Source organism: Pleurodeles waltl, chromosome 8, assembly GCF_031143425.1.
Source record: "Pleurodeles waltl isolate 20211129_DDA chromosome 8, aPleWal1.hap1.20221129, whole genome shotgun sequence".
NCBI classification, from domain to species: Eukaryota; Metazoa; Chordata; class Amphibia; order Caudata; family Salamandridae; genus Pleurodeles; species Pleurodeles waltl.
Genome location: NC_090447.1, coordinates 188,508,029 through 188,580,117, shown reverse-complemented (window position 1 = coordinate 188,580,117; position 72,089 = coordinate 188,508,029).

Genomic DNA, 72,089 nt, shown 5'->3' with positions numbered 1-72,089 from the left:
AAACCAACACATTCTAACCCAATCCACCCAACTCCAAACCATTCCACCCCACCCACCCCAATCCACCCCATTCCAACCCAATCCACCCAACTCCAATCCATTCCACCCCACACCACCCCACTCCTATCACTCCAGTTCAATCCTCCATCCTAGTCCAATCTAACCTACCTCACTCCAATCCACCCCAATCCACCTCACCCCATTTCTATCACCCCACCCCAATCCACTCCATTGAATCCACCCCACTCTACCCAATCCAATTCACCCCATTCTACTCTAATCCATCCCACCAGACTACCTCAATCACTCCAACACACTCCACACTATTCTACTCCACTCCACCGTACACCACTCCACTCTTGGACATTGCACTTTACAATACTTTCTGTCACCGAACCACTGAACTCTACTCAAATCTATGACACTCTACTCCCCTGCTCCACTGTGCTCCACTCTATTCCACAAAACCCACTCTACAACACTACTCCCCTGCTCCACTATACGACACTCCACGCCACTAACTTTTTACCATGATGAACAGCAGCCATGCTGGTGTACAACATGGCAAAAAAACACATTGCCAAGCCAATAGCTCTTGTACAGGCTACACCTATTGGCTTTGCCAATGGTTGTTAAAAATGTAATCACATTAGAGTCTCAGCTCCCAAAATAAATGTTCATCTTAAATTTGCCTTCCTTGGCCATCCTCCATGATGTACTTTCTGCCTCTCTTAAACCTGTCATCTTAACCATAGCCTTCCCCTTGAAATTGCTTTTTACCTGCTGTTTAAGTTTGGAAACTTAAAGAATTGTTATGGCATGTTTGCCCCAGGAACATACATAACCTTATAATTGTAATCCTAAACTCACCAACATCCTTGTGATCTTCGAAAAAATCATCAACATTTCTTCAGTTGTTAAAACTGTAAAAAGTGGTTTATGACCACTGCAAAACTGAAACTTACTCTCCAATAAAATGACAATGAGCAGTTTTCGAAACACCAATGCATCCCTCTAAATGTCAGAAACCTTTATTCCACCAACACCATCGAACTAAATACAAAGGCTATGGCAAACCACAATTCTTTATCCCCCGTATGAGTTGCTATAATATTCACAGCATTATGACTGAATCCCTATAGAGTTGATGTGGTCCAAATTGTAAAATTAAGCGCACCAAACACTTTTAGACATATATTACACCATTTAAAAAATCCCATGGTTCTTCACAAGCAATCTCATAATACATGTTTTCTTAGCAACAATTTGAACATATTTGGTGTACTATTTCATTCATCCTAGAAAGAACCGACACTGATCTTTATTTTGAGATGCTAGAGCTTACTTAACAGCTTGTACCCAGTTTCTCCTTCAGTTTCATCCACCCATAGCAAATGTTATGTCCTAAGTAGGTCACACTTGGTAGTGCAAACTTGGATGTTGAAAGTTCTACTGGAAATTCAGGCTTATCCATTTCAATGATCAAACCAATCTTTGATCAGTTATTTCTTTATTGAACTCCAAAACCAACCAACATGCTGACTTCACAGTAAAAGCCACCTTCAACATCTTTAAGTATATTTTATGCATGAATGTTTGGCATGCCAATGCAGCTGGCCATAACCCAAAAGGCTTGCCTCAAAATGCAGTACATAGAACTGCTTTGATGACTACTGTCAAAGCCCTAGGATGCAGCTGCATCTTTTGGCAACCGAAGTGTAAATAGTGCTAAACATACTAGCATTACTTACTAATACTTGCATCTCCACAATATTTGCAAGAATATGATTGGTTCATTTGAATATTGTTATTTGAGTTTCGTAAGTGTGCACAAGACCTAACAAAGCTATTGCTCATAGAAGCCAAGAACAGGGGTTTGTCCATAAAGAAGACTAAATTGGCTCAATGATATCAAATTGTTTGTTCAGTCTGCTTCCTCGTGCACGGCTACAAGGACGTTTGTAGCTAGCCCTCAAGGATTTTAGGCCCAGTTCTTTTATTTATGTTTATGTCTTCGACAATCCATAATAACAGTAATATGATATTTCTCCTTTAAAAACTCTAGGGAGCTTCTCTAGCAATTTTCTTATCTTGGCGTCCCTCATCATCGGTACATGTTTTTTGCTGTAAAGATTAAAGGCCAAATTTAAGAAAAGTGGTGCTGCATCCAGTGAAGTGCCACTTTTCTTGTGCCCCTCTGTTCCCCCTAATGGCGTTAGTTAGAACAATAGAGTCCAAATGTTTTGCTACACTAGCTTCAAAGGTTTTGACACTAGTGTAGCAAAGTGCAATGAGGCCCATTGATTTAAATGGGTGCATCATTTTAACATTTGCTCTGAGTAGGCGTTAAAAACGACAGAAAAAATGGCACAGTGAAATATTTTACATCTCACTGCACCATGTTTTCGGGCCTCCTAACGGGGGAACGCCCCCATGCATACATTATGCCTAGCCGCAGGCATAATGTGGCACAAGGGTTTACAAAGTGACACAATGCATGCATTGCATCACTTTGTACCTATGGTTTGGGGAAAAGGCCACCTTAGCTTCACCTTAATGTAAAGAAAATGACACTAAGTGGGTGCTAAAGTGGCACAAGGGGCTCTTAAATCTTCCCTCTAAGTTTTCTGTTCGGCCCTTCCAAACAAGGATTGAAGGAACCCACTTTGCCACAGATAATTTGTTGTTTGTTTATCTAGCTCTAAATGTAAACGCCATTTCGACCCTCCAACATTTGCATTGACTCCGCTCCACACCCCTTCAGGGTCACATGTAAGGAACCGGTTGTCTGTTTCCACAAACCTCTCTCTTCACACAATGTCTGAAACAGTAGTGCAAAGTGGTCCTGAGTCCAATGCCATTTGTATGGCCACACCTCTAGTTGTCATTTTACATAGCGGTTTCTTGTTGATGTTCAGCACAATCATATTGTCCTCACCAATATATTCCAATTACTAGTCACAAAAATACCCACAAAAACATTACTGTTTTCTTTTATTGCAGGACATTTTTGTTGTACACAAGACGCTGTGAAATACACCATCGAGTGCACTTTACCATGTAGTCCTTACTCCCGTTGTATTTAATGCCTATCATATTGTTCTTTAATATTATCTTCAAACTATCAACATACTAATGTATGTATGTATCTATGCATGTATGTATGTATGTAGTTTTTCTTTGTTGTCCTTGGAGTCTATGGTGAATCTGGGTGCATAACTCCCTTAACCTTTCACCAAAGTCTAAAGATATACATATTTCCTCACCATCCCCTTCCACTTTTGGAATTTGCCCATACATATGTTGTTGACTATAAGGTTGTTTTTAATTCTTTTAGGTGTCAAAGGTCTCATCCACAATAATTGGCAAGTATTGTACAACATACGCCTTTAGTTCCCTCAAGGACATGAATGCCTCACAAAAAACAGAAAGGTACTTTTGTAGAGGTATGATCACCATTTTTGGGTGCACACTGTTCATACCTTCTCCGGGGGCAGAGGGCACGCAAAGTCTACTGACTTTCAAGTGTGGGGGTTGAGGTTGTTTGACTCTGGGGTATTACTATGGCTCTGCAAACCTGGCACATTACCTCTTAGGATAGAGGGTGAAGTATGCCCCTTCCACATTGACTCCTATGAATTGCATAGAGTGGAGTGGCATCAAATGGAATAGCACAGAGTGGAATGCCATACAGTGGAGTGGGGTTGAGTAGAGTGGTATAGAGTGGAGTGGTGTTGAGTGTGCAGTAGAATATTGTAGAGTGGATTGGCATGTCGTAGAGTAGCTGTCATAGAGTAAAGTGGCGTGTTGTACAGTGGAGTGGTATGTTCTACAGTGGAGTGACTGGTGTGATATAGAGTGTGTTTTACATTTCCATCAACATTTTAGAGGGCAGTAGCAGGAAAATAGCTGATCAGTTTTAGCTGTAATTTTGAAGAGATATAGATTATGGGGTGGAAAGGATCATTTATTTGTAATTTGGGACAGTAGTTGTAGGAAGTTGGCTCTGTATGTGCTATTTCAAAGTAAGGAATAGCATGCACAGAGTCCAAGGGTTCCCCTTAGAGGTAAGATAGTGGCAAAAAGAGATAATACTAATGCTCTATTTTGTGGTAGTGTGGTCGAGCAGTAGGCTTATCAAAGGAGTAGTGTTAAGCATTTGTTGTACATACACACAGGCAATAAATGAGGAACACACACTCAGAGACAAATCCAGCCAATAGGTTTTGTTATAGAAAAATATATTTTCTTAGTTTATTTTAAGAACCACAGGTTCAAATTCTACATGTAATATCTCATTCGAAAGGTATTGCAGGTAAGTACTTCAGGAACTTTAAATCAGTACATTAGCATGTATACTTATTACATAAAACACAATAAGCTGTTTTAAAAGTGGACACAGTGCAATTTTCACAGTTCCTGGGGGAGGTAAGTTTTGTTAGTTTTGTCAGGTAAGTAAATCACTTACAAGTCTCAGGTTTGGGTCCAAGGTAGCCCACCGTTGGGGGTTCAGAGCAACCCCAAAGTTACCACATCAGCAGCTCAGGGCCGGTCAGGTGCAGAGGTCAAAGAGGTGCCCAAAACGCATAGGCTTCAATGGAGAGAAGGGGGTGCCCCGGTTCCGGTCTGCCAGCAGGTAAGTACCCGCGTCTTCGGAGGGCAGACCAGGGGGGTTTTGTAGGGCACCGGGGGGGACAAAAGTCAGCACAAAAAGTACACCCACAGCAGCGCGGGGGCAGCCGGGTGCAGTGTGCAAACACGCGTCGGGTTTTCAATGTTGTTCAATGAGAGATCAAGGGATCTCTTCAGCGGTGCAGGCAGGCAAGGGGGGGGCTCCTCGGGGTAGCCACCACCTGGGCAAGGGAGAGGGCCTCCTGGGGGTCACTCCTGCACAGGAGTTCCGTTCCTTTAGGTGTTGGGGGCTGCGGGTGCAGGGTCTTTTCCAGCCGTCGGGAAATGGAGTTCAGGCAGTCGCGGTCAGGGGGAGCCTCTGGATTCCCTCTGCAGGCGTCGCTGTGGGGGCTCAGGGGGGACAACTTTGGTTACTCACGTTCTCGGAGTCGCCGGAGGGTCCTCCCTGAGGTGTTGGTTCTCCACCAGTCGAGTCGGGGTCGCCGGGTGCAGTGTTACAAGTCTCACGCTTCTTGCGGGGAGTTGCAGGGGTCTTTAAGTCTGCTCCTTGAAACAAAGTTGCAGTTCTTTTGGAGCAGTGCCGCTGTCCTCGGGAGTTTCTTGTCTTTCTTGAAGCAGGGCAGTCCTCAGAGGATTCAGAGGTCGCTGGTCCCTTGGAAAGCGTCGCTGGAGCAGGTTTCTTTGGAAGGCAGGAGACAGGCCGGTAGGACTGGGGCCAAAGCAGTTGGTGTCTTCTGTTCTTCCTCTGCAGGGGTTTTTCAGCTCGGCAGTCTTCTTCTTCTTGTAGTTTCAGGAATCTAAATTCTTAGGTTCAGGGAAGCCCTTAAATACTAAATTTAAGGGCGTGTTTAGGTCTGGGGGGTTAGTGGCCAATGGCTACTAGCCCTGAGGGTGGGTACACCCTCTTTGTGCCTCCTCCCAAGGGGAGGGGGTCACATCCCTAATCCTATTGGGGAATCCTCCATCTGCAAGATGGAGGATTTCTAAAAGTTAGAGTCACTTCAGCTCAGGACACCTTAGGGGCTGTCCTGACTGGCCAGTGACTCCTCCTTGTTATTCTCATTATTTCCTCCGGCCTTGCCGCCAAAAGTGGGGGCCGTGGCCGGAGGGGGCGGGCAACTCCACTAGCTGGAGTGTCCTGCGGTGCTGGCACAAAGGGGTGAGCCTTTGAGGCTCACCACCAGGTGTGACAGCTCCTGCCTGGGGGAGGTGTTAGCATCTCCACCCAGTGCAGGCTTTGTTACTGGCCTCAGAGTGACAAAGGCACTCTCCCCATGGGGCCAGCAACATGTCTCGGTTGTGGCAGGCTGCTGGAACTAGTCAGCCTACACAGATAGTCGGTTAAGGCTTCAGGGGGCACCTCTAAGGTGCCCTCTGGGGTGTATTTCACAATAAAATGTACACTGGCATCAGTGTGCATTTATTGTGCTGAGAAGTTTGATACCAAACTTCCCAGTTTTCAGTGTAGCCATTATGGTGCTGTGGAGTCCGTGTTTGACAGACTCCCAGACCATATACTCGTATGGCTACCCTGCACTTACAATGTCTAAGGTTTGGCTTAGACACTGTAGGGGCACAGTACTCATGTACTGGTGCCCTCATCTATGGTATAGTGCACCCTGCCTTAGGGCTGTAAGGCCTACTAGAGGGGTGACTTATCTATACTGCATAGGCAGTGTGAGGTTGGCATGGCACCCTGAGGGGAGTGCCATGTTGACTTACTCGTTTTTGTTCTCACCAGCACACACAAGCTGACAAGCAGTGTGTCTGTGCTGAGTGAGGGGTCCCCAGGGTGGCATAAGATATGCTGCAGCCCTTAGAGACCTTCCCTGGCATCAGGGCCCTTGGTACCAGGGTTACCAGTTACAAGGGACTTACCTGGATGCCAGGGTGTGCCAATTGTGGAATCAAAAGTACAGGTTAGGGAAAGAACACTGGTGCTGGGGCCTGGTTAGCAGGCCTCAGCACACTTTCAATTCAAAACATAGCATCAGCAAAGGCAAAAAGTCAGGGGGTAACCATGCCAAGGAGGCATTTCCTTACACAACCCCCCCCCAAACGAAAGAGGATGAGACTAACCTTTCCCAAGAGAGTCTTCATTTTCTAAGTGGAAGAACCTGGAAAGGCCATCTGCATTGGCATGGGCAGTCCCAGGTCTGTGTTCCACTATAAAGTCCATTCCCTGTAGGGAGATGGACCACCTCAACAGTTTTGGATTTTCACCTTTCATTTGCATCAGCCATCTGAGAGGTCTGTGGTCAGTCTGAACTAGGAAGTGAGTACCAAAGAGGTATGGTCTCAGCTTCTTCAGGGGCCAAACCACAGCAAAGGCCTCCCTCTCAATGGCACTCCAACGCTGCTCCCTGGGGAGTAACCTCCTGCTAATGAAAGCAACAGGCTGGTCAAGGCCATCATCATTTGTTTGGGACAAAACTGCCCCTATCCCATGTTCAGAGGCATCTGTTTGCACAATGAACTGCTTGGAGTAATCTGGACCTTTTAGAACTGGTGCTGTGCACATAGCTTGTTTCAGGGTGTCAAAGGCCTGTTGGCATTCTACAGTCCAGTTTACTTTCTTGGGCATTTTCTTGGAGGTGAGTTCTGTGAGGGCTGTCACAATGGATCCATATCCCTTCACAAACCTCCTATAGTACCCAGTCAAGCCAAGGAATGCCCTGACTTGGGTCTGGGTTTTGGGAGCTGCCCAGTCCAGAATAGTCTGGATCTTAGGTTGGAGAGGCTGAACTTGGCCTCCACCTACAAGGTGTCCCAAGTAAACCACAGTTCCCTGCCCTATCTGGCATTTGGATGCCTTGATAGAGAGGCCTGCAGATTGCAGAGCCTTCAAAACCTTCTTCAGGTGGACCAGGTGATCCTGCCAGTTGGAGCTAAAGACAGCAATATCATCCAGATAAGCTGCACTAAAGGACTCCAACCCAGCAAGGACTTTATTCACCAACCTCTGGAAGGTGGCAGGGGCATTCTTTAAACCAAAGGGCATAACAGTAAACTGATAATGCCCATCAGGTGTGGAGAATGCTGTTTTCTCTTTTGCTCCAGGTGCCATTTTGATTTGCCAGTACCCTGCTGTTAAGTCAAAGGTACTTAAGAATTTGGCAGCACCTAATATGTCAATCAGCTCGTCAGCTCTAGGAATGGGATGGGCATCTGTCTTGGTGACAGAATTAAGGCCTCTGTAGTCCACACAAAACCTCATCTCTCTCTTTCCTTCTTTGGTGTGAGGTTTGGGGACTAAGACCACTGGGCTAGCCCAGGGGCTGTCAGAGTACTCAATTACTCCCAATTCCAGCATCTTGTGGACTTCCACCTTGATGCTTTCCTTAACTTGATCAGACTGTCTGAAGATTTTGTTTTTGACAGGCATGCTGTCTCCTGTGTCCACATCATGGGTACACAGGTGGGTCTGACCAGGGGTTAGGGAAAAGAGCTCAGCAAACTGTTGTAGGACCTTCCTACAGTCAGCTTGCTGTTGGCCAGAGAGGGTGTCTGAATAGATCACTCCATCCACTGAGCCATCTTTAGGGTCTGATGAGAGGAGATCAGGGAGAGGCTCACTCTCAGCTTCCTGGTCCTCATCTTTTACCATCAACAGATTCACATCAGCCCTGTCATGGAAGAGTTTTAGGCGGTTTACATGGATCACCCTCTTGGGGCTCCTGCTTGTGCCTAGGTCCACCAGGTAGGTGACCTGACTCTTCTTTTCCAGGATTGGGTAAGTGCCACTCCATTTGTCCTGAAGTGCCCTGGGAGCCACAGGCTCCAAAACCCATACTTTCTGCCCTGGTTGAAATTCAACCAGTGCAGCCTTTTGGTCATACCAACACTTCTGGAGCTGTTGGCTGGCCTCAAGGTTTTTGCTTGCCTTTTCCATGTACTCTGCCATCCTTGAGCGAAGGCCAAGTACATAGTCCACTATGTCTTGTTTAGGCTCATGAAGAGGTCTCTCCCAGCCTTCTTTCACAAGAGCTAGTGGTCCCCTTACAGGGTGGCCAAACAGAAGTTCAAAGGGTGAGAACCCTACTCCCTTCTGAGGCACCTCTCTGTAAGCGAAAAGCAGACATGGCAGGAGGACATCCCATCTCCTTTTGAGTTTTTCTGGGAGCCCCATGATCATGCCCTTTAATGTCTTGTTGAATCTCTCAACAAGGCCATTAGTTTGTGGATGATATGGTGTAGTGAATTTATAAGTCACTCCACATTCATTCCACATGTGTTTTAGGTATGCTGACATGAAGTTGGTACCTCTGTCAGACACCACCTCCTTAGGGAAGCCCACTCTGGTAAAGATACCAATGAGGGCCTTGGCTACTGCAGGGGCAGTAGTCGACCTAAAGGGAATAGCTTCAAGATACCTAGTAGCATGATCCACTACTACTAGGATGTACATATTTCCTGAGGCTGTGGGAGGTTCCAGTGGACCCACTATGTCCACACCCACACTTTCAAAGGGGACCCCCACCACTGGAAGTGGAATGAGGGGGGCCTTTGGATGTCCACCTGTCTTACCACTGGCTTGACAGGTGGGACAGGAGGTACAAAACTCCTTAACCTTCTGGGACATGTTGGGCCAGTAGAAGTGGTTGACTAACCTCTCCCACGTCTTGGTTTGTCCCAAATGCCCAGCAAGGGGAATATCATGGGCTAAGGTCAGAATAAACTCTCTGAACCCCTGAGGCACTACCACTCTCCTAGTGGCACCAGGTTTGGGATCTCTTGCCTCAGTATACAGGAGACCATCTTCCCAATAGACCCTATGTGTTCCATTTTTCTTGCCTTTGGACTCTTCAGCAGCTTGCTGCCTAAGGCCTTCAAGAGAGGGACAGGTTTCTTGTCCCTTACACAACTCCTCCCTTGAGGGTCCCCCTGGGCCCAAGAGCTCAACCTGATAAGGTTCCAGCTCCATAGGCTCAGTTCCCTCAGAGGGCAGAACTTCTTCCTGAGAAGAGAGGCTCTCTTTTTCTTGTTGTGTTGCAGCTGGTTTCCCAGCTGACTTTCCTTTTCTCTTGGTAGGCTGGGCCTTTCTTCCAGACTCCAGCTCTACTTTTTCACCCTGTGCCTTGCACTGTGCCCTTGTTTTGACACACACCAGTTCAGGGATACCCAGCATGGCTGCATGGGTTTTCAGTTCTACCTCAGCCCATGCTGAGGACTCCAGGTCATTTCTAAGCAAACAGTCTACTGGGATATTTGAGGAGACCACCACCTGTTTCAGGCCATTGACCCCTCCCCACTCTAAAGTTACCATAGCCATGGGATGTACTTTAGTCTGATTGTCAGCGTTGGTGACTGGATAAGTCTGTCCAGCCAGGTATTGGCCAGGGGAAACCAGTTTCTCTGTCACCATAGTGACACTGGCACCTGTATCCCTCAGGCCCTCTACACTTGTCCCATTAATTAAGAGCTGCTGCCTGTATTTTTGCATGTTAGGGGGCCAGGCAGGCAGTGTGGCTAAATCCACCCCACCCTCAGAGACTAATGTAGCTTCAGTGTGACACCTGATTTGCTCTGGGCACACTGTTGATCCCACTTGGAGACTGGCCATTCCAGTTTTAGCTGGAGTGGAGTTAGAAGTGGTATCTTTCTTGGGACAGGCCTTGTCTCCAGTTTGGTGTCCAGACTGACTACAGCTACGACACCAGGCCTTTTTGGGATCAAAGTTTTTACCCTTGTACCCAGAATTGTTTTGTGAAGAGGCTCTGGGCCCACCCTACTGTGCAGGTTTTTGGGGGCCTGTAGAAGACTCTTTACTATTTTTGTTTTTGGCTGTCTCACCACCCTTCCCCTGGGGAGGTTTTGTGACCCCTTTCTTTTGGTCACCCCCTGTGGAAGTTTTGGACACCCTAGTCTTGACCCAATGGTCCGCCTTCTTTCCCAATTCTTGGGGAGAAATTGGTCCTAGGTCTACCAGATGCTGATGCAGTTTGTCATTGAAACAATTACTTAACAGGTGTTCTTTCACAAATAAATTGTACAGCCCATCATAATTACTTACACCACTGCCTTGAATCCAACCATCTAGTGTTTTTACTGAGTAGTCTACAAAGTCAACCCAGGTCTGGCTCGAGGATTTTTGAGCCCCTCTGAATCTAATCCTATACTCCTCAGTGGAGAATCCAAAGCCCTCAATCAGGGTACCCTTCATGAGGTCATAAGATTCTGCATCTTTTCCAGAGAGTGTGAGGAGTCTATCCCTACACTTTCCTGTGAACATTTCCCAAAGGAGAGCACCCCAGTGAGATTTGTTCACTTTTCTGGTTACACAAGCCCTCTCAAAAGCTGTGAACCATTTGGTGATGTCATCACCATCTTCATATTTAGTTACAATCCCTTTAGGGATTTTCAACATGTCAGGAGAATCTCTGACCCTATTTATGTTGCTGCCACCATTGATGGGTCCTAGGCCCATCTCTTGTCTTTTCCTTTCTATGGCTAGGATCTGTCTTTCCAAAGCCAATCTTTTGGCCATCCTGGCTAACTGGATGTCCTCTTCACTGGAGTTATCCTCAGTGATTTCAGAGAGGTTGGTCCCTCCTGTGAGGGAACCAGCATCTCTGACTATGATTTGTGGAGTCAGGGCTTGAGAGGCCCTGTCTTCCCTAGATAGGACTGGTAGGGGGGAATCACCCTCCAAGTCACTATCATCATCCTCTGTGTTGCCATCCTCAGAGGGGTTGGCTCTTTCAAACTCTGCCAAAAGCTCCTGGAGCTGTAGTTTGGAAGGTATGGGGCCCATTACTATTTTCTTTAGTGTACAGAGTGACCTTAGCTCCCTCATCTTAAGATGGAGGTAAGGTGTGGTGTCGAGTTCCACCACATTCATCTCTGCACTAGACATTATGCTTCTAAAAGTTGGAATACTTTTTAAGAATCTAAAACTAGTTCTAGGTTCTAATTCAAACTTTTACCAAACTTTTAAACTCTAAAAGGAAATGCTAACAGGGACTAACACAAGGCCCTAGCAGGACTTCTAAGAATTTAGAAAAATTTCAAATTGCAAAAAATCAATTTCTAATGACAATTTTTGGAATTTGTCGTGTGATCAGGTATTGGCTGAGTAGTCCAGCAAATGCAAAGTCTTGTACCCCACCGCTGATCCACCAATGTAGGAAGTTGGCTCTGTATGTGCTATTTCAAAGTAAGGAATAGCATGCACAGAGTCCAAGGGTTCCCCTTAGAGGTAAGATAGTGGCAAAAAGAGATAATACTAATGCTCTATTGTGTGGTAGTGTGGTCGAGCAGTAGGCTTATCAAAGGAGTAGTGTTAAGCATTTGTTGTACATACACACAGGCAATAAATGAGGAACACACACTCAGAGACAAATCCAGCCAATAGGTTTTGTTATAGAAAAATATCTTTGCTTAGTTTATTTTAAGAACCACAGGTTCAAATTCTACATGTAATATCTCATTCGAAAGGTATTGCAGGTAAGTACTTCAGGAACTTTAAATCATTACATTAGCATGTATACTTTTTACATAAAACACAATAGGCTGTTTTAAAAGTGGACACAGTGCAATTTTCACAGTTCCTGGGGGAGGTAAGTTTTGTTAGTTTTGTCAGGTAAGTAAATCACTTACAAGTCTCAGGTTTGGGTCCAAGGTAGCCCACCGTTGGGGGTTCAGAGCAACCCCAAAGTTACCACACCAGCAGCTCAGGGCCGGTCAGGTGCAGAGGTCAAAGAGGTGCCCAAAACGCATAGGCTTCAATAGAGAGAAGGGGGTGCCCCGGTTCCGGTCTGCCAGCAGGTAAGTACCCGCGTCTTCGGAGGGCAGACCAGGGGGGTTTTGTAGGGCACCGGGGGGGACACAAGTCAGCACAAAAAGTACACCCTCAGCAGCGCGGGGGCGGCCGGGTGCAGTGTGCAAACACGCGTCGGGTTTTCAATGTTGTTCAATGAGAGATCAAGGAATCTCTTTAGCGGTGCAGGCAGGCAAGGGGGGGGCTCCTCGGGGTAGCCACCACCTGGGCAAGGGAGAGGGCCTCCTGGGGGTCACTCCTGCACAGGAGTTCCGTTCCTTTAGGTGCTGGGGGCTGCGGGTGCAGGGTCTTTTCCAGCCGTCGGGAAATGGAGTTCAGGCAGTCGCGGTCAGGGGGAGCCTCTGGATTCCCTCTGCAGGCGTCGCTGTGGGGGCTCAGGGGGGACAACTTTGGTTACTCACGGTCTCGGAGTCGCCGGAGGGTCCTCCCTGAGGTGTTGGTTCTCCACCAGTCGAGTCGGGGTCGCCGGGTGCAGTGTTACAAGTCTCACGCTTCTTGCGGGGAGTTGCAGGGGTCTTTAAGTCTGCTCCTTGAAACAAAGTTGCAGTTCTTTTGGAGCAGTGCCGCTGTCCTCGGGAGTTTCTTGTCTTTCTTGAAGCAGGGCAGTCCTCAGAGGATTCAGAGGTCGCTGGTCCTTTGGAAAGCGTCGCTGGAGCAGGTTTCTTTGGAAGGCAGGAGACAGGCCGGTAGGACTGGGGCCAAAGCAGTTGTTGTCTTCTGTTCTTCCTCTGCAGGGGTTTTTCAGCTCAGCAGTCTTCTTCTTCTTGTAGTTTCAGGAATCTAAATTCTTAGGTTCAGGGAAGCCCTTAAATCCTAAATTTAAGGGCGTGTTTAGGTCTGGGGGGTTAGTAGCCAATGGCTACTAGCCCTGAGGGTGGGTACACCCTCTTTGTGCCTCCTCCCAAGGGGAGGGGGTCACATCCCTAATCCTATTGGGGAATCCTCCATCTGCAAGATGGAGGATTTCTAAAAGTTAGAGTCACTTCAGCTCAGGACACCTTAGGGGCTGTCCTGACTGGCCAGTGACTCCTCCTTGTTATTCTCATTATTTCCTCCGGCCTTGCCGCCAAAAGTGGGGGCCGTGGCCGGAGGGGGCGGGCAACTCCACTAGCTGGAGTGTCCTGCGGTGCTGGCACAAAGCAGCCTTTGAGGCTCACCGCCAGGTGTGACAGCTCCTGCCTGGGGGAGGTGTTAGCATCTCCACCCAGTGCAGGCTTTGTTACTGGCCTCAGAGTGACAAAGGCACTCTCCCCATGGGGCCAGCAACATGTCTCGGTTGTGGCAGGCTGCTGGAACTAGTCAGCCTACACAGATAGTCGGTTAAGGTTTCAGGGGGCACCTCTAAGGTGCCCTCTGGGGTGTATTTCACAATAAAATGTACACTGGCATCAGTGTGCATTTATTGTGCTGAGAAGTTTGATACCAAACTTCCCAGTTTTCAGTGTAGCCATTATGGTGCTGTGGAGTCCGTGTTTGACAGACTCCCAGACCATATACTCGTATGGCTACCCTGCACTTACAATGTCTAAGGTTTGGCTTAGACACTGTAGGGGCACAGTACTCATGTACTGGTGCCCTCACCTATGGTATAGTGCACCCTGCCTTAGGGCTGTAAGGCCTACTAGAGGAGTGACTTATCTATACTGCATAGGCAGTGTGAGGTTGGCATGGCACCCTGATGTCGACTTACTCGTTTTTGTTCTCACCAGCACACACAAGCTGACAAGCAGTGTGTCTGTGCTGAGTGAGGGGTCCCCAGGGTGGCATAAGATATGCTGCAGCCCTTAGAGACCTTCCCTGGCATCAGGGCCCTTGGTACCAGGGGTACCATTTACAAGGGACTTACCTGGATGCCAGGGTGTGCCAATTGTGGAATCAAAAGTACAGGTTAGGGAAAGAACACTGGTGCTGGGGCCTGGTTAGCAGGCCTCAGCACACTTTCAAGTCAAAACATAGCATCAGCAAAGGCAAAAAGTCAGGGGGTAACCATGCCAAGGAGGCATTTCCTTACAGTAGTTTTAAAATTATAATGCGCAAAAGCCTAGTGCTATATTGGGCAGTGGTATACTGTGATACTTTCATGGTATACTGCAGTACATGCCGATGACAAAGTAGCGTATGCTAAGCTTATTAAAGCCCGCACAAAAGCAAAAGGCAACCATCTTGTTTACAGCAAACTTTCACTGTGTTCTGGGTTTATATATTATGTATGCAATTTTACTTTATTTTTCACTTATAGCGGCACATGAGGCAGTTTACAAAAGTATGTGTAGCTAGTGAAAAGTGTTTTTATGTTGTACATATTTTTAAAAAGGGTAAAGGTTTGCTATCTTGGAAGTACCACCATACAAACTGAAATTAAAAACAAAAAGGATTTGTGACAAACAAAACAATATTTTTGTTTTATTGTTTGTCATGAATCCTTTTCTTTTTTGTAATGTCAAAAAAAGGAAAACGGGTGCACCTCATATTCCTGGGACCCGCCATGATACCTTGCAAAAACAATGATTCTAATGGAAAAAGCACTCATTAAGATTCTGAGGTAAGTAGTCCAACCTGTTATCAGATGGCAATCTGAATGAGAAAAATATCACAGGTTGACAACAAATAATAAACCCAATTGAACTTAGAGATTGGTTTTACAATTCTGAATGCAATTAACTTAAATTGATGCACATTTTTTAATGTCTCCAAGAAACAAAAGTACAAAATAGCCTCCTGCAACTTACTGTGAGGAATGATGCAGTACTCATATGGTTGAAATATGTAAAAGGAATCCCGTGGGTGTTTAAAAAAAAAAATAGCCACATTTATAGTGATCCATGGGTTTGTACGGATTAGGAGGAACTATGAATCAATTATTATTTGTTAGGCATGGGGTCTCTAGTCGGCAGTGGTTTGCATCCTGTCAGAGTAGGGATCCTCACTCTTGTCAGGTTAAGAGAGCCACACAGCTATGATAACCCCTGCTCACCCCCTTGGTAGCTTGGTACAAGCAGTCAGGCTTGTTTCAGAGGCAATGTGTAAAGTATTTGTACACACCCACACAGTAACACAGTGGAAACACTACAAACAGACTCCACACCAGTTTAGAAAAATAGTCAATGTTTATCTAAGTTAAACAAGACCAAAACAATAAATATCAAACATACGCAAGCAGAGATATCACTTTTTAAATATTGCACAGAGTCCTAATCCAGAGGAATCAATGGTTTTCTCTTTTTAACACACAGTACCTGGGATACATCAAAAACAGAGACGATGCAGGCCACAGGGGAGTTGAGGCACAGGAAAACAAAGCAATGCGTCAGTTCCTTACTGCGCAGGGGAGGTGATGGGTCGGTTCCTTACTTACAAGGGCGATGCTTTGGTTCCTTACTGGAAGGGGAGATGGTGCTTCAATTCTTTACTTGCAGGGGAGGTGATGCATCAATTCTCCCTCCGCAGGAGAGATGATGCATCAGTGTCTGGTCAAGCAGCCTCAGTTTCTTGCTGCAGTGCAGGGTTGATGCGAAAATGATGCCCACAGACGGTGCGCAAGTAAATCTAGATGCACAGTGATGGTAGAGCTGCGGTGGAGCAGGCACCGCGTCGATCCTTCCACCACAAGGCACGGGCTGCGTTTATTCTTCAGCTGCAAGACAGGCGCTGCACTGATACTTCTGCCGCAAGCCCAGAGATGTGCTGATTTTCAGCCGCTGCAATTGGATTAATTGAATTTCTTCCTTAGGACACCAGTTTCCACTTCCAAGGACCTAGGGACTGGGTTTGGCACCACTTGGCAAGTCAGGATTCTCAGCAGAAGAGTCCAGGTACTGGAAGAAGAAGTCATTGATGTCCCTGAGACTTCCTAAAAGAAGGAAAGTTCAGTTCAAGCCTTTGGAGAACCTTGGAAAGCAGGATGTAGAAAGCAAAGTCCAGTCTTTTCACTTCCAGAACAGAAGCAGCAGACCAACACAACAAAGCAACAGGCAGAGTGACAGTTCCTCCTACAGCATCCAGCTCTTCTTCCCAGCAGAATGTCCTTAGTTCAGAAGTGTTCTGAAGTTGTGGTCCCAGACGCCCAATATTATACTCATTTTTGCCTTTGAAGTAGGCAAACTTCAAAGGAAAGTCTTTGTAGTGCACAAGACCCTGCCTTTCCTGCACTGGTCCCAGACACACACCAGGGGATTGGAGACGGCTTCTGTGTAAGGACAGGCACAGCCCTATTCAGGTGCAAGTGTCAGCTCCTCCCATCACTCTAGCCCATGAAGACCCATCAGGATATGCAGGACACACCTCAGCTCCCTTTGTGTGACTGTCTAGAGTAAATTCACAAACAGCCCAACAGTCATTCTGACCCAGACTTGTATTCCACAGCCAGACAGAGGCACAGTATGGTTAAGAAAGAAAATTCCCAGTTTCTAAAAATTGCATTTTCAAACTTAAAGTTTAAAAACAACAACCAAAAGATGTACTTTTAATTTGTGATTTCAGAGACCTTAAACATATCTCTATCAGTTCCCATCAGGAAACTACACTTAAAAGATATTTTAAAGGCAATCCCCATGTTACTATATAGGAGAGATAGCCTTGAAATAATGAAAAACAAATTTAGCAGTATTTCACTATCAGGACATGTAAAACACCCCAGTACACGCCCTACCTTTTAAGTACACTGTACCCTGCCCATGGGGCTGCTTCGAGGTTACCTTAGGGGTGACTTACATGTAGTAAAAGGGAAGTTTTGGCCCTGGCAAGAAGATGCACTTGCCAGGTCGAACTGGCAGTTAAAACTGAATGCATAATCACTGTAATGGCAGGTCTAAGACATCTTTCCAGAGCTACTCATGTGGGTGGCACAATCAGCAGTGGCGGCCGGCAGCTTTAGGAGGGAGGGGGGTGCACGGGAAGCACACACACACACATTCATTCTTTCACACACAGACACGCACGCACGCATATCCATTAACAACACTCATAACATTCAAACATGCACGCACGCACGCACCATTCATTTTAAAACATCACAGACACACACACTCGTTCTTTCACACACGCACGCAGATCCATTAACACTCATAACATTCAAACATGCACGCACGCACCAAACATTCATTTTAAAAGATCACACACACTCATTCTTTCACACACATGCACGCACATCCATTAACAACACTCATAACATTCAAACATGCACGCACGCACCAAACATTCATTTTAAAAGATCACACACACTGATTTTCTTTTACACACATACGCATGCACATCCATTAACAACACTCATAACAATCAAACATGCACGCACGCACCAAACGTTCATTTTAAAACATCACACACACACTTACCTTCAGCCTCGAGGTTCCAGGAGGGTTGAGACTGCTGCCTTCCCTCGCTGGCTGACTAGAGAAGGCAGCAGTCCCAGCCTCATCACAGAGTGGGATGGGGTCACTGAGACTGCTGACCCCACCCCACTCTGTGAGGAAGTGTCACTGATTGACACTCGCCCTGGGCGCTTCAGGGCTTAAACCTGGAGCGCTAAGGTCGAAGTCAATGGGTGACGCTTTCCTCGTCACCCATGGGAGGGCCTCGAGGCACCTTTCCTGAGCTGAGGAGGTCACACCCACAGGAGCTGTGACCTCCTTAGCCCAGCAAAGTTCAGTTCTGGCAGCCAGGAGTCTGCGCAAATCGTGCATGTCTCGCTCCTGGCTGTCTGAGCTGAAAATGAAGAGTGTCTGTCAGGCTGAACTTTATTCATCCTAACAGACATTCTTCATGAGGGGCAAAAGGTGGGGGGCATGGCCCCTCTGCCCTAAAGGACGGGCCGCGCCTGACAATCAGTGCTGCAGACCCACTAGTAGCATTTGATTTACAGGCCCTGGGCACAAATAGTGCACTTTACTCTGGACTTACTAGTAAATCAAATATGCCAATCATGGAGAAACCAATCATCAATGCAATTTAGGCAGAGAGCATATGCACTTTAGCACTGGTTAGCAGTGGTAAAGTGCCCAGAGTTCTAAAGCCAACAAACATAGGTCAGAAAAAATAAGAGGAAGAGGTCAAAAGGTTTGGGGATAATCCTGAAGAAAGGGCTAGGTCGAACACAATTGCTGTTTCAACCCAATATAAAAGGGCAATGGTCAGTCGCATTCTGTGGAGCAGACTGTCTGTGACAGGTAATAGTTCAGAGCAATCAATAGATGGGTGGGGTCACCAAAAATGAGTTTTAGCTTATCTGTTGTAATCCGTAAGGTGACAAGTAGTACGCGGACAGGGGGGTGAAATAGCAGTACATTTCAGACATTTAAAAGACAAATGTGGTAGTTTGTTGCAGAACAAAGAAGGGCTACATTCTCATGTTGGAAATTTACCAGTTTCCTGGGTAAACCAGATGGCAGGGATGTTGGCTCTATCATAGAACTTTGAAGCTTAAACTGAGAGCTCTGTAGCTATGTAAGTCTGGTTAAAGGTCACCATCTGGAATGGTGTGTGTGAGAAGTGACAGTTGAGGAAACTGAATGACTTGGATGTTGCTGGATCACCTAGAATGCAGAACAACGTGGACTTCTGGATGATAGCAAGGACAGAGTGTTGGATGTTGCAGCCTGAGGCGATGAGAAAGGTTGGAAGTTAAAGCATGGGAGAGCCATGTTTTTGTAATGAAGGATGAATCCAGGCTCTGTTGTTTGCAATGCTTGGTGGATGGAGGGCTGTAGAATATATGTTGATGAATATGAGGTGGAAATCTGGTTTTGTTTGTGGTGTGTGTTAGTGGGATGGTTGTGATTGAAGGTTTTGGTGTTAGCTGCATGAGTTTGGTGTGCGCATTTATGTGAGTGGATTTTGTACATGGAGTATGGTGTTTGCTCTGTGAGATATATGATGTAAATGGTTTAACTATGAGGCAGTGACTCCAGCTATTTGGCCTTCTTGGCTCCAATTTGGTCCAAACAGGAGATACATTTCTCTACAGAAACCCTTACATTGTACTGTATTCTAATTGCACTCGCGAGAGCACCAGAGGAGGTGCCCTAGCAGAGGTCTCATCATAGTCTGCGGTGTGCTCTGGGGCTCTCCTTCTCAAGATTTTGATGAGTCTGGTGTCTGTTTCTCCTCTTCCCCTTTCCTTATTCCTCACTCCCCCCTTCTGCGCCCTCTATCACTTACTCTTGGTTAGCCAACAACTTAGGTTTATTATTGTTAGACTGTCTAAGTATACGTTTCTACTACTGCACTAGACTTCTCGTATGCTTAGGATGACCAGATTTTGAAAAGAAAAAAACGTGATAGGTGAGACATAAAAGAAGGACTAAAGCCTTTAGTCCCACATTTGTATCTGGCCTGTCCTGTAAATCTGTGTGTACATGTGTATGAATGCACAAACACACATATGGGAGCAGGCAGCAGACGAGCAGAAACCAATAAATCACTTCTTGAATTATTTAAGATTCTAGAGGTGCATGTGAAAGGAGAGTATACACTTCACTTCTGATTTGCAGGTTGACCTGACCTTTGTCCCAAAAACCTGGACAATTATTTAAAATGAACAAAAGCGTTTGCAGGTTGACCTGACCTTTGCCCCAGAAACCGGTACATTTATTTAAAATGAACAAAAGCTTTGGGACACCAGGACATTCCTCTGAAAACCGGGACTGTCCGGGGAAATCCGGGGCGTCTGGTCACCCTACGAATGCCTCAGCAATGTTGTCGTGACAAAAGAAACTCCATTGATCCCTGTAAGTATAAACCCACAGATATGATATGTTCCTCTGCAATCTATAAACACTTTAAGAACAGCTTTGATTATGCCTCTGTAAAAAACACAGAACGCATAAAAACAAATAAATCCTTCATTCATTATGACCCAAAAGAATCCATGTTACCCCTTTTTACGACTCCTGCCCCACCTGCAAACCAACAGAGCCACCAGCATTCTACAAGTGCACCGGCTGCGCATGTCTAGGCGCGTGCTCTCAATCCCTAAAGCAATTTTCACCTGACTGTAAGAACTTGCACCAAAGTATAATGTTTCTTTTGGCCTCTCCTATTAAACCAAGAAAATAATTCTTGGGTTTCAGGAAACACTCCCTCTATTCAAGCACTTACGATCTCCGCGGAATAGCTCCTGCCAAGACTTCCTGACAGCTGTGATTACAGAATAAAACCACATTTTATTAATAATGTTACATGGTTTAACTTCTATTTTACCGTCAGAAGTCCCCAGGCACACAAAGTGATGAGCTTACAGGCTCTGGAAACTCACAAAAGGACAAACACGCTATTCTTTAACTAGAAAAAATAATAATTTTTATCTTCTGTGTTTTGATAATGCATGCTCAACTGAAGGTGCTGAAAGACTGGATCTGTCATGACTTGTGAAGACACTTCTAGAGTACATTTATGTTATCTCCCTGCTGGCGCGCTGTAGTAAGTGACATTTTATTGCAAATGAGTTACATTCAGATGTATCTCCTGTTACCACACATATCACAGGTGTGAGGTCTGTGCTAAATGATGGCGGGTAAAACCCGTCTTATTTATTAGGGTTTGGAAATGTTCGGTCTTTACCAGAACCTGCAGATTTTAGTTTGGTGCAATAACCATGTTAGTCTAAAAATATCGTAAATGGGTGGTATTTACCTACCCCAATAAATTTAAACTAGGCAGAGTCAGGTTTCATCAAGCATGATAAATATCACACCAATTAAAGGGCTGCATCTAATGAGGGCCGAAGGAGAGAATATGCTGTGGTTAATTACATACGCCTGGAAGAATTTAATTGTCACTAACTGCGTGTTTCCTACTCTAATGGCTACATTTTCCAACTAATGTACAATACAAGCATGCTCTACTTTGTCTACCCGAACAAGCAGGACGGTTCTTCAGAACAGTTAGGGGCCATTAGTGACAGGTTGTTTGCGTTATGCGTCAGCATGCACAGCACCGAAGCTTAAAGGCCAAGGCCCTCCTTTACAGTTTGGTGGAGCAGGAGCCCAGCCATAAATCAACTGTGCTACCACCCACCAAACTCGCAATTCATCTATCTAGTCTAGAGGTGGGGGAAGTCCCAAGTTTTTGGAGATGGAGACTCTGCTGGCTTTATCGAGGGAAAACTTCGATCTGCTCACTTTGTACCAAAGGGCTGTTAGTCAATGACGTCAAAAGGCTGGCTTTGTTTTGATTTATCCTTCCGATGTGATTCCTCCCTGTTCAGGATCAGTAGTCCAACAATGCAAATAATCTGCCCTTCACCCCCAATGCGCGAGACTTGTCCTGCAACTGGGCCATTTATTTTTTGGCTTTTGAGAAACAAACCACAAGCAGTAGCTCATCCAGTATGGCGGAGGAGCGTTGCCCCGCCAACAGCAGCCGCTGCAAACCTGTAACAATAAAACAATGATAAACATTGTTTATTAGTGTTTTATTGTTAAAGGGGCGGGGCCATGAGAGATGACAGGTACAAAGGGGGAACGCCCAGCACTCCCTCTCAGTGCGCATTTGTGTTTTGCTGGCAGCCTTAGGCTGGCCAAACAAACATGTGCACTGTGCTGCCTCCAACCTGGTACAGTGTTACCGGGCTGGAGAGAGTAGGCACAGTATTCCAGTTTGCTTGGGAGCACTGTAGGAGGCTGGACTGGCTTGTAGTGAGTACCAAGGGGTACTTGCACCTTGCACCAGGCCCAGTTATCCCTTATTAGTGTATAGGGTGTCTAGCAGCTTAGGCTGATAGATAATGGTAGCTTAGCAGAGCAGCTTAGGCTGAACTAGGAGACGTGTGAAGCTACTACAGTACCACCTAGTGTCATATGCACAATATCATAAGAAAACACAATACACAGTTATACTAAAAAATAAAGGTACTTTATTTTTATGACAATATGCCAAAGTATCTTAGAGTGTACCCTCAGTGAGAGGATAGGAAATATACACAAGATATATATACACAATAGCAAAAATATGCAGTATAGTCTTAGAAAACAGTGCAAACAATGTATAGTTACAATAGGATGCAATGGGGAAACATAGGGATAGGGGCAACACAAACCATATACTCCAAAAGTGGAATGCGAACCACGAATGGACCCCAAACCTATGTGACCTTGTAGAGGGTCGCTGGGACTATTAGAAAATAGTGAGAGTTAGAAAAATAACCCTCCCCAAGACCCTGAAAAGTGAGTGCAAAGTGCACTAAAGTTCCCCTAAGGACAAAATAGTCGTGTTAGAGGGAAAATGCAGGGAAAACACAAATCAGCAATGCAACAACGATGGATTCCTGACTGAGGGTACCTGTGGAACAAGGGGACCAAGTCCAAAAGTCACAAGCAACTCGGAGATGGGCAGATGCCCAAGAAATGCCAGCGGTTGGTGCAAAGAAGCTCTTACTAGGCTGAAGAACTGTGAATACTGCAGGAACGACAAGGGCTAGAGACTTCCCCTTTGGAGGATGGATCCCCCACGCCTTGGAGAGTTGTGCAGAAGTGTTTTCCCACCAGATGGACGCCAACAAGCCTTGCTACACGCAAATCGTGCGTTTGGCGTTTTTGAACGCTGCTGGGGCTCAGGAGGGACCAGGAGGTCGCAAATTGGACCTGCAGAGAGAGGGGACGTCGAGCAAGACAAAGAGCCCTCACTCAAGCAGGTAGCACCCGGAGAAGTGCCAGAAACAGGCACTACGAGGATGCGTGAAACGGTGCTCGCTGAAGTTGCACAAAGGAGTCCCACGTCGCCGGAGACCAACTTAGAAAGTCGTGCAATGCAGGTTAGAGTGCCGTGGACCCAGGCTTGGCTGTGCACGAAGGATTTCCGCCGGAAGTGCACAGGGGCCGGAGTAGCTTGCAAAGTCGTGGTTCCCAGCAATGCAGCCCAGCGAGGTGAGGCAAGGACTTACCTCCACCAAACTTGGGCTGAAGAGTCACTGGACTGTGGGGGTCACTTGGACGGTGTCGCTGGATTCAAGGGACCTCGCTCGTCGTGCTGAGAGGAGACCCAAGGGACCGGTAATGCAGCTTTTTGTTGCCTGCGGTTGCAGGGGGAAGATTCCGTCGACCCACGGGAGATTTCTTCGGAGCTTCTGGTGCAGAGAGGAGGCAGACTACCCCCACAGCATGCACAAGCAGGAAAACAGTCGAGAAGGCGGCAGGATCAGCGTTACAGAGTTGCAGTAGTCGTCTTTGCTACTATGTTGCAGGTTTGCAGGCTTCCAGCGCGGTCAGCGGTCGATTCCTTATCAGAAGGTGAAGAGGGAGATGCAGAGGAACTCGGCTGAGCTCATGCATTCGTTATCTAAAGTTTCCCCAGAGACAGAGACCCTAAATAGCCAGAAAAGAGGGTTTGGCTACCTAGGAGAGAGGAAAGGCTACTAACACCTGAAGGAGCCTATCAGCAGGAGTCTCTGACGTCACCTGGTGGCACTGGCCACTCAGAGCGGTCCAGTGTGCCAGCAGCACCTCTGTTTCCAAGATGGCAGAGGTCTGGAGCACACTGGAGGAGCTCTGGACACCTCCCAGGGGAGGTGCAGGTCAGGGGAGTGGTCACTCCCCTTTCCTTTGTCCAGTTTCGCGCCAGAGCAGGGGCTAAGGGGTCCCTGAACCGGTGTAGACTGGCTTATGCAGAATTGGGCACATCTGTGCCCAACAAAGCATTTCCAGAGGCTGGGGGAGGCTACTCCTCCCCTGCCTTCACACCATTTTCCAAAGGGAGAGGGTGTCACACCCTCTCTCAGAGGAAGTTCTTTGTTCTGCCATCCTGGGCCAGGCCTGGCTGGACCCCAGGAGGGCAGCTGCCTGTCTGAGGGGTTGGCAGCAGCAGCAGCTGCAGAGAAACCCCAGGAAGGGCAGTCTGGCAGTACCAGGGTCTGTGCTACAGACCACTGGGATCATGGAATTGTACCAACAATGCCAGGATGGCATAGAGGGGGCAATTCCATGATCATAGACATGTTACATGGCCATATTCGGAGTTACCATGGTGAAGCTACATATAGGTACTGACCTATATGTAGTGCACACGTGTAATGGTGTCCCCGCACTCACAAAGTTCAGTGAATTGGCTCTGAACAATGTGGGGGCACCTTGGCTAGTGCCAGGGTGCCCTCACACTAAGTAACTTTGCACCTAACCTTTACCAGGTAAAGGTTAGACATATAGGTGACTTATAAGTTACTTAAGTGCAGTGTAAAATGGCTGTGAAATAACGTGGACGTTATTTCACTCAGGCTGCAGTGGCAGGCCTGTGTAAGAATTGTCAGAGCTCCCTATGGGTGGCAAAAGAAATGCTGCAGCCCATAGGGATCTCCTGGAACCCCAATACCCTGGGTACCTCAGTACCATATACTTGGGAATTATAAGGGTGTTCCAGTAAGCCAATGTAAATTGGTAAAAATGGTCACTAGCCTGTCAGTGACAATTTGGAAAGAAATGAGAGAGCATAACCACTGAGGTTCTGATTAGCAGAGCCTCAGTGAGACAGTTAGTCACTACACAGGTAACACATTCAGGCACACTTATGAGCACTGGGGCCCTGGGTTACCAGGGTCCCAGTGACACATACAACTAAAACAACATATATACAGTGAAAAATGGGGGTAGCATGCCAGGCAAGATGGTACTTTCCTACACAACCCCCCCCCAAACGAAGGACAATAAGACTAGCCATTACCTGATGAGTCTTCATTGTCTAAGTGGAAATATCTGGAGAGTCCATCTGCATTGGAGTGGCTACTCCCAGGTCTATGTTCCACTGTATAGTCCATTCCCTGTAGGGATATGGACCACCTCAACAATTTAGGATTTTCACCTTTCATTTGTTTTAGCCAAAGTAGAGGTTTGTGGTCTGTCTGAACAATGAAGTGAGTGCCAAACAGGTATGGCCTCAACTTCTTCAGAGCCCAGACCACAGCAAAGGCCTCCCTCTCAATGGCAGACCAACGCTTTTCTCTAGGGGTCAACCTTCTACTAATAAAAGCAACAGGTTGATCCTGGCCCTCAGAATTAAGTTGTGATAGGACTGCCCCTACTCCTAATTCAGATGCATCAGTTTGGACATAGAATTTTTTAGAGTAACAAGGGCTTTTCAGGACAGGTGCAGAGCACATGGCCTGCTTTAGCTCCTCAAAAGCTTTCTGACAGCTTGCTGTCCATAATACCTTTTTAGGCATTTTCTTGGATGTGAGGTCATTAAGAGGGGCTGCAATGGAGCCATAGTTCTTAATGAACCTCCTGTAATACCCAGTGAGGCCTAGGAAGGCTCTCACCTGAGTCTGAATGGTAGGGGGAACCCAATCAATAATAGTTTGGATTTTCCCCTGAAGTGGTGCAATCTGTTCCCCACCAACAAGGTGTCCCAGATAAATCACCTTACCCTGCCCTATCTGGCACTTTGAAGCCTTGATAGTGAGGCCTGCCTTTTGCAGGCCTCCAAAACTTTCCATAGGTGGACCAGGTGATCATCCCAGCTGGAGCTAAAGACAGCTATATCATCCAAATATGCTGCACTGAAAGCTTCCAGCCCTTGCAGGACTGTGTTCACCAACCTCTGAAAAGTGGCAGGTGCATTTTTCAAACCAAAAGGCATTACAGTAAACAGGTTATGTCCTCCAATGGTAGAAAATGCAGTCTTAGGTTTAGCATCTTCTGACAATTTGATCTGCCAATACCCTGCAGTCAAATCAAAAGTGCTTAGATACTTGGCAGATGCCAGTGTATCTATAAGCTCATCTGCCCTGGGTATAGGGTGAGCATCAGTTTTGGTTACCAAGTTGAGACCTCTATAGTCTACACAAAACCTCATTTCCTTCTTTCCATCTTTAGAATTGGGTTTTGGTACCAGTACCACAGGAGAAGCCCATGGACTGTCAGAGTGCTCAACTACTCCTAGTTCCAACATTTTCTGAACTTCTTGCTTTATGCAGTCCCTGACATGGTCAGGCTGCCTATAGATCTTACTTTTGACAGGTAAACTGTCTCCAGTATCTATAGTGTGCTCACACCAAGAAGTGGTGCCTGGCACAATGGAGAAGAGTTCTGAAAATTGTCCTAGGAGATTTATGCAATTATCTTTCTGCTCAGCAGTAAGACAATCAGCCAAAACTACACCTTCCACAAGAGCATCTTGTTCTGTGGAAGAGAAGAGATCAGGTAGAGGATCACTGTCTTCTTCCTGTCCCTCATCTGTTGCCATGAGCAGGGTGAGATCAGCCCTGTCATAGTAGGGTTTCAGGCGGTTGACATGGAGCACCCTAAGGGGACTCCTGGCAGTGCCCAAGTCAACCAAGTAGGTGACTTCACCCTTCTTTTCAACAATTGTGTGGGGTCCACTCCATTTATCTTGGAGTGCTCTTGGGGCCACAGGCTCCAAAACCCACACTTTCTGCCCTGGTTGGTACTGAACCAAAACAGCCTTCTGATCATGCCATTGCTTCTGGAGCTCTTGGCTGGCCTGAAGGTTTTTACTGGCCTTTTTCATGTACTCAGCCATCCTTGATCTGAGGCCAAGTACATAATCCACAATATCCTGCTTAGGAGCTTTTAAAGGTTGTTCCCAACCCTCCTTTACAAGTGTGAGTGGACCCCTAACAGGGTGTCCAAAAAGAAGTTCAAAGGGGCTGAAGCCCACTCCTTTCTGGGGTACCTCCCTGTAGGCAAAAAGGAGGCATGGTAGAAGGATATCCCATCTCCTGCGGAGTTTTTCAGGGAGTCCCATAATCATGCCTTTGAGAGTTTTATTAAATCTCTTCACCAGTCCATTTGTTTGTGGATGATAGGGTGTTGTGAACTTGTAAGTTACACCACACTCCTTCCACATGGCCTTTAAGTATGCAGACATGAAATTGCTTCCTCTGTCTGATACTACTTCCTTTGGGAAGCCCACCCTGGAAAATATTCCCAGGAGGGCCTTTGCCACTGCAGGAGCTGTAGTGGTCCTTAAAGGAATAGCTTCAGGATATCTTGTGGCATGGTCCACTACCACTAAGATAAACCTTTTGCCTGAAGCAGTAGGAGGGTCAAGGGGGCCAACTATGTCCACCCCTACCCTTTCAAAGGGAACCCCAACCACAGGCAGTGGGATAAGGGGTGCCTTTGGAGTGCCACCTGTCTTGCCACTGGCTTGACAGGTTTCACAGGACTTGCAAAATTCCTTTGTGTCCTCAGACATCCTAGGCCAATGAAACAATGGAACCAGTCTGTCCCAAGTTTTCATTTGACCCAGGTGCCCAGCTAGGGGAATGTCATGTGCCAGTGTTAGGAGGAACTTTCTGTACTCCTGAGGAATCACTAATCTCCTGGCAGCTCCAGGTTTAGGATCCCTATGCTCAGTGTACAAGAGGTTGTCCTCCCAGTAAACTCTGTGAGAGTCACTGACATCCCCATTAGCCTGTTTGACAGCTTGCTGTCTGAGACCCTCTAATGTGGGACAGGTTTGCTGTGCCACACTCAGCTCCTCTCTGGCAGGCCCCCCTTCACCCAAAAGCTCAGCAGTGTCTGCTTCCAGCTCCTCTGGTGTAGGTTCTGCACAGGGAGGGAATTCTTCTTCCACAGAAGTAGAATCCACTGTAGAGGGAGGGATAGTAGGAAGTGGTTTGCTTCTACTAGCCCTAGCTTTAGGGAGCACTTGGTCCATTGTTCCAGGATCCAAGCTTCCCTGTCCTTTTTGCTTTTTGGCCTGAGCCCTTGTCAAAGCAAAAATATGCCCTGGGATGCCCAGCATTGCTGCATGGGCCTCCAACTCCACATCTGACCAAGCTGATGTCTCCAAATCATTCCCTAATAGACAGTCTACAGGTAAATCTGAAGCTACCACAACTTTCTTTGGACCAGTTACCCCCCCCCCAGTTGAGATTTACAACAGCCATGGGGTGGCTTTGTGTTATGTTGTGAGCATCGGTTACTTGGTACTGGTGTCCAAGTATTTGTTGTTCAGGGTGCACCAGTTTCTCAATCACCATTGTGACACTGGCACCTGTGTCCCTGTAGGCCTGGACCTCAACACCATTTATTAGGGTTAGTTGCTTGTACTTCTCCAAGTTATGGGGGCAAGCAACCAAAGTGGCTAAATCAATAGCCCCTTCAGAGACTAAAGTAGCCTCTGTGGTCTCCCTAATCAGACCAACCCCAACTAAATTACCAAAAGTGAGCCCAGCTACTCCCTTGGATTGGCTATTAGTAGGTTTGCTCCCACCACCACTGCTATTAGTAGGGACACTAGGTGTAGCAGTAGGGGTTGTAGTGGTAGGAGCTGTGGTGCCTTTCTTTGGACAACTGGGATCTGTTGTCCAATGGCCTTTTATTTTACATAAATAGCACCATGGTTTCTTTTCCTTGTTCTGATTAAAGGAGGATTTGGGCCCACCACCCCCACCAGAGTGTTTTTGTGGGCCTGATGAAGACTCATTTTTAGATTTGTCCCCACCCTTGTCTGAAGACTTACCATCCTTCTTTTTGTTGCCATCTTTGTCACCCCCTGTATGAACTTTTCTGTTCACTCTTGTTCTGACCCATTTGTCTGCCTTCTTTCCCAATTCTTGGGGAGAGGTCAGATCAGAGTCCACCAAGTACTGGTGCAACAAATCAGACACACAATTATTAAGAATATGCTCTCTCAGGATTAAGTTATACAGGCTGTCATAATCAGTAACTTTACTGCCATGTAACCACCCCTCCAAGGCCTTCACTGCCTGGTCAATGAAATCAACCCAGTCTTGTGAAGACTCCTTTTTGGTATCTCTGAACTTTATCCTGTACTGTTCAGTGGTTAAGCCATAACCATCCAGGAGTGCATTCTTAAGAACTTGGAAATTATTGGCATCATTTTCTTTCACTGTAAGGAGCCTATCCCTACCTTTTCCACTAAATGATAGCCATAGGATAGCAGCCCACTGCTTTTGAGGGACATCCTGTACAGCACAGGCCCTCTCAAGTGCAGCAAACCACTTGTTAATGTCATCCCCCTCCTTATAAGGGGGAACTATCTTGTGCAGATTCCTGGAATCATGCTCTTTTGCAGGATGACTATGGGGAATACTGCTGCTGCCACCATGGGTATCTAAACCCAACTTCTGTCTTTCCCTCTCTATTTCTAAAGACTGTCTATCCAAATCCAGCTGTTGCTTCTTGAGCTTCAGTCTGGTTTGTTCCACTCTCAATCTATTGAGCTCCCTTTCTAACAATCTGTCATCAGGGTGGGTGGGAGGGACATTTCTAGATACAGAGGTATGATGGGAATGAACAGAAGGAGACCTGTCCCTTACAGAGGGCACCCTAACAGCTTGGCTACCAGCATAATGTGAGATCACATCCTCAGTATGGTGTGATTCAACCTCTGTACCAACTATGCTAGACTGTCTAGTAATGGGCAGGCTGAGAAGTTTCTTTCCTGAACCTTTTCCTGGGGGAGTCCCTGGATCAGATTGAGAACCCTTAGCTACTTTTTCTACAGATTGGGCACTTATGGCCTTATCCTGTACTCTAAGCATATTAATTAACAGTTCTAAGGAAGGATTCTTCCCTACACTCAAACCTCTCTCTATGCAGAGACTCCTTGCTCCTTTCCAGCTAAGGTGATCATATGCAAGTTTGGACAGTTCAACATTTTTTCCTGTGCCAGACATTTTTTAGAGAGAGTTAAAGTGATAGAAAAAGAGAAAAAAGTTTTCAGAACTTTTTGGAAAGACAGAAAAAAAAACTTTTTAAACTTTTAAGAACTTTTTGAAAGTTTAGAAGTACTTTTCAGCACTTAGAAAAGAGTGAAAAGAGGAAATGCAAAACTTTTTGGCTATGTGTATATACACTGACCTTGTTTTGTATATTTTTCTCTTATGAAAAGTACAATGACAAGAGTGGTAAGTAGTCTCAAGCACTTATCCCACCGCTGCACAACCAATGTAGGAGGCTGGACTGGCTTGTAGTGAGTACCAAGGGGTACTTGCACCTTGCACCAGGCCCAGTTATCCCTTATTAGTGTATAGGGTGTCTAGCAGCTTAGGCTGATAGATAATGGTAGCTTAGCAGAGCAGCTTAGGCTGAACTAGGAGATGTGTGAAGCTACTACAGTACCACCTAGTGTCATATGCACAATATCATAAGAAAACACAATACACAGTTATACTAAAAAATAAAGGTACTTTATTTTTATGACAATATGCCAAAGTATCTTAGAGTGTACCCTCAGTGAGAGGATAGGAAATATACACAAGATATATATACACAATAGCAAAAATATGCAGTATAGTCTTAGAAAACAGTGCAAACAATGTATAGTTACAATAGGATGCAATGGGGAAACATAGGGATAGGGGCAACACAAACCATATACTCCAAAAGTGGAATGCGAACCACGAATGGACCCCAAACCTATGTGACCTTGTAGAGGGTCGCTGGGACTATTAGAAAATAGTGAGAGTTAGAAAAATAACCCTCCCCAAGACCCTGAAAAGTGAGTGCAAAGTGCACTAAAGTTCCCCTAAGGACAAAATAGTCGTGTTAGAGGGAAAATGCAGGGAAAACACAAATCAGCAATGCAACAACGATGGATTCCTGACTGAGGGTACCTGTGGAACAAGGGGACCAAGTCCAAAAGTCACAAGCAACTCGGAGATGGGCAGATGCCCAAGAAATGCCAGCGGTTGGTGCAAAGAAGCTCTTACTAGGCTGAAGAACTGTGAATACTGCAGGAACGACAAGGGCTAGAGACTTCCCCTTTGGAGGATGGATCCCCCACGCCTTGGAGAGTCGTGCAGAAGTGTTTTCCCGCCGGATGGACGCCAACAAGCCTTGCTACACGCAAATCGTGCGTTTGGCGTTTTTGGACGCTGCTGGGGCCCAGGAGGGACCAGGAGGTCGCAAATTGGACCTGCAGAGAGAGGGGACGTCGAGCAAGACAAAGAGCCCTCACTAAAGCAGGTAGCACCCGGAGAAGTGCCAGAAACAGGCACTACAAGGATGCGTGAAACGGTGCTCACCGAAGTTGCACAAAGGAGTCCCACGTCGCCGGAGACCAACTTAGAAAGTCGTGCAATGCAGGTTAGAGTGCCGTGGACCCAGGCTTGGCTGTGCACGAAGGATTTCCGCCGGAAGTGCACAGGGGCCGGAGTAGCTTGCAAAGTTGCGGTTCCCAGCAATGCAGCCCAGCGAGGTGAGGCAAGGACTTACCTCCACCAAACTTGGGCTGAAGAGTCACTGGACTGTGGGGGTCACTTGGACGGTGTCGCTGGATTCGAGGGACCTCGCTCGTCGTGCTGAGAGGAGACCCAAGGGACCGGTAATGCAGCTTTTTGGTGCCTGCGGTTGCAGGGGGAAGATTCCGTCGACCCACGGGAGATTTCTTCGGAGCTTCTGGTGCAGAGAGGAGGCAGACTACCCCCACAGCATGCACAAGCAGGAAAACAGTCGAGAAGGCGGCAGGATCAGCGTTACAGAGTTGCAGTAGTCGTCTTTGCTACTATGTTGCAGGTTTGCAGGCTTCCAGCGCGGTCAGCGGTCGATTCCTTATCAGAAGGTGAAGAGGGAGATGCAGAGGAACTCGGCTGAGCTCATGCATTCGTTATCTAAAGTTTCCCCAGAGACAGAGACCCTAAATAGCCAGAAAACAGGGTTTGGCTACCTAGGAGAGAGGAAAGGCTACTAACACCTGAAGGAGCCTATCAGCAGGAGTCTCTGACGTCACCTGGTGGCACTGGCCACTCAGAGCAGTCCAGTGTGCCAGCAGCACCTCTGTTTCCAAGATGGCAGAGGTCTGGAGCACACTGGAGGAGCTCTGGACACCTCCCAGGGGAGGTGCAGGTCAGGGGAGTGGTCACTCCCCTTTCCTTTGTCCAGTTTCGCGCCAGAGCAGGGGCTAAGGGGTCCCTGAACCGGTGTAGACTGGCTTATGCAGAATTGGGCACATCTGTGCCCAACAAAGCATTTCCAGAGGCTGGGGGAGGCTACTCCTCCCCTGCCTTCACACCATTTTCCAAAGGGAGAGGGTGTCACACCCTCTCTCAGAGGAAGTTCTTTGTTCTGCCATCCTGGGCCAGGCCTGGCTGGACCCCAGGAGGGCAGCTGCCTGTCTGAGGGGTTGGCAGCAGCAGCAGCTGCAGAGAAACCCCAGGAAGGGCAGTCTGGCAGTACCAGGGTCTGTGCTACAGACCACTGGGATCATGGAATTGTACCAACAATGCCAGGATGGCATAGAGGGGACAATTCCATGATCATAGACATGTTACATGGCCATATTCGGAGTTACCATGGTGAATTGGCTCTGAACAATGTGGGGGCACCTTGGCTTGTGCCAGGGTGCCCTCACACTAAGTAACTTTGCACCTAACCTTTACCAGGTAAAGGTTAGACATATAGGTGACTTATAAGTTACTTAAGTGCAGTGTAAAATGGCTGTGAAATAACGTGGACGTTATTTCACTCAGGCTGCAGTGGCAGGCCTGTGTAAGAATTGTCAGAGCTCCCTATGGGTGGCAAAAGAAATGCTGCAGCCCATAGGGATCTCCTGGAACCCCAATACCCTGGGTACCTCAGTACCATATACTAGGGAATTATAAGGGTGTTCCAGTAAGCCAATGTAAATTGGTAAAAATGGTCACTAGCCTGTCAGTGACAATTTGGAAAGAAATGAGAGAGCATAACCACTGAGGTTCTGATTAGCAGAGCCTCAGTGAGACAGTTAGCCACTACACAGGTAACACATTCAGGCACACTTATGAGCACTGGGGCCCTGGGTTACCAGGGTCCCAGTGTGCTCCAGCCAATCCTGGTGTTGCACTCATGCAGAGTTAGGATTGGCCACAGGGCAGGCTAGGAGCCTGTGCCTCCAGTGACCAGGATCGAGGAGCAGTGCAGCGGCGAGCAGGTAAATTATTTTTGTAATTTTTTTTATTGAATGTTTATTTTATCCCCCGTTCACCACGCAGCGAGCCACACCTGCAGACCACGCTTCTTTCTGTTTCTGAAAAACAGAAATGTGTGTCCAGTAGACCAAAACAACATGGTACCTGGTCAGTGGCATAACAAAACTTGAGGGCCCCCCTGAAAAGTACCTGGTGGGGCCCCCCTCCCCAATGGACTCAGTCAGGTGCCTGCCGCTTGTTCGCAGTGATCTGTGCTGAGGGAGGCCCCTGGAGCTTGGGCCTCCCCTGCATCACGGGGATGCGGGGGATGCGGAGGTTACGGGGATGCGGGGGATGCGGGGCCTTTGTTACACCACTGCACCTGATCAGAGAACTTCCTTGCCTTTGGAGGAACTGCCAGACTCCCTGAAGGCAATGAAATTCCACCCAGGCATGGTCTAATTTACATCCTGAATTATCAAGAAATGGTAGAAAGATGGGTAAAGGACATTTGTAGTGCTTTCAGAGCAAAGCACATAGGAGGTCAACCTATAAGAGTCCCACAAGAAAGAAAAAGTTTTATAAGATTTGTGTATAATAATTTCCTACAGGATATTAATCTAATCACAGTAATTTTGCTAAGACTCCTGGAATTCCCCTACTCCATACTCCTTTAAAAGTGGTGACATAGTGGGGCTTTTCTGTGTGTTTCTGCCCGATTCTGGCTGACATTTTTCACCTACTCTGATGTGCTGGTGGTTGCGTGGGTCATTTGGAGGGCGGGGCTTCAGTAACGGTTTGTGCCTTTCTGAGGGAAGATGTGTCTGCTTTCCCATGCTGCTACAGGGGTCAGGCAAGGGCTGCAGGACCTGCCCTAGTGTTGTTTGACATGTCCAGGTCCAAGACATATATTACACAGTGGTGAATGCCGCTTTGTAGTTATGGAGTTCACACACACTTTCCATTGAAATGCCTTTTAATAAATTTGCCTATAACGTTTGTCAGCTAAAGTCTAGATATCTATGCAGGGTGGAGAAAAGTTAAGGGCCTGAAAAATAAGTGATTTCCCATTTTAGATCTTATAGGAACTTTTACTCACGCCTCTTGTCTGAACAAACTTCACATAAAAGTATAACTTTAAATCCCTTGAGTACTTTTGGAGACATTAGCATTTAAAATGTTGCTGGGGGGTTTTAAACAGTTTTTATATCCCTACCATTTTAATTCACTTTTTATGACTCATCTTCCCTGTCAATCAAATTTGTACTTTTTAAAATAAATGTGATTGGATAGATTGGCACTCTTAAATAGTTTTTTCCACCACCATGAACCTCGCTAGATGGCACTGAACTTTGCACTATAAACAATGTCCACAGCCATGGGTGGAGCGACACTCAGAGGTGACCAAATCCAGTGGAGTAGTCAGGGATAGCCAGGGGCATGGAAATCTCCAGACCTACAACAGAAAAAACACTGAAAACAGGGTGTGGGTCAAAAGGAAATTGAGAGAGGCTATATTAGGTGCTGGAAGTTTGTGAGTGACGCATGGGTCTCTTCTGTCTTGCGAGCATCAGGCATTGTGACCAAAAATAGAACAAGCAAATTGCATTTTTTGATACTATAATGAGTGCCTGAGGATTGTTGGACACAGGCCCTGGTCACAGGCTTGGGCCTGCAACAAGCTTCTGCTGTGCATAACCAAAGGCCATACTCACCAGAGGTTAGCTGACGGCAGGATGTTAAGGATAGTGCTTAATTTCCAACCCCCACTGTGCATGGTCAAAGTGTGTGCACTGTGGGGATGGCTGATGGCAGAATTTTGGGTGCAGGGCCTGGCGCAGGGCCTGGCTGTGCCCCTTGGCCTAACCCAACACCTGCTGCACTTGCAAAGCCATACATAGCAAGGACTGGCTGATTTCCAAACATATGGTCGCCAGTAGGTAGTTATTGTTAGGATCTAATTTCCATAGAAAGAACCTTTCTTGTTTTGCTAGTATCTTTGATGCCGTTTGACAAATCATCACAAATTTTTCAAAACCAGTTTGCCAGTCACTTCAGCTGCTGCCTGGAAAGTTTCGAGGTGATCCGTCAAGCGGGAGCCAAGAAAAAAGGAGGGGGTCCCAAATTTTCCCCATGCAATTTTCCATAGGGATTTTAGACATAACTACAGCCTGAACAGCTGAACAGAATAATGCCAAATTTGGCAGAAATCTAGATCTTCCCGGACAGAAAGAGCGCTTTTTGTAATTTGGTGTACGTCTGTTGAATAGTTTTGGGCTATTAAAGTAAAAAGATTTATATATCTAGAGATGCGGATCCACCACAGATCCACAATCCAACAGCAAAACCGTTGTTGGCTGGCTGCAACCTGAGAGGAAAGTTACAGTCGCCATTTTGTGCATGAGGACTTGGTTCCTGGAGGAAAATAAAATGTAAAAGGTATCAAAGGGATCAGGGTAGAGGTACCATGACCCATGGGACTGATAGAGGGGCTGTTAAGGACCACTCATGGGCAAGAAATTGTCTAAAAATGTTTGTTTTGAGGGTACAAGTATCCAAGGATCCACTGCAGTGATCAGTGAGAACCCCTGTGTGCTCGACAACAGATCCGTGGATCCAGATCCCAATTAAAAAACAAATACACCTGGTAACAGACCCACACACCTACTCACACCCACAGACACACACTTACATACCCACACAACCTCACACACCCATACAACCACTCACACACACTCATTGACCCACAAAACCACTCAAACAACTACTCATACATCGACACAGCTATCCACACCCACTCACACACTTACATAACCACTTAAACACCCACACAACCACTCTCACACCCATAGTCATTCACACACCCACTCACATAGCCACAAAACCACTCACCTCCACTCACAGACCCACACAGCCACTCAGGCATGCACTTACACACCCACTCACACACCAATTTACACATCCATACAACCACTCACACAACACTTACACGCCAATACACCCACAACAGACCCACAAAACCACTCACACACCCACTCACAAGCCCACACAGCCACCCACACACCTACCAACACACCCACTCCCACACCTACTTAAACACCCACACAGCCACTCACACACCCATATAGCCACTCACACACCCACACAGTCATTGACACAGCCACTCACACACCCCACACTGGCAATGATGCACTTATGGAAATTGCAATAGCATATGTTTGTATTAAATGTATTGCTTGTTTAGTACTGAATGTGTGCTTTTGGTTGGGAACGGATCTGCAGCAGATCATCCTACAACATAACCAGCAGACCCCTGTTTTATCCAAGAATTCATGTTCCATAAAATGAATTGAAAAGAGAAAGACGGTGCATTGCATTTAAAGAAGGACTTCATAATTTACCTTACCCTAATTTTTTAAATTTTTAGTTTTAAAATATATAAGAAGAATGAAAACATGGATGAAATATATTTATAAACTAGTGAAAATGTATATCAGTAAATTGACTTCATAGGTCAAATTGTAGTACAATTTATAATAAAAAACAATTAAATTCATTAAAAAAAAAACAAAGGTTACATGGACATTATAGTTATAACTAGGAAATGGCATTAAAGAACCATAGAAATTCACTCAAAAGCAAAGGTTAAACAGATGTTATAGTTAGGAAATAGAATTTGAAAAAACCTTAGAAATTCACAAAAAAAACAAAGGTTACAGTGACATAGTTAGGTAAAAGTTAGGTTCAGATTTTACACGCCCAAAACCATAGAAATTCAGCATTTAAAATTACATGAGAAAACTACGTTACACCCTCCGCTACACGTTATGACCTCACATATTACATCACTCATCATGAGGTCAGTGGCATCACTAATGTTGTCACTGATGCCATCTCAAATGACCTCACTGATTACATCCTCCAGCAAAGTAAACTTCAATATACTTCACAAAATAACATTTAAATCTTTTGAAATTAGGAAAAGGAGACAGGTGAAAAATGTACTGTAGAGAGCTCACTGTAACCTTATCAACAACTACACTCACTTATCACCCAATAAGGAGTTCTCAGGGGATAGCCCTGTTTCTTCTAAACCACTACTCTAAACACTAGTGACCAAAGTAAGATCGTAGGGGCTAGTCTATCGCAAACCACAACAACACCAGATAGTTAGGCTCCCATTTTAAATGTGCAAAACCATAGAAACTCACCTGTTAGAGTTAATCCAAGTAACTATAACTCGTGCCTTAAGGTAACTGTAACTAGTTACATTAAGGCACGAGTTATAGTTACTTGAGATAACTATAACTATAACAGGTGAATGTACTTTTAAAATGGGAACCTCACCATAACGCCCCTGTAACCTTTGTTTTTTAAGTGAATTTTCATGTTTTTTTAAAATTATATTTCCTAACTTTAACATTCCTGTAACCTTTGTTTTTTTAGTGAATTTTCTATGTTTTTTTTAACGTATAGTAAGTTTCATTGCTATACCTTAATCCAACCACCACCACTGTGGCAGTCCCTGCAGCCAACCCCTATAACCACCCAAAACCGGGCTGCGCATGGCCTTCGGTCGTGCACAGGGGCAGTAGTCTACAAATCCTGGCCTGCAGCCATTCCCTGTGGCCAACCCCTATAATCACCCAACCCCATGCTGCGCATGGCCGAAGGCAAATATCGGCTCGGCAACCCCATCGTCTTGGGCTCAGTGTAAATATTAAATTTTGTGGGGAAAGTTTGAGCTGCCCACCCACCTATGCTGATCTTGGCCCCAGGGATCTCATCACCCAGGGCCTGGCCTAAACAATTCATTTTGTTTCTGGGGAGGAGGACCTCGCAGCACCCCTTCTCAGCCAATTTCGGCCAGAGGACCCAAAGCCCAAGACCAGGCCTAATTCTTTTTGGGGGGGATGTGGGCCGTGCAGCCCTGCTCCTTAGGCCGATCTTGGCCCTGGGGACCCCATTCCTCAGGGCCAGGCCTAATTATGATTTCTTGGGGAGTGGGGCCACATGCCCCCCCTCCCCAGGGCCTTACCATGTGACCTGGCTGATCTCCCTCCAGGGACACCATCCCCCAGAGCCTGGCCTAAACATTTAATTTTTGGGGTGGAGCTGCATGACCCTCCAGGCCGGTCTCGGTCCCAGGGATCCCATCCCCAGGGCCTGGCCTAATTTTATTTTTGGGGGTATGTGGGCCATGCAGCCCTCCGCCCTATGCCAATCTTGTTCTGGAGACCCCATCCCCAAGGCCTGGCCTTATTGGTTGGTGGGGTATTTGGGCTGCACAGCCCTCCTCCCTAGGACAATCTTGGCCCCAGGAACCCCATTCCCAGGGGCCTGGCCTATTTATTTTTTAAGGGGAGTGGGGCCACTTGCCCCCTATCCCCAGGGCCTGGCCATGTGACCTGGGTGCTCGCCGGGCACCCAGTCTCAATGTTTCAGATCATGGGAGGAGCCTGAAGGCCCCACAGTCCTAGCTGGCTCTCCGTCTCCTGCGGCAGCCAGCACTGCTGTCACAGAGAGGGAGCTGCCAAAGCAGCTCCCTCTCTGTGAGAGCAGTTTCCTCTGTGTGCCTGCCCACATCTTCCCAGGCAGGCAGACAGATGAAACCTCCACTCCAATGAAGGGAGAGCTGTTTGACAGCTCTCCCTTCATCTGAACAGAGTGTTTGCTGTGGCTTGGTGGCAGCTGTCAAAGCTCTCAAAGCTGCTGCCATGCCACAGCAAACAGCTATGTCCCAGGGATGGGCATTCCTTGACATAGCAGAGCCAGCCTGAGGGATGGCAGTCCTCAGGGCCACCAGTTGCCCCCTTCCCACAAAAATAGCCCCAAGGAGGTGGTAGTCCCCAGGGCCTGGGGGTCTGCAATGAACCTCCTTTCTATTTTTTTACAGTTTGCCCCCTCAGAATAATAATTTTAAGCCCTGGGGAGGAGGCGGTCCCCGGAGCTGGGGGTGGGTGGCAGGTGCCCCCCCCTTTACAAGTGATAAAAGCCCTGGGGAGGTGGCGGTTCCCACAGCTCCAAGGGGGCCAGGCACCCCCCCGCACTGGGGGCTTATGAATGACGAACTATGGGAGCCCATGCTTCTTTTTTTTTTTTTTTGCATTTTCACCAGATCCGCTGTGCTTTTTTGGTCTGAGGAGTGTCCCTCTGGAACCCCGGCACCAGAGCTAAGGGGTCAGGGTGTTTGTACCCTGGCTCCTTTTCTTTTCTTTTAACTTTTTTTCTGGGACTTGGCTGAAGCTGTGTCCCCAGATGTCTGCCAACACTTCCTTGTTGAAGTGTTGGCAGCCAATCAAATCTCAGCATGCGATTGGGAGGGGTTGCAAATCCTTTGTGTCCCTATCTATACAGGTTTGGATTTTCTTTAATTTCTCTAAAACTCCTGAATGCATTTACCAAATACCAATAAGGTCTCTTTCTGGACCAAGAGCTACCTTTCTGCCAAATTTGGTGTAATTCCATATGGTGGTTTCGGTGCTATCACTGTTCAAAATCCCTATGAAAAATTGAATGGGGAAAACACATTTTGGCCCCCCTTTGTTCTCAGCCCCCACAAGACGGATGATTCAGAAACTCCCAGACAGCAGCTGACGTGACTGATGAATTTGTTTGGAAAATTTTGTGAAGCTTCATCAACCGGCACCAAAGATATAGGTAAGTAAAAAAATGCTTTTTCCATAGAAACTAGGTCCTAACTATAACTACCTAGTGGCGACTGCCACTAGGTAATACATATGCATATAAATGTAAATGAAAACTATATGTTAGACTAAACTGGTAACCTAACCCCGAGTATTTTATTAAAATAACATAGATATATATTGTAGATAATTATGTAATAATATTTTATACTATAGATACATCAATATAACAGTGAATCTAAAAGTCTATCTTACACAATACAATTCAATAAACAATTAAAGAGATTAAAGAATAATCAAAAAAATCATAATATGATATTTAGAAAGGTCAATTAGTATAAAAGAGCAGAAAAGATAAAACAGAGTGCCACCTTAGCGGCGTCCTAGCATCATTTCTTTTATGCTAAGGCGGCGCTAAAGTGTTTTTTTACACGTGCCATATTTACAAAGTGGCGCAATGCATGCATTGCACCACTTTGCAAACCCTTGCGCCACATTATGCCTGCACCAGGCATAATGTATGCAAGGGGGAGTTCCCCCGTCAGAAGAGCTAAAAAAATGGTGCAAGGAAATCTAAGAGATTTCCCTGTGCTGTTTTTTTGGCATTTTTAACATCTGCTCAGAGCAGGCGTTAAAAGAGGGCATGCCATTGAATATAATGGGCCCCTCAGTATTCTGCAGGGGTAGCGCCAAAACTTTGTTGCCACTCTTGCAGAGTACATCAAAAGCGTCAAGAATTCTGAAGCTATTGCCTCCTACCCTGCACCATGGTGCTCCATATTTTAAGTACGGCACACACATGATGGAGGTAGGGGGGTACTAAGGGGTGCAAGGAAAGTGGTGCTGCTGCTGTAGAATTACCTCTAGAGTGCTATCACCAGCATCTGACCACCATTGCCCCTTATGCCAAGAGATACCTCCAGTATGCAGCACCAGCATTTTGCTGTGGGTCTTCCTTACTACATTAATTGTCCCAGTGCATAATTCTTTCACAGTGCCCCTTATGCCAAGAATTGCCTCCAGCATACTAGTGCCAACATTTTGCTATGAATGCCACATGTTACAAGAAAAACCTTTGATATGGCCAGCAATATACCATGGATGCCTCTATAAGTCAAGAAATGCCTTCAGTATGCTATGGCCATTGGCAGAGTCACAAAGTATTAAACAGTTATTGACACACTGTCACTCACACATGCTCACTTACATTCACTCACTTGCTCCCACTCTCTCTAAGTCAAGGTAGCACTAACCTGGCAATCAGGATCCAACGGGAGTAATGTTAACATCCTCTCTTCCCTGAACCCAATGGCGACCATGACAAGGATTTGCATGCCGGTCACCAGTAGATTGAGGGAAATCAGGATTGGACAACAGTGAAAGTGAAACAGAGACATTGGATACCTTCACCTGGCCTGTTTTTCCTGCTGTTCTCAACCTGCACTAGGGAGCAATGGATTATTTATGTATATGTATTATTCACTGGTGTTATTATGTTGTATGATATATCTTGTGATAATCGCTACATCATTCACTCACTGAGATTACTGACAACTCTGATTTTATAAAGCTGAAAGATAGGAACAACCTTTAGAAAAATTGTACAGCACAACCTGAACTGTAATACACGTTCTAATATGTATAACTTACTCCAGCAGGTTAGAGGTTAAATCAGTGATATGAATAATCCTTGACATACATAGTTAATCATCAGCAACATAATGAATAAACAGCAATATCATGCCTTAACTTCTGGCAACATGCATTCACTTCTTCTACCACTGGTAACACTTTAATACCTTTTGTGTATCTAGTGAATTATCAAAGGCTGTGCGCAGTAGAGTTCATAACTCAAAGAAGGTGACTCCACTATTGTGTTTATAATCCTAAAAGCGATTACTCCAGCATATAGTTCGTGTTCTCAAACTGAATGAATTTGATACAGAGTTTGTGTTCCGTGATGAAATGGCTCCATTACTGTGTTCATAATTCTAAACAAGATCACTCTAGAACAGAGTTTAAAATACCAGACAAGATGACTACAATATAGAGTTCATGTGCTAAACAAGATAGCTTTAGTATAGAATCCATAAGCAAGAATTTTCAGTAGAGCTCATATCATAGTCTTAAATCCTGAGGGGCAAATTAACTTAGAAATCAAAAAACGCAGATTTTATGTGCTCCATTGTGTGAAAGGGAAGGCACAGGGCAGCACCATATCTACTAAGGTACAGTGCTGTTGCTCTCTCTCCCAGTGCTGGTGCACTTGAGTCTGCCTTGCACAAGGCACACAGCTTTGTGCCACAGTGCAAGGGCGTGTTTGTGACATCTAGCATAGCTTTATACAGAAAGGGTAGCTAAAAAAAGCATATTTTTGGATTGCAGAATAACCATATATGAATGGAGCATGAGACATGTCATGACACATGAACAATGAATTCCAGATAAGAAACAATAGTGTGGGAGAGCAAAGGAAGCATATCCAAAACATTGTATATTGAGAATTCCCTCCTATCAACTGCAGTGATTCAATGACTCAGTAGCCAACTTCAAGTATGTTCATCCCTCAAGCATCTCAACATGGAACCTATATTTTTTCCCATTTCCTTGTCCACCCATGTCCCTCATAAACTGACCTTCTTTTTATAGTTATACATTAATCCAACCCTTTCTTCCGGATTTTCAGGTCAGACCCCGGTTGCTGCTCCATTCGCCCTCTACATATCTCAGAACCTTCCTATGGCCCATCATCAATTCATATTTGTATAGGCCATTCGCCCCTTTTTCCCTATTATGACCACATGGAGTCTCAATGTTAACTCCATCTCCAGAATTGCATGAGTTCTGATTGAATTGTGGGAATTAGCACAGTCTCAGACTGTGTGATGAAATGTATCTATTCAGTATTTGAGCGGATGCTTACAGGGTTCCCTTTCCGTCCCATGGAGGACACATTTGTGATGGATAAACACAACCTGTATATGTTTTTGAGCTGCATGAGCTGTAGGCTGTACTGGATAGCAAACCTCCTTGGATGAATGAGGGGGTCATCCCCCGCTCCGTCTTCTATCGGGCCCAAGTCAGCCACACACCTTTCCCTCAAGCCCTGGAGAGACTGGCATATTCCAGGAAATAATGCTTTGTATTTTACATAGCGTAGCATCCAGCATGTTCCCCATTAGTACCCTAATATGGTAAATAAAAGTAAAGCTATGCTTGGGTCAATTCAAATTTAGCCTACTGTTCAGCAAAAGGTTGCAGTTCCGTATTCCTAGATTGGAGACGAGCAGCATATTCCCAAATGGATACTCTTGGCAATTATAAAACAGCTACAAAGACACAAAACTACATACAAAAGATGGTTTTGTGGCAAGAATTAAGGACTATTTTGAGATGTGCACAATTACATAAGAATAGAGAATGGTTGGGATGCTTGGCTTCAACCATACAGTTGTTCCATTGCAAGTCACACAGGCTATCTTGTACAAGCTATGAATAGAAGTAATTCCTGCTATCACATTGACTATTCCCACAATGAAAAGATAACGTTAGCCAATCTTGAGTGGAACCAGAGAGCAGACGATCCTTGTGACAGGGCCAGCTGGCCACTGTCCCACTATATGTTCAGCCAAAACGTTATATTCGAAAGGGTCCAGGTTTAGAGACCAGCCAGTTCCAAACAACACTTGAAAGCGTGTTCATCCTCTGCCCGTGAGGGATTTGAGTTCAAGGCTAAAATTTAAAAACTGGCCAAACAGTTCAGGCATTCACTTCATGCCTCCCTTGGCTGCTCTGACAACATAAATATTGGTGTTTGTTTCCTGTTTATAGTTCTCACATTACAGCCTCCTTTCACAGCATGCAGCTGCCTTGATAGATACATTTAGAAGGCTGAGATACAGGAAGGCGTGGGGTGGTTTATAATTCCAGTCAGATCAGGCTGGAAGTGCTGCAAGGCTGATATTCTCATCCGACAAGAAACGATAGCTGCTGCCTGCTCCTGATGCCACAGGTCTTCTTCCTGAACACGACATGGAGCAGCAAGAGCCCCACATACTCTCTCAGTGTGTTAGCCTTTCAACCACTTCGATGCATTTCTGAGCTATTTAACAAAGAAGTTACAAGTTCAAAAAACATCAGTAACAAAGCACAAAACGAAGATAACCACAAATGCCTGTGTCTTATTTTCAAGCAAGTAAACTTGCTTGAAGAGAGGGTAAGAAGACCTTGACATTTTAGTATCTCCAAAGTCCAGGTTCCCAGGAGCTGAACTTGGATCCTGGACCCTAAACAAAACTTTTTCACCAATAGAGCCACGGGAGTATGGACACTCGCAGATGTACAACCAACTACCCTGAGTCTGCAGTAGAGTATCAACTTTGTTTTGTGGAAACAAAATGAGAGTTAAGTTTTAATTGAGTAACAACAGCAACACAACAGGTGTGTCTCACTTTAATTGCTGTGCGCTATTTATCTCCCCCCAGCCAAGTAGTTCATAATCTCTGCTATTTACCCAGTGATGGGCAAAACAGTACATAACCTGTTTTCTTGCCAGCAGTCTGCTAAATATCCGAAACCACTGCTTATCACATTGGACTTGGCCTTTTCTGCAGGGTCATCCCCAAACTATTTGTCGTCACCCTCCCGTTTTCAGAACCCGTTTTTGTTGGCTTTTAGGACTCTGCACACTTAAGTGCTTGTGCTCTCTCTTCTCTTTTAAACATAGTAAAATTGGATTACACCCTATTGGCACATTTCATTTACCTGTAAGAACCTGGTAAAAGGGTACTACATGTACCCAGCACTTGTAAGTTAAATGCTACTGTTGGACCTTCAGCACTGATAGTGCCACCCACTTAAATACCCTTTTAAACATGTCTCAGGTCTGCCATTGCAGCCTGTTTGTGCACACTCAGAAAGGGATTATGACTAGTCTATTGTGACCCCAGACAATCTGGGATCAGGCCAGGGGGGCAGGACATTCCAAGCACCTCTGGGGTGGAAACCGTCAGAACCTTCTACATCAAAGTGGGCATTAGGTATAAATAGTGAACCCTCAGACCCAACTCCTCAGTATATCTCTGGATCTGTGGAAGACTGAGGAGGACTTCTGTGCTGCTTTGCTAGAAGGACTGTTACTCTGTTACTCTACACCACTGCTGCATGAGTGAAGGACTGGACCTGCGTCTAGAACATAGGACTACCAGAGTGACTCCAGGCTGTCTCCTGATCGGAGCTGCAGGGACAGAAAAGGCTCCAACCACCTTGAACCCAGAACCTGGACTCTATCTACTAGAAGTCCTACCACCCAAATGGTGCCACTCCAGTGCTGGACCCTTTTGAAGGGGGCCTGAAGGTGTCTTTCCAGCCCAGCTATGGTCCTGTTAGCAGAACCGATGAGGCTCAGTACATCCCCTCGCAGCCAAATCTCAACTGCTGCAGCGTGATGCATCCTCGCTGCAGGCATTTGCTTCCAAAGCCCCTTGTCAACGGCATCCTCAATAATTACACAGGACTCCTCATTACAACTCTGCAGCTTCATCAGAACCTCTGGTGCGCAACACATCTTCGATGCAGTGCTTCACATTACATGCCCCTTATCAATTGCATCCTCCATGACGATGCACAACTCAGTATCACAGCCGCACAGCTCCTTGAAACAGCCATTGCATGACGCAATCTTGATGGGGCATCTCACAATGCTCGGCAAACCAGGATTTAAGGTACTTTGTTCAGCGGGCCTAAGTGTGTCCCTTTATCCAGTCTGCACTCCTTTGCATTCGGTCTGAACTTGTGGACTTTGTCCAGTCTGGTGTGACCAGATAACCACAGTTGAAGTTTTGAGCTTCTAAGCACTGTTTTCACCTTAAAACTTTGAAATTGCATATCTTCTGTCCTACTGTTTGGATTTTTGTTGTTTTGGTCTAAAATTATTTATTACATTTTACTTTACATTTCTACATTGGTGTGGGATTTTCCTGTGTTGTATTTTCACATTATTACTGCTTGAAGTGCTTTGTAAATACTTTACACATTGCCTCTAAGTTAAGCCTGGCTGCTTTTGTGCCGAGCTACCTGATAGAGATTGTGGTTGATGTTTGAGTAGGCTTTCACGCCCCCAACTGGTTACCTAATTTCCAACATCCGGCACAGACTAAATAGTTGTAATCAGGAACTATTTAACTGGTGCCCAGATAAATAGTGTAAAGAAGGAATGTTTTTTAGCCAGACATGAAGAAAAATTGGACTGTTGGCAAAGGCAGATAGGTGACCATCTAGTAATGCTTACTGTGATGTTATGCAACTACTAAATAAGCAAAGAAAATACCTATGACAAATATATTCCAAAATTCAAATTACAACTAATTCATTAAAGAAAAAAACCTACAATTTAACACAGGTACTGTATTTCCTTTGTTTAAGGTGTCTCCTTAATAACAATCATTGTCCGATTAAATGTTGTGGTCTAAGTCATTCGGTTCCTTCCTAAACCTTAAATATCATTCAGGTGAGATTAGTTATGCCTGCTTGCCTTGTTTTCCATTTTGATTACAGTAGTGAAGACCTAGGAGACCAGGCACCGTGTGTGGTGCCAGAAGTTTGAAGGGGAGCATTTTCCCAAGAGTGCAGTACAAGGTAGGAAGGCAGGTACAGTATTATGTCCTGCAGAAGGCGCTAGGGAGCAGCATGTAGAGTGGGACAGCACTATGTCAGGAGCTGCTGGATACCATGAAGGAGCTAGCTGTTTATAGTGGAGAGTCCCATGGGGTGTGGTTCATGTGAAGCATTTCAAAGTGCTTATACAAATATACAAAAGTATGTACAAAGGTAAGTGGATTGATTAAGTTGTTTACAGATAAACAATAACTTAATTTTTGAACAAATGCATTTATGTGAGTATATTATTAACACAAGAAATGTAGATATCAAACTTCCATTCCAGAAGCTTTTTGTGGAAGGCTGTGTGCTCATTTGGACCTTCCTTTTTAGAAGAGATTGTGCATGCTTAGTATTTCAGACCTGGTGTAGGAAGTTGGCTCTGTATGCCCTATTTCAAAGTAAGGAATAGTATGCACAGAGTCCAAGGGTTCCCCTTAGAGGTAAGATAGTGGCAAAAAGAGATAATACTAATGCTCTATTTTGTGGTAGTGTGGTCGAGCAGTAGGCCTATCAAAGGAGTAGTGTTAAGCATTTGTTGTACATACACACAGGCAATAAATGAGGAACACACACTCAGAGACAAATCCAGTCAATAGGTTTTGTTATAGAAAAATATATTTTCTTAGTTTATTTTAAGAACCACAGTTTCAAATTCTACATGTAATATCTCATTTGAAAGGTATTGCAGGTAAGTACTTTAGGAACTTTGAATAATCACAGTAGCATATATACTTTTTACATAAAACACAATAAGCTGTTTTAAAAGTGGACACAGTGCAATTTTCACAGTTCCTGCGGAGGTAAAGTATTGTTATTTTTAGCAGGTAAGTAAATCACTTACAGGTCTCAGTTTTGGGTCCAAGGTAGCCCACCGTTGGGGGTTCAGAGCAACCCCAAAGTTACCACACCAGCAGCTCAGGGCCGGTCAGGTGCAGAGGTCAAAGAGGTGCCCAAAACACATAGGCTTCAATGGAGAGAAGGGGGTGCCCCGGTTCCAGTCTGCCAGCAGGTAAGTACCCGCGTCTTCGGAGGGCAGACCAGGGGGGTTTTGTAGGGCACCGGGGGGGGACACAAGTCAGCACAAAAAGTACACCCTCAGCAGCGCGGGGGCGGGCGGGTGCAGTGTGTAAACAAGCGTCGGGTTCTCTGTAGGTTTCAATGGGAGACCAAGGGGTCTCTTCAGCGGTGCAGGCAGGCAAGGGGGGGGGCTCCTCGGGGTAGCCACCACCTGGGCAAGGGAGAGGGCCTCCTGGGGGTCACTCCTGCACAGAAGTTCCGTTCCTTCAGGTGCTGGGGGCTGCGGGTGCAGGGTCTTTTCCAGCTGTCGGGACTTTAGGTTCAGGCAGTCGCGGTCAGGGGGAGCCTCGGGATTCCCTCTGCAGGCGTCGCTGTGGGGGCTCAGGGGGGACAACTTTGGTTACTCACGGACTCGGAGTCGCCGGAGGGTCCTCCCTGAGGTGTTGGTTCTCCACCAGTCGAGTCGGGGTCGCCGGGTGCAGTGTTGCAAGTCTCACGCTTCTTGCGGGGAGTTGCAGGGGTCTTTAAATCTGCTCCTTTGAAACAAAGTTGCAGTTCTTTTGGAGCAGTGCCGCTGTCCTCAGGAGTTTCTTGTCTTTCTTGAAGCAGGGCAGTCCTTTGAGGATTCAGAGGTCGCTGGTCCTTTGGAAAGCGTCGCTGGAGCAGGTTTCTTTGGAAGGCAGGAGACAGGCCGGTAAGACTGGGGCCAAAGCAGTTGGTGTCTTCTGTTCTTCTTCTGCAGGGGTTTTCCAGCTCAGCAGTCCTCTTCTTCTTGTAGTTTCAGGAATCTAAATTCTTAGGTTCAGGGAAGCCCTTAAATACTAAATTTAAGGGCGTGTTTAGGTCTGGGGGGTTAGTAGCCAATGGCTACTAGCCCTGAGGGTGGGTACACCCTCTTTGTGCCTCCTCCCAAGGGGAGGGGGTCACATTCCTATCCCTATTGGGGGAATCCTCCTTCTACAAGATGGAGGATTTCTAAAAGTCAGAGTCACCTGAGCTCAGGACACCTTAGGGGCTGTCCTGACTGGCCAGTGACTCCTCCTTGTTTTTCTCATTATCTCTCCTGGACTTGCCACCAAAAGTGGGGGCTGTGTCCAGGGGGGCGGGCATCTCCACTAGCTGGAGTGCCCTGGGGCATTGTAACACGAAGCTTGAGCCTTTGAAGCTCACTGCTAGGTGTTACAGTTCCTGCAGGGGGGAGGTGTGAAGCACCTCCACTCAGAGCAGGCTTTTGTTTCTGTCCTCCGAAAGCACAAAGGCCCTCACCACATGGGGCCAGAAACTCGTCTCTCAGCAGCAGTCAGTCCTGCACTGAACAATTGGGTAAAATACAGGGGGTATCTCTAAGATGCCCTCTGTGTGCATTTTTTAATAAATCCAACACTGGCATCAGTGTGGGTTTATTATTCTGAGAAGTTTGATACTAACCTTCCCAGTATTCAGTGTAGCCATTATGGAGCTGTGGAGTTCGTTTTTGACAGACTCCCAGCCCATATACTCTTATGGCTACCCTGCACTTACAATGTCTAAGGTTTTCCTTAGACATTGTAGGGGCATAGTGCTCATGCACATATGCCCTCACCTGTGGTATAGTGCACCCTGCCTTAGGGCTGTAAGGCCTACTAGAGGGGTGACTTACCTATGCCACAGGCAGTGGGAGGTTGGCATGGCACCCTGAGGGGAGTGCCATGTCGACTTAGTCATTTTCTCCCCACCAGCACACACAAGCTGGCAAGCAGTGTGTCTGTGCTGAGTGAGGGGTCCCTAGGGTGGCATAAGACATGCTGCAGCCCTTAGAGACCTTCCCTGGCATCAGGGCCCTTGGTACCAGGGGTACCAGTTACAAGGGACTTACCTAGGTGCCTGGGTTGTGCCAATTGTGGAAACAATGGTACATTTTAGGTGAAAGAACACTGGTGCTGGGGCCTGGTTAGCAGGGTCCCAGCACACTTCTCAGTCAAGTCAGCATCAGTATCAGGCAAAAAGTGGGGGGTAACTGCAACAGGGAGCCATTTCTTTACACCTGGCAACCCAGCAGCTAACAAGCAGCAGCAATCAGGGTGCACAGAGATACAGGTGGTGCCTAGGGCATAGAGAGAGAGACATTTACAAAAGGCAATAGGTACTAGGGGGCACAGTGTTTTGGGGCCCTTGCTGGTGGTAAATTCTGCTAGACACAGTGCTAGGTTTCTGTGAAAGAGGAGAAAGTAAAGCAGGAGACAGATAAGCATAGCACTTTGATAATAATGAGCACGTCTATTCGCGCAGGTGCAAGCTGAGTTACCCATTTTTCACACTATTCACCCAGCAGTGTGGGTTTCATGCATAGATGCATAGTGATCCCTTTTCATAGATACTTTTAGTCAACTGCCCTATGTATCTCAGGAAGTGTTGTTTTGTTTTTAACATGCTAAACAGGGTGGGCCCTAATTTCTGTCCTTGGCAGTGTTGTTTCAGCAAAAGAAATCTGGAAGCCCAAGACAAGTCAGAGTGACTGGTTTGGAGGATGTACATGACTAATGTCAGTGTGAATGGGACCTGGGGAAGGAAGGAGGATGACCAGAAAGGAGGCCTAGTGGGCCTGGAGGAACGGAAGGACAGGAATAGGAGGAACAGAGGCCCTGGGCCAGCAAATTGAGGATGTCTAGGTGGGTCCAAGCGTACTGACCAGCACCAGACAGATGAAGAGGACTTAGACTCAAAAGCAGCAGACCCAGGTGAACAAACTCAAGAGGACCAGTACCAGGAGAGCAATGGAAAGGAGTTAAAGGACTACAGGAATCAGATCGAAGAGGACTAAGGCCCCCATTGCAACATTGGCGGTAAATCCCGCTTACCGCCATGCAGAAGACCGCCAACACACCGCCGCGGCCGCGGAATTCCGCCACAGCTATTATGACCCACATCTCGGAATCCGACAAAATTTAGACACCCACACAAGTCCGCCACACCAAAGGTCAGTGATAAACTGGCGATAACAAAACCGACACCGTCACACCAACAGAAATACACCCACACTATCACGACCCACGAATCCACGTGGCGGTCTTTCAACCGCGGTATTCCATTGGTGGTACACACCGTTGCGCTCAAAAAACACACACTCTTACAAAACACAGCCACATTGGACAATTCCAAATACACACACCTGATACACATACACACACCACTCACACACACCCATTACAATATAAAACACACACCCACATCACCCACAAACCCCTACGACCACAATTCATGACCGAAGGCCAGAGAGAGACACCACCATCAACAAACTAGCATCCACAGGCACACAACATCCATCACCCACACAACTTCCACGCACCTCACACAACACACCACCACATATCACCACACTTATCACCACACACACCACCCGCACATCACCTACACCACCCCATGGCACGGCAAAGGAGCTCAGGGTCATGGTGGAGGAAATCGTCCGGGTAGAGCCACAGCTATTTGGATCCCAGGTGCAGCACACCTCCATTGCAAGGAAGATGGAGCTATGGCGAAGAATAGTCGACAGGGTCAACGCAGTGGGACAACACTCAAGAAATCGGGAGGACTTCAGGAAAAGGTGGAACGACCTACGGGGGAAGGTGCATTCCGTGGTCTCAAGACACCACCAGGCGGTTCAGCAGACTGGCGGCGGACCCCAACCTCCTCACCCACAACTAACAACATGGGAGGAGCAGGTCTTGGTGATTCTGCATCCTGAGGGCCTCGCAGGAGTCGGTGGAGGAATGGACTCTGGTAAGTCAAATCTTAACTATTACATCCCCCACCCTACGTGCATGCCATCACATACCCCCACCCTCGCCCTCACCCCTATCACTCCAACTCCTCACAAATGTACCAACATTACAAACCACACATCCCAACACCAAGCCCTGCATGCACCAACAACGCATGGACACCCATCACTGAAGCATGCCCACTGCACATACCCATACACCCCCCTAAACCATCATCACACAAGCTCACACACAGGAATGCCAGCATTGGGGTCCCCGTCAGACACCCATTTCACACCATGACACACACACAGATGCAATAATCATGCCTTTACACCCCTGCAGGACCACTACCCAACGTCACCAGACAGGAGGGTCCAGACATGTCCACTCCACCCACAGAAGAGGCCCACAGTGATGACAGCACCTCTGTCCAACTGGATCTAGATGACCAGCCCGGACCATCGTGGGCCTCTGGACAGTCGGTTCCCCTCACACAGGCACAGGCCACCACAGACCTTCCCCCCTCTGGAAACACCAGCACAGCACCCACCCAGCGGGCCCATACCTCCGTCCCCAGGACACGTCAATCAGCTGTGTGTCCACCACTACAGGGAACCCAGGATAACCTACCACCCCAACAACAACAGGGACCTGGGGGCAGTGCCAGTGGGCACACGGTCCAGGGGACGGAGGCCCAGGAACACAGGGTAACTGGGAGGGCTACCGTGCGACAGCGGGCGGACAGGCCAAGGGATCCCACTCTCCACGAGGCCCTCTCCTCCATCATGGGAGCATACCAGCACTCCCAGGAGATGATGGCAATGGTACTGGGCAAGTTTCAGGAGACCCAGCGCATGCAGGAGGAACAGTATATGGGCTTCAGGGAGGAACTCAGAACCATCAGCTCCGCCCTGGGCACCATCGTAGGGGTGCTGAAGGAACTACTTAACACCAGGAGGGACACTGTGGCACTCCAAGGGGCCCCTGACACTAGCATGGACGATGAACTGCTCACCACCTCCGCCAGCGCTAGTGGACAGGACGCCCCGCCACAGGACCACCACACCAGCACCCCACCCCCTGCAGATGGAGAACCACCCCGCAAATGGTCCCTGAGATCCAGAAACAAGACAGAGCACAATGCCAAGACCCCCGTCAAGAAATTAGACCACCCTGATTGTCATCCCACTGTCCCACTTTGTCACCCTGTCCATAATCAAACTGCCCCAGCTCCACTTCCAATGCCCATATGGGCAATGCACCTGTGAGACTAATACACTGGACTCTGCCATGGACACTCCTCCGCCGTCACCCCTCACCCCTCACTATTTAACTTCCCCCTCCAATATTTTGCATTTAAATAAACACACCTAAAGCACCAAAAGATCTGGAGTCTGTCTGTGATTTCGAAATAGTGTATTTGCAATTACAGTGCCAAAATGTTCTTGAAACAGTAATGTCAACATACCTATGTCACACAGCTCTAGTCCATGAGGAATCTAAGCAGATGAGACACGTCGGGACCCACACCTGTGAAACCGTAAGGGAAAGTGACAACTCAGTGACCATATACTGGGTGAAAACGACAGACAGGATAGAGGTAGAAGTGTAAAAGTACACGTAGTAGGCAGGAATGTATTCTCACCTGTGTTTCACTGGAAATATTGCTGGATAACTGAGTCCCTGTTGTTCATGTCTTCTTCCTCTGCTTCATCCTCATCACTGTCCACAGGCTCCACAGCTGCCACAACACCGCCATCTGGACCATCCTCCTGCAGAAAAGGCACCTGTCGTCGCAAAGCCAAGTTGTGAAGCATACAGCAGGCCACGATGATCTGGCACACCTTCTTTGGTGAGTAGAATAGGGATACACCTGTCATATGCAGACACCTGAACCTGGCCTTCAGGAGGCCGAAGGTCCGCTCGATCACCCTCCTAGTTCGCCCATGGGCCTCATTGTAGCGTTCCTCTGCCCTGGGCCTGGGATTCCTCACTGGGGTCAGTAGCCATGACAGGTTGGGGTAACCAGAGTCACCTAATAGCCACACACGGTGCCTCTGGAGTTGACCCATCACATAAGGGATGCTGCTATTCAGCAGGATGTAGGCGTCATGCACTGAACCAGGGAACATGGCATTCACATGGGAGATGTACTGGTCTGCCAAACATACCATCTGTACATTCATGGAATGCTAACTCTTACGTTTTCTGTACACCTGTTCACTCCTTTGGGGGGGGGACCAAAGTCACATGGGTCCCATCAATGGCACCTATGATGTTGGGGATGTATCCAAGGGCATAGAAGTCACCTTTCACCGTAGGCAAATCTTCCACCTGAGGGAATACGATGTAGCTCCGCATGTGTTTCAGAAGGGAAGACAACACTCTGGACAATACGTTGGAAAACATAGGCTCGGACATCCCTGATGCCATTGCCACAGTTGTTTGAAAAGACCCACTTGCAAGGAAACGGAGCACTGATAGAACCTGCACTTGAGGGGGGATTCCTGTGGGATGGCGGATTGCTGACATCAGGTCTGGCTCCAACTGGGTACACAGTTCCTGGATTGTGGCACGGTCAAACTTGTAGGTGAAAATAAAATGTCTTTCCTCCATTGTCGACAGGTCTACCAGCGGTCGGTACACCGGAGGATTCCGCCATCTCCTCAGATGTCCCAGCAGACGGTGCCTATGAAGGACAACAGCGAGCACAGAGTCAGACAACTCAGAGGTATGTACCCACAGTCTCCACAGAACACCAATCATACACAAAATGTCGCCTGTATGTGTGTTGAGACTAGGCCTAGGTATGTGTGACGCATGTGGAAATTAGGCCATGTGGGCCCCTGAAATGGCGGCTGCCTGACCTCTAAAGTGTGACAATGGGAAGTGAGGTAACTGCGCTGGAGTTGTACACCGTCGCGGTAGGCGGTCGAAGACCGCGGCGCAATGCTGCATTGGTTAACATTGGACCCTATGGGTCCCAGGAGCCAATGACGATGTATGCCGGCGGTGCTGGTACGCACTGCCGCGGACGTGACCGCCGCGGACGTGACCGCCATTTTCTATCTGTATAATCATTCGATACCTGATCTTCGACAGGAGAGGACCTACACTGCAAGTGCTGCTGTGACCTCGGTCTGGAAGAGACAATGGAAGAGACAATGGCTCGTGCGTCTGGGGAAAGGGCCCCTGCCTTCACATCGGAGGAGTTGGAGAAGCTCGTCGATGGGGTCCTCCCCCAGTACACGCTACTCTACGGTCCTCCAGACCAACAGGTAAGTACACAGGGAGCATGTTGTATGGGCTATGCCTCTGTGGAGAGGGCTGGTTGTGAGAAGGAAGGGGGCAGAGTTCTGCGTGCATGAAAGTCGGTGGGTGCATGTGCCACATGGCAAGGGTAGGGATGGGGGCCACTCACTTTGACGGCGCATCTGGTAATGACTTCTCTTCTTCCCCTGCACATTTCATGTAGGTCAGCGCCCACCAGAAGAAGGATATTTAGCGTCCCATCGCCAAGGACGTCCAGACCCTGGGGGTCCACCACAGACGGAGCACCCACTGCCGGAAAAGATGGGAGGACATTCGCCGCTGGCGCAAGAAGACGGTGGAGGCTCAGCTGGGGATGGCCTCCCAACGTGGGAGGGGTGCCCGTCGAACCATGACCCCCCTGATGTTCCGGATCCTGGCGATGGCCTACCCGGAGTTGGATGGGCGCTTGAGGGCATCACAGCAGCAACAAGGGGGTGAGTACACTCTCATTCAGCTGACTTTGCGCGCAGTGGAGGTGTCTGGGTGGGGGAGGAGGGCTGTGGGTTTCCGTAGGCCAGGGTGAGTTCCGTAGGCTAGGCCCCTCCGTAAGGCCCCGTGGCCCCCCACCCCACCTCTGTAGAGTGCCAAGTACAGCTATTCATGCACCTGTGTCATCTATGTGTGCAGATGTCGTCCATAGCCTTGTAGGCCATTTCCCAGGAATTGAACTGTAGAGCCCAAGAGCGTGACGTAGTGCAGGGGGCTTCTGTGTCTGTCTTGTCCGCCAGCGGTAGCGGTAATCCATGCACTCAACATGTCTTTCTTCTGTTTCCCCCCCCTTTTTTGTGGTCTCCCTGTTCTTGTGTGCATTAGCATCATCAGGCGGAGGAGCAGTGGCACCGGAGCACGAGGGAGCTGCATCCCACATGGCCATGGAGGGCCACACTACGGACTCAGAATTCACCAGTGGGACGGAGGGCGAGGGGAGCACCACGGCAGGGACAGGAGCTGAAATCAGCGACACGGACACGTCCTCTGATGAGAGCTCCCTTGTGGTGGCGGCAACATCTGTGCCCCCCGCATCTACAGGTACAGCCGCCACCCCCCCTACCAGCACCACCCTCCCAGCAGCCCCTCAGCCTTCGCCCCGTGCCCGCTCACCCAGGAGGGTGGGCATCACCTTCGCCCCAGGCACATCAGGCCCTGCCCCAGTCACCCCTGCTGCCCTCAGTGAGGAGGCCATTGACCTCCTCAGGGCCCTCACTGTTGGGCAGTCTACCATTTTGAATGCCATACAGGGTGTAGAAAGGCAGTTACAACAAACTAATGCATTCCTGGAGGGCATTCATTCTGGTCAGGCGGCCCTTCACTGAGCCTTTCAAACTCTGGCCTATGCACTGATGGCAGCCATTGTCCCTGTCTCTAGCCTCACCCCTCCAACTTCCTCCACCCAGACCCAATCCCCTGTACCTCTGCCTATCCCAAGCACACCATCAGACCAGCCTGCACACACCTCGCCACATAAGAGAAGCTCAGGCAAACATAAGCACCACACATCCCACAGGCACTCACGCAAGCATCACACACATACAGACACACCAACATCCACTGCTTCCACTGTGTCCCCCTCGTCGTCGTCTCCCTCCTCCTTCCCAGTCTCATCTACACTCACACCTGCATGCACTACCTCTACAGCCACTACGTCCCTCACCAGCACACCTACCAGCACACCCCGCTCACGTGCAGTCACCACCCCCCTACCATATACACGTCCCCTGTGTCCTTTCCCAGTGTGTCTGTGACGCCCCCTCCCAAGATACACAAACGCAGGCACACACCCACCCAACAGCCATCCACCTCACAACAGCCTCCAGCGCATGCACTTGCACCCAAAGCCACAAAACGTACACCTCCTACAACCACCACCTCTTCCTCCACTCCCAAACCCCCTCCAGCTACCCGTCCCAGTGTGTCCCAAAAACTTTTCCTGGCCAGCCTTGACCTATTTTCCCCCCCGTCCAACTCATAGGTCCCGAACGAGCACCTCAGCCACAACATCTCTGGGACCAGTGGTGCCTGTTGTCACAGGTATGTGGAGTGCACCGGCCACCAAGACAGCCAGTGTGGCACGGAGCCACAGCACAGCCAGTCCCTCCCCGTGAAGCACCAGAAGTTGGCCAGCGCCTGGCGGGAGAGGGGAAAGACCCCAGCCACCCAAGCCGCTCCCAGGGGTCCCGGTGGGAGTGTGGACTCAGCTGTGACTCCTCCCAAGGTGATGAAGGGCCACAAGAAAGCCGGCAAGTCTGGGAGGAGCAGCACGGCGGAGAAGACCGCCATCATCCCCGCTGCCCAGGAGGGCCCGCCAGCCCCATCCTCGCTGCCCAGGAGGCCACCGCCAGCCCCATCCTCGCTGCCCAGGAGGGCCCCGCCAGCCCCATCCTCGCTGCCCAGGAGGCCACTGCCAGCCACAGCCCAGCTTCCCAGGAGGCCACCGCCAGCCACAGCCGAGCTGCCCAGGAGGCCACCGCCAGCCACAGCCCAGCTGCCCAGGAGGCCACCGTCAGCCACAGCCCAGCTGCCCAGGAGGGCCCCGCCAGCCACAGCCCAGCTGGGCAATGAAGGACCGCCAACTCAAGCACCGCTGAACAGGGCAAGCACCGCCAACTCAAGCACCACTGACCAGGGCAAGCACCGCCAACTCATGCACCGCTGAACAGGGCAAGCACCACCAATTCAAGCACAGCTGAACAGGGCAAGCACTGCCAACTCAAGCACCGCTGAACAGGGCAAGCACCGCCAACTCATGCACCGCTGAACAGGGCAAGCACCGCCAACTCAAGCACCGCTGAACAGGGCAAGCACTGCTGAACAGGGCAAGCACCGCCAACTCAAGCACCGCTGAACAGGGCAAGCACCGCCAACTCAAGCACCGCTGAACAGGGCAAGCACCGCTGAACAGGGCATGCACCGCCAACTCAAGCACCGCTAGCCCATGAGCGGCAGGGGCACTGATGCAACAGGGACCGTCACGGGGTGAGTGATGCACTCTGGGCACCAGTCCCCCTCCAGAACCAGTGAAGACATGCATCCACTCCGTCTGTCCTTCCCAGGATGAAGCACTCTGGGCACCAGTCCCCCTCCAGAACCAGTGGAGACATGCATCCACTCCGTCTGTCCTTCCCAGGATGAAGCACTCTGGGCACCAGTCCCCCTGCAGAACCTGTGGAGACATGCATCCACTCCGTCTGTCCTTCCCAGGATGAAGCACTCTCGGCACCATTCCCCGTCCAGAACCTGTGGAGACTGTTATCCACTTGAGAGACTGTGGCTTTGCACTCCCCAGGATGAAACAGTGGGCAAACCACCCACTGTGGAGACTTGACAGACTGTGGCTTTGCACTCCCCATGATGGTACAGTGGGCAAACCACCCACTGTAGAGACTTGTGAGACTGTGGCTTTGCACTCCCCAGGATGGTACAGTGGGCAAACCACCCACTGTAGAGACTTGAGAGTCTGTGGCTTTGCACTCCCCAGGATGGTACAGTGGGCAAACCACCCACTGTAGAGACTTGAGAGACTGTGGCTTTGCACTCCCCAGGATAAATCAATGGGCATGGAGCCCCCTCGTTGATCTGGCGTCGTGCACTCATCCGGCTGAGGTGCCCCCCCTTCCCTTCCCCCTGAGGTGCCTGTTGAACAGGGCAAGCACCGCCAACTCAAGCACCGCTGAACAGGGCAAGCACTGCTGAACAGGGCAAGCACCGCCAACTCAAGCACCGCTGAACAGGGCAAGCACCGCCAACTCAAGCACCGCTGAACAGGGCAAGCACCGCTGAACAGGGCATGCACCGCCAACTCAAGCACCGCTAGCCCATGAGCGGCAGGGGCACTGATGCAACAGGGACCGTCACGGGGTGAGTGATGCACTCTGGGCACCAGTCCCCCTCCAGAACCAGTGAAGACATGCATCCACTCCGTCTGTCCTTCCCAGGATGAAGCACTCTGGGCACCAGTCCCCCTCCAGAACCAGTGGAGACATGCATCCACTCCGTCTGTCCTTCCCAGGATGAAGCACTCTGGGCACCAGTCCCCCTGCAGAACCTGTGGAGACATGCATCCACTCCGTCTGTCCTTCCCAGGATGAAGCACTCTCGGCACCATTCCCCGTCCAGAACCTGTGGAGACTGTTATCCACTTGAGAGACTGTGGCTTTGCACTCCCCAGGATGGTACAGTGGGCAAACCACCCACTGTAGAGACTTGTGAGACTGTGGCTTTGCACTCCCCAGGATGGTACAGTGGGCAAACCACCCACTGTAGAGACTTGAGAGTCTGTGGCTTTGCACTCCCCAGGATGGTACAGTGGGCAAACCACCCACTGTAGAGACTTGAGAGACTGTGGCTTTGCACTCCCCAGGATAAATCAATGGGCATGGAGCCCCCTCGTTGATCTGGCGTCGTGCACTCATCCGGCTGAGGTGCCCCCCCTTCCCTTCCCCCTGAGGTGCCTGTTGTATTTCTATCTGATGCCCCTGCAGTGTTCTCTCTGTTTTGATCTGGTATTGTGTGTGGGCCTCACCCATGCATTTTGGGCCCAGTGGTCCACAGACTATGGATGGTGCAATACCTGGACCACTATTCTTGGTGTATATTTTGTTAATAGTGTATATATGTATATTTTTGCTTACTGCATTTTGATATATTATAATGGTTACCCTCATTTCCTTTTGTCTTTGCATTCTTACTGGGGGGGTTGGGGGGTGTAACTATGATGTTTAGATATGTATTAGTGTGTGTGTTGTAGTGGGTGAGGGTTGGGGTTGGGGTGTTGCGTGTTGCATGTTGCGTGTGTGTGTGCCACTCTCTTTTGCCTCCCCTGTGTCGTAGGTGCAGTACTCACCGTGGTCTTCACCGCCGCCGTTGGTGCTCCTGGTACAGGAGCAGGAAGACTGTCGCAGGTAGGATTTGGAGTTCCGGGTCCATGGTGTCCTCCTTCCTCGTGGACTGTGTACAGGTGAGCGTTTTCCCTTCGAAATTCCTGTTTCCGCCGTGTTTTTATCCGCAGTGAATCCGCCCCGGAAAAGGTGGCGGATTGGCCTGTCATAATAGTGTGGGTGGTACATTGTCCTCCGCCTGTCTGTTGGCGGTGACCGCCGAGCTGTTTGTTTGTACCGCAGTGGCTGTTTTTGTTGGCGGTTTCCGCCACGGTCGTAATTGCAAAAACATTCCGCCGGCCTCTTGGCGGTCTTACCGCCGCTTTAACACCGTCCGCCAGGGTTGTAATGACCACCTAAATGTCCAGAAGCAGAAGGTCCAGGATGGGTAGACCACAGCTGTGAAGGATCAGGGCTAGCAGGACCAGGAAGCCCTGGATTAGCAAGACCAGAAGGACTAGAAAGGTACCCAAAGTCAAGGCCCAGTAGAACCTGGATCAGAAGGTTTTTGGGGGTCTAGGAGTCTCAGGGCCAGGGTGGAAAGGACACAGAAGATCAGACGAAATAGGACCCTTTTAAGAGGACCATTGCAGAGGGAACCATGGTCAGATGGACAAGAACAAAGTGGAACTCACAAATCAGGAGACCATAAGGACTAGTAGGACTATGATGAGGCAGGAGGACCAGTGGACTAGAAGGGCCAGGGGAACTAAGGCCAATGGGACCACCACCAGAAGACATGATCCAGGAGAACCAGACATAGGAGTACCAAAACAAACAACATCAAAACTACATGGACCGGGGACCATGAGCAGAAGTATTAGGAACAGCCAAACCGGGGGGAATAGATAGACCAGAAGAGCAGGACCCAGAGGACCAAGAGACCTGAATTAAAGGGAGGAGAATGAAAAGTGCAAGAACCAGGTGCTTGTGAAATAGGAGAGTCAGGATCCGATCCAGAGGACCAGGAACTGGAATGCATGGGAATTATGTCCAGATGGACCGGACTAGTATGGCCAGGGCCAGGAAGTTCTAAGGCTAACATGAACAGGAGGTCTTGGGCCATCAGAACTAGGAAAGGCTAGGATGGTCAGTGATGGGACAGCTCTAGTTAGTCCAGTACCATGAGGACAAGAAGCAGGAGGACTGGCAAGACTAGGGCCAGGAGGGTCAGGAACAGATTGAGGAGAACTATGAACACCAGGAATAGGAGGAAATAAGAGTCCACGTGGACCAAATGGACCAGCAGGGCTAGGACCTGTGGTATCAAGACTAGGTGGTACAGGGTGAGGAGTAGCAGGACAGGGTGGCCAAGGTCCAGGGGACCAGAAATGTACAGTGCCAGGTGGGTCTAAGACTGGGGGAACCAGGAAGAGCCAGACAACAAGGTTTAGGATAACCAGCACAAGAGGACAAAAATAAGAAGGGCCAGTACAACTAGGGCCAAGGAGAACATGATGACTAAGAACCCATATTGTAAGCTCTAGGACCAAAAACAATCAGTTCTAGTGGGCACAGAATCACAAGCAGGACAAAGACTCTGAAAATCAAGAATAGGAATAACCAGGGCCAGGCGGAGAAGAGAGTGAGAACAGAGAGTGAGAACAGGAACCCAGGCAACTAGAGCCATGACAATTAACGCTTAGAGGACTTGGAAACCAGATGGAAGAAAGCCCAGGGGATCAAGAAGATTAGAGCAAAGAGGACCAGGAACTGGTATATCGGGTAGTAGGAAAACCAGGGTGAGATGGAAAAGGAGGACAAAGAATGTCAGGACCAGGATGGACACAGTCAGGAAGACTAGGAGCAGGATGACCATGCCCAGGAGGACCAGAACAAGAATGATCATGACCAGTTTAAGTAAAACCATGAGGATAAGGAGACAGAGGGCCAGGGTCAAGAGACACAGGACCAGTTCTAGGAAGACTAGGAAGATCAGAAGCATGTGGACTGTGACCTGTAGGACCAGGGCACCAGAATAAGCAAGGAAGATGAGGGGGGCAGTGCCAAAGATACCAGAAGGACCAGGGTCAGGAAAGCAGGACCAGAGATAGGAGGAGTAGAAGGATCAGGATCAAGGGGACTAGGAACAGGCCTAGGAATACCTGGGCACTAGGATCTCTGAACCAGAGCCTACTGTACAAAGTACAACAAAAAACCAAGGACCTAGGGGTAGCAGGACAAATGTCAGGAAGATCAGGAGGGCTACTGACATTCATAGAAGGTCAAAGTCTTCTACTGGCAGTGGCAGGTGGAGAAAGATATGCAGGGTAATGGTCTGAGGACCAGTGATGAGGTTCTGGAATAGGCTCTCTGGTGTGTTTTGACAGGTCTCAGAACTGCCAGAGGATAAGGCTCACAGAGGGTGACAGACTGCCAGAGGCTGAGGCTGGTTGATGCAGTATAGAAGCTCAGAGCATGCCTGAAGTTGATGGATTGGTTAAGGACCACCTGAAGGGTAGGGATGTTAAGGATAGGATGGTCTCTGGGGCATTGGCAGAGGACCTCTAAGAGATGGCCTGAGGTAAAGGTAATTATAGGACTAACAGGATGGTCCAAGGCACAGAAAAGGAGATTGAATTGCCTGCAGACATTTTTATGGGCACCAGATGCTCACACTTGACAGAGAGACTCTGATTACCTGTGAATAAGCTGGTTTTGATGGGATTTTGTTGAAGGAGGCAATGGAGCAGTGACAATGGGGCAGGTGTGGATGAAGGTAGTTTTAATGGGTGGTGTGTGATATTTGCAGAGGCACTGAATTGAACAGTAAATAATAAAGGAATTTAGACAATAGTGGGACTGTAATGCTCCCTGAGTGGTATACAGATGTGTACCCTTGCCCTGAGTGCCTGACTACTTCTGAAACTTGGATTCTGACTTTTGTTTGGCCCTGCAACCACAGAAATCTAGCAAATGCAAAAAGGCCCAGGCCTGTGTATTGAAATCCAAAGTCCAAAACCTGGTCTGTAACTTGAGGGGGGAACCATGAGTACCCTCCCACTCAAAATGCCCTATGCCCTGTGTTGTCCAGATGAAGTGTTGGTGGCAGCATATTGTGTTCGGAGAATTATTAGTCTTCATCAGATCTTTTTTCCATGTCAATGAAGAGTGTGATCTACTGACCTCACTTGCGTAAATGTATCCTTTGTGTAACTCTCATGCCCTTGGACTGATATTCCATTTGCATGTCAATATTTGTATTAGCAAAAGTGTAGTAGTAAGATTCTGTATGCAGTGAAAGTGCAGGGGTCAGTGGAATGCATTTTGGATGGCCCCCGGTTTAGCATGACTGCATTCCTATGGCTGGAGGGTGGCTACCCAGACACTTAATTAAGGGAGATGGAGAAAGTGTTACCCATAGAAATTCAAAGAGTTCTAGGTTAACCAAGGACTGCAGAATAGTTCTTCCTGAGCACTGATTTTTGGCAGATGGTAAGAGTGAGGGGAATGTCAGCAGATTCTGCTGCTAAAGGAGTGGAGGTTTCTAAGCAGGGCCTATCCTTTCCTCTGTGTTTGACAACTGCTTCAGGAAGGCTGATGACAGCCGGGTGCGAAGATCTGATACTTCAATCTACACTTGTATTGCATGTTCGAGCTTGGAGTCAACACCATTGCTAACTGGAGTGAGAGCCGTCACCTTGCACAAGGCTGTGTGTGAGCTACTGCCATATAATGACATATGAAAGAGAACCACCCCAAACCAGTTCTGCAACCTTAAACAGAACATTCACATCCCCTTTCTGGAAAATGAGCATAAAAGTGAGACTGTATAATGATCAATCCCCAGGTCACAAGAATGGAGGTAACAAAAAGTCTGTTTATTCATAGTGTCTTATTTTCTTGCAACATTTATAATACGATCAATGAATAACATATCTCACTTTCTTTTGTTCTGTGTCTTTGATGCCTATGTGTCTTTCTCTGATTTACTGGAAATATTGTTTCATATTCCAATGATATTCAGTTCAATTAGGTGTATTCCCATTCCTTTGCTAATAAAGAAGACATTATTCATGAGCCGACTGATGCAGGAGATTATTTGACACCTTCGCACCTTAACCTTCTCTAGGAACTTCTTCCCTGCCCTGAGTGAGGGAAGAGACAGTGGTCATCTCTGGCGTCTAACCCGAATGTTCACCCTGTGCTTTAAGAATAATCTCCTTTTGTTCCTTCAATAAGTCATACCTGAGAGAAAGATGAAGCAGTGATAGTCATTTCTGGCACGTAACCTGACTGCTTCAAAATCTGCAATCTCTTTCTCTCTCCTACACATAGGGACTTCATAGAGGAATCGGGGAGGGTTCAGAGCTTCTGATTCCCTAATGGTGGAGTTCCAGTTTGAGGGAATGGCCCTAACATCCCCATGATTCTGATTAGGTGATCAGCCGTAAGAGCTGCTATAATAGCTGCTCCTAACCCCACCCTCTGTAAAACCTGGCTCCCCAATTCTCTTCTATGGTCCTGCTGTCACTGTCAAAGTGCTCCAGGAAAAAGTGGTTTACTTGCACAGTATCACAGTCTACAAGTCATTACTTGGTTAGCCTGGAATGGAATCGAGGTTGCCTCCCTCTCCAACCTCAAGACACTCCAATTTCACCCAAGGGAGTTGACCTCAATTGTTTCAGTAGAGCCTACACTTGGGTTCCACTGTTGCACTGAAGAATACTGGGACCAAATGAGGTGGCATGGTATGCAAAGCAAGGACTTGGATGCGGCCCTCGTAATTACCAATGGCTGAGATTGATTGAAGTATTCCATCCATCGCTCTTTTGTACACTTCTGGGTTTCCACTGTTGACTGCTGTCTACCTGCTCTACCTTACCTTCTCCTGATGTTGCCTTTACTAGGTAAGACTCTTGGTGGACAGAACCTGTGTTGACATTTGTCAGAGGGAACCAAACTACCCAATTTGTTCAAGCTCCAAGTTCTTCATGACCGATGGACCATTGCAGACAGTGGAGCTGAAAATGCTTGGTTGTAGATAGCCGGGATGCCAACTGAGGCAAATTCTACCACTACTATACAAAGCTAGATCTTAGTCAAACCCTGTTTCTTTACGACAGCCTCAGATACCTCTTTGTATCACAGGACCAAGACAGAAGACAACATTATAGAATGTGTGCTATAGTTCTGTACCAGTACACTTACATCAAGAAACCACTCAGTAAAGTTCCTGATCAATTTAGTAAAAAAGAAAAAAGAAATTAATAAAATAAGGCGAAAACATCAAACATTAGACCAGTCACTGGACAGTTATAGTTTTCTAAAGTTACAGTTGCATTTTACACAGCTCCTCCATTCTGAATTCCTGTGCAGTACTCCTAGGAGGACATTGGAGGTTTCTTCTGCCTCCAGTCACACAACACAGTTCCCAGCTCCATTCTGCTTCTAGCCTACAGGCAGGTCAGAGGGACTGGATAAGAGTCAGTTCACAGCTTCCTAACTTCACAGAGTTCCTGGCTTACATCTCCATGGCAGACAGAGCCTAAGCCCCTAGACAGTACCTGCCTACTCTCCATCTTTATCACAGCCATTTTGGTGTTGGTGTACTCTGAACTCTGGAGAGTTCCCTTTTGAGATATCAGTTGACAGTAAGTGTAAGTTAGCTGTGCCACTCACTTTATAGTTCCAAGATCGAATTATTACCAGTTCCAGTGCCAGAGCATCTACAACTGGTCAACTGGTCCGCTTCACAAAAAGAGTGCTTGGTTGCTCCTGAGTGGTCTGGTTGAGCCATCCAGGGGATCAACTGACATTCATCCTTTGCTAGAACAAAACACACCCACATCTTAGTAGGGGTGGGTTACATTCCCAGTCACAGTTAAATAAACTTGAGTATGTGTGTCTGCTTTTGTTTTGTCTTCTGAGACTTCCAGCTGTGTTCCAACCTGGGCTCAGGAACTTTCAGATTCCAAACAACCACCTCCCCCCACTTTAGTTGGTCTGTGTTTTCAAACTTCTTTGTCAAACAGAGGGCAGCAGAAGTATGCTTGCCAATTCCAACATTTATCACTGACATACCAACAGATAAAGCACTTAGCAGAGGTGGGGAGGTGCCTTTATTTTATATCCTGACATCAACAATGTATGACAGTTTCTCCATTACAGCCAAGACTCTGAAATGTATGAGTGGTCCGTTCAAGCTTTTTAAAGTTCACACTGGCAACGTTAAAAAACGGAGCTGCTCTGCTTTAGCCCATTACATTGGTTCCCTCCCATTGAATACAAAGGTGAATCTCACCTAAACTGGTTTGGTTGACTTTGGTCTTAGGTTTCACTAGAAAACAGGCTCAAAATATACCTTCCACGACCAGCTTCCTATGGCAGGTTGCCCTCTCTCTTCCTGCTACCCAGCGCCCCAGCCTCACCCCCAGGACCTACTTAATGGAGGCCACAGCGTGACCCCATTAGACAAGTCCATGACCATCTTCCCATAGCAGGTCTCCCAACTCATCCTAGATTCTCTCCATTGCTTGGGGCTTTTGCTGTGTCCTCTGTTAGTACACTGTAGAGCTTCTAGCTTTCTGCTGCTTTGCTCCCTGCCACTTAGTTTTGCCACCAGGAGCTGCCTGCTTTTTTACTGGCTGGGTGCCCTTCCACTTCCTGTCACCCAGCGCCCCTCCCAGGACCTACTTAATGGAGGCCGAAGCACAACTCGCAACCAGCTTCCCTTAGAAGGCGCCCGCTATCCTAAATTTTTCCGCACAGTCGCCATCCTGCTTCCCACCAACCAGCGCCATGTCCCCCTCCAAGGACATACTTAATGAAGGCCACAGCCAAAAGCATGCCAAAGGCAAGCTCATCTGCTCCCATATGCACATGGACATTTATTCGCCAAAGCCACAGCAGCCTTCCTCTTTATCTCTGGACATCACCCTCACTAGAAGAATTCAGGAAGAGACTCAACATCTGGCTTTTTGACTGAGCCCTGCTACAGAGCACCTGGACACCCTCATGGGTGATTAGCACCCTTATACAAATACCAACTGATTGATTGATTGACCCTCCTGTATCCCAGCCCTTCCAGTTAATTTGAAGGGTCACTGAATGACGTTCCTCTCTTATCTCTATCAGGCCTTCTAGAAAGATGGCTTTGTCTTTTTTCTCTTCTGCAGAACCCTGGGAGTTCATGCAAATGGAAACCAGGCCATATGCAGCTCTATACTGCAAAGAACAGATGGGTTGTGCGCCTGCAGTTGAGATCTAAATACAACACCTTTACAAGCATTGGCAAGTGCACATAAATTTAGTTTTGCAATTTCTTTTCGAGTTTTAAATGACACAAATACACTGAGAAATGGCTACACAATGCAGATAATCAAAATATTATCTGCGTTTGGACAGATCTGTATCACTCTGATAAGTTCTAACTGGAGTGAAACATGTGTCAGGGATAGCTTTTATTCATTCTACCTCAGTTTGGGTCAGGCCTGGCTTTAGCTCTGGTGGTGCGTGGTGCAACAATTTATTTTGGTGCCCACTCTGCCTAATTACCTCCTTCTCCACTGATTCGCTCACTACCACCCTTCAACAGTGCCCCACATCTCTCCCTAGCCCTTCTCTTGCATGCATTTCTTTTGTTTTATAGTGCTACTAATACAAGGGTAGTGTGTCAGAGCACTTTACATCACACACAATTTATACGGAGACAATGAGTCATATGTGTAAATCAGTTTATAGGAATTGTAACAATAGACAATGCGTATTAAAAGTTGTAGAAATTAGCTGTCATCGAATTCTAGTAGGCAGTATATTTTAAGAGTGTTTGGTCTGGAGAAGCACAAATTCAGAATGTAAAACAAACCACAGTGGTTGGGGTTGGATTTACTAATGAGAATATATTTCAATGCTAACAACATAAAGATAATGAAAGACTGGATAAAAAACATTGGGCCTGATTACGACTTTGGTGGAGGGGATTATTCCGTCCCAAATGTGACGGATATCCCGCCCGCCGTATTTCGAGTGCCATAGGACATAATGGGCTCATAATTTGGCCAGCGGGATATCCATCACATTTGGGACGGAGTAATCACCTCTGCGGAAGTCGTAATGAGGCCCATAGTGTTTTAACCTATAATATGCAGTTTGTGTGAAGGTTTTGATGACACAGTTCATAGATGACTGTGCTATATTGGGATTGTAACTTATGAACTGCAAGCAACAAAAGGCCTATGTGACAAAAGTAGTAACCCAATGAGCTAGCCACACAAAATACAGTTCTGTGATTTGCATGATACACATTGTAAATATCTCTCCAGCAGGAACCTTAATTACCAGAGTTATCTTAGCATTTTTATTGTTGCCTGGAAACGATTGGACACACAGGCAATTATGCTGCAGGTGTTTTAAACCCATAAGTTATTTCTAAACACTGTGCCCCTCTCCTTGAGCTCAGCGCCAACCTGCACCGGTTGCACAGCCCTAAAGCCAGCCCTGGCCTAGACAGTATTTTACCAGTCTGTATTCCTGCACCTGGAATTCCTTCTCTCCTGTTTCAAACTGTCTTCATCATCCCTGCCCATAATGGAAATCACTGTGATGATGAGGCCATTCAGCCCAAAATGTAAGTCTAGATACATGGAGCTCTCTATGCCAGTCCCTGTTCCATCTCCACCTCACACATCTTTCCATCACTTTTCTGTGTTCCTCCAGGTCAGGTATTTAGAATCCTCTCTATCTCTTGTCATCTCCAAATGTTTTTTGGACCAGCCAGCCTCACAGACTCTAGCACGGGCATTCATCTCTCACCATGATGTTCTTATGTGGCCATTTTGGCCTCGCATAGTGGCAGAGGAGCTGCCTGGATTGGTACCATCGAACTGTTCCAGAAACCAGCCTGGAAGGGCATAGAGATGATGAAACAATGGAGCATTATTAGTGGAACCCTTACATGAGGTAACGTTCTGTGGAAAAGACAATACCACAGATGATAGGTTTAAACGTCTATTTCTTTTATTAAATAACATGGTTTGTAACAGAAGCAAATGCCAGCACAACACGCACCGGCAACCGACCACAGCAACTGTCCCAACTGTCGAACTTCCCCAACATTCCATTCCCATTGAGTTATTGATTTCCACCATTTACTTCCATCTTATTATGACACTACACCTAATCACCACACATCTTTCCCCTCAACAAACAGATTTTTTTCCATAATACAAAACAAAAAACATATATACATATTATTATATATCTATATATAACATTTCTCTGTTTATCACGATTGGAATTATTTACTTCCATGACAAATTCATTGAGGTACCTTGATAACTTTCTTTGTTTCTGAATTATTTACTTCCCATCATGAATTCTTTGAGGTACCTTGGTAACTTCCTTTCTCTCTGACTTTTACGAATGGGAATAGTATGATACCCAGACCCAACATCATCACCACCATCAGAGCACACCTCAGTTGATTGCAAAATAGGATCATTTCCCTATAAATACCCATTAACTTCATCTTGACCACTGCACTCCTTCCCCTCTGGAATGCCACATCCTTTGAACAAGCTCACATGCTGCAAATTATGCATTTTCCCATCTTCAAGCTTTACAGCGCCATCCAAAACTTTCTGAATTTCCACAGGATTCGACAAGTGAGCATCCCCTTTACATATTAAGCCAGCATTCCTCACACACACATACTGTCCAGCTACCAAACGTGGCATAGACCTTCCATTATTAACTCTCTTCAACACCTTTTCCCTGATACTCTTATACATGTTCCCTCACAGAATTAAAGTCCTCTTTAACTAACTCTCTTTGTTTTTTGTTTTTCAACCACCAAGGAATTAATTTAGAAGATGGTTTCCGCTCCTCAATAGCTCAAAAGGTGTCTTGCCTGTAACAGAATGGGGTATAATCCTGTAAGATAACAACATACTTTGGATAGCCTCCTTCCAGGATAAGTTAAACCTTTCAACCTGACCATTTCCTTCTGCATGATACAATGAGGCCCTCACATGGTTCACACCACAACTCTTCAAGAAGGAATGCATCTTGCCAGAAGTAAGTTGCACCCCATTGTCCAAAACAATGGTTTCTGGAATGCCTTCCCTTGCAAATACATCTTTCAAAAATTCAATAACCGTATTAGTAGTTATATTGCCAACCATACGAACCTCCGGCCAACAACTCCTTTTCAATCACAGAATAGTTCCTCTCTGCATGGGATAAAGTATGAGATGCATATGCAACTATCCATGAACTTCCTTTTCTCTGTTGAGATGCTACCAATACCATACCCACAAGCATCCACTCATATGATACATTCAGCAGTTTCATCAAATGATCTTAAACAAGATGCATTCACAATTTCTTCCTTTATAGTTGCAAATTCCTCAGCATGTACTTCTTCCCCAGCAAAATGTTGAATTTTTCCTCAGTAACGCTGGAAGATTCTCCACCTTGGATGCATAGTTTTCCAAAAAGCGAGAATAAAATTCAGCCAGCCCCAACAAGGATAGCAATTGCTCTTTGCATTTTGGTTCCAGAGCTTCACAAATAGCCTTCACATGGCTGATCTTACGTCGAACACCTTCTTTAGAGATAACATGACCTAAATATTCCACCTGTTTTTCTCCAAATTTACACTTTTGATCTTTCACTGTTAATCCATAGTTTCTCAACACTTGCAACACTGCCTTTAAGGTGCCGTCATGCCCTATTTGATCTTTTCCATATGTTAATATATCGTCTTTAAACACTTTTGCACCATTTATATTTGAAAGTATTTTGGATAATTCCCTTTGAAAACCTGCGGATGCACTAGCCGATCCAAAAGGCATCCTTTTATACTGGAACATCCCTTCAGGTGTAATAAACGCTATACAATGCTTGGAATCTGGATTCAAATGTATCTGATGATAAGCATTTGCCAAATCGGTAGTTGAAAACACTGTAGCATCACCAATGGATGACATTAATTCCTGTAAATTTGGCACTGGAAAAGCGTCTACCCAAATAGCATCATTGAGTGCTCGCAAGTCTACACACAGCCTGAGATCCCCAATCGATTTAACAGAAATGACAATTGGAAAAACCCAATCAGAGCTTTCGATTGGTTCAATAATGTCTTTGTCGCACAAGTCTTGCAACATTTCCTTCAATTTCCCTCTATAATTAAACTGAACATGCCTCAACTTTTGTCTTACAGGAATGGCATTCTCTTTTAACACAATAGTATGTTGAAAATTCTTCATACTACCCAACTGACTACTGAAAACTGTTGGAAACATTTTTTAAAAATCAGAATACAAATCATTATTAGTCCGCAAATTACCCACATTCACAGCATACACTGGCGTACTAGCACTAGAGTCTACCTTCAATCCAAGTTCACATATATGTGGCCAACCCAAAATCGTCGTCCCACTTTCAGCTATAAGGACCTGTCCAGTACAGTTCTTCTCACGAAACTCAAACTCTGCTTGCATTTTACCCACTATCACAATTTTATAACCAGAATAACTACAAGGACTGTTTTTAGTGTTTTGCAGTGTGTGTGCAGGCCACAACTGATTAAATATTGTTTTCCCCATTATGGTATACATTGCACTTGAATTACTATAACTTCCACCCACATGCCATCAATACTTAAGCAACACTTAGGTAACTGAAGACTCCTCCCCTTGACATTGCTACTCTGTATGCTTAACACCATATTTTGCATACCCTTTTCAAGTCCATCATCATCAACATCCTCCACAATACAACTCACCTTCTTCCCAAAACCTTTGTATACCCCTGAAAAATGTCCCTTCTTCGTAAATGTATTACAAATTTTGCCAATAGCCAGACATTCCTTAAAATTTGCAATATGTGTACTAGCACCACACCTGAAGCACACTTTAGCATTGTTGGTAATGCCAATTTTGTTACCCCACCAGCAGAATGTACTACAACCCTTTTTTTCTCCTTACAATCCCTGTCACCACTCACAGCACATACAGTACAACAGTCCTTATTTTCTTTTCTCATGACTCGTATGTAACTCTATGTTACTTCAATACTTCTTGCTACTTCGATAGCTGTCTTTAAGGATATTTCTCCTGACGACCATACTTTCTCCTGTATTTTTTTAGATTTAGTCTACATCAATAATTGATCTAAAACCTGGTCATAAGTCATGTGCTCAAAAGCACAAGTAACTGCAAGGCCTCTTAACACCGCCATATACTGTTCAATAGATTCATCATCTTTCTGATTAATGTGGTTATACTTTTCCATAACCACATTAATCTTTATGCCATACCTCTCCAGTAATTGTTTCAAGGCACATTTGTGCACATCTTCACTATTAACGTTATCTAAAGGTGGCAGATTTTTTAATTCTTTCAATCCAATAGCCCCCAAAAGATGTTTAAGCAATGACACATCTTTCTGGCGTACATTCACCTTCTTCCATTACATCCACATACGCCTCAACTAAATCCAATCATAATTCCCATTGAACAGGAGATCCCCTGGTTCAGCTAAGAAGAAGTGTTGGGGTTGAAAACTAGATATATTGCACAAATATGCAAAGGCAAATTCAAAGGTAAATAATAACTAAAAAAAGAAAGAGAAATAAAAACAAACACACAACAAAAAAAACAACAATAATATATATATATAAAA